The 58,046-nt window shown below is 43.2% G+C and overlaps 4 protein-coding genes across 6 annotated transcripts; 1 reads left to right on the plus strand and 3 right to left on the minus strand.

Moving 5' to 3' along the window:
• LOC8081934 (ubiquitin-like protein ATG12) lies at positions 649-3,148 on the minus strand. Its single transcript, XM_002454605.2, has 5 exons — positions 2,839-3,148; positions 2,668-2,726; positions 1,724-1,792; positions 1,580-1,642; positions 649-1,033 (listed from the first exon to the last, which is right to left on the minus strand). The coding sequence occupies exons 1-5, from the start codon at positions 2,861-2,863 to the stop codon at positions 974-976; spliced, it is 276 nt and encodes a 91-aa protein (XP_002454650.1). The 5' UTR covers positions 2,864-3,148; the 3' UTR covers positions 649-973.
• LOC8081935 (growth-regulating factor 1) lies at positions 6,278-8,320 on the minus strand. Of its 2 annotated transcripts, none has more exons than XM_002454606.2 (3): positions 7,844-8,320; positions 6,771-7,727; positions 6,278-6,657 (listed from the first exon to the last, which is right to left on the minus strand). In XM_002454606.2, exons 1-3 carry the CDS (start codon positions 8,058-8,060, stop codon positions 6,650-6,652), a joined length of 1,182 nt encoding a protein of 393 aa, XP_002454651.1. In that variant the 5' UTR covers positions 8,061-8,320; the 3' UTR covers positions 6,278-6,649. The 2 variants fall into 2 exon arrangements, with proteins under 2 accessions (XP_002454651.1, XP_021316189.1); XM_021460514.1 differs by having other exon boundaries at positions 6,762-7,727.
• LOC8081936 lies at positions 22,540-34,345 on the minus strand. Its single transcript, XM_021459020.1, has 20 exons — positions 33,973-34,345; positions 32,827-33,138; positions 32,149-32,340; positions 31,942-32,025; positions 29,782-29,841; positions 29,506-29,550; positions 29,236-29,435; positions 28,446-29,000; positions 28,017-28,131; positions 27,744-27,941; positions 27,545-27,634; positions 26,861-26,923; positions 26,540-26,614; positions 26,394-26,444; positions 26,112-26,189; positions 24,474-24,608; positions 23,998-24,105; positions 23,689-23,754; positions 23,339-23,446; positions 22,540-22,961 (listed from the first exon to the last, which is right to left on the minus strand). The coding sequence occupies exons 2-19, from the start codon at positions 33,127-33,129 to the stop codon at positions 23,378-23,380; spliced, it is 2,487 nt and encodes an 828-aa protein (XP_021314695.1). The 5' UTR covers positions 33,130-33,138; positions 33,973-34,345; the 3' UTR covers positions 22,540-22,961; positions 23,339-23,377.
• On the plus strand, positions 44,938-52,256 carry LOC8081937 (LRR receptor-like serine/threonine-protein kinase ERECTA). Of its 2 annotated transcripts, none has more exons than XM_021458593.1 (27): positions 44,938-45,019; positions 45,685-45,826; positions 45,919-45,990; positions 46,085-46,156; positions 46,400-46,471; positions 46,564-46,635; positions 46,700-46,771; positions 46,979-47,050; positions 47,137-47,208; positions 47,288-47,356; positions 47,440-47,511; positions 47,614-47,685; positions 47,841-47,912; positions 47,990-48,061; positions 48,146-48,217; positions 48,295-48,366; positions 48,499-48,570; positions 48,650-48,721; positions 48,798-48,869; positions 48,998-49,069; positions 49,220-49,288; positions 49,372-49,443; positions 49,528-49,613; positions 49,697-49,834; positions 50,052-50,417; positions 50,684-51,057; positions 51,605-52,256. In XM_021458593.1, the coding sequence occupies exons 1-27, from the start codon at positions 44,953-44,955 to the stop codon at positions 51,971-51,973; spliced, it is 2,976 nt and encodes a 991-aa protein (XP_021314268.1). In that variant the 5' UTR covers positions 44,938-44,952; the 3' UTR covers positions 51,974-52,256. The 2 variants fall into 2 exon arrangements, with proteins under 2 accessions (XP_021314268.1, XP_021314269.1); XM_021458594.1 differs by having other exon boundaries at positions 50,687-51,057.

Genomic DNA, 58,046 nt, shown 5'->3' on the forward strand with positions numbered 1-58,046 from the left:
CCAAACAGTTTCAGCTCCACGCACTCAGTTCGAGAAAAAATGGTGGAGTTGTAAGAGCACCTAAAGAGGTACTCCACGAACTTCAGTTTTGTGTGGAGCTACTCCATGGTGGAGTTTGTAGAGCAGAGTTCGTGGAACAGTGCCAAACACCCCCATAGTTTACCTATAATTTGCGAGACAAATCTTTTGAGCCTAGTTAGTCCATGATCGGATGATATTTGTCAAATACAAACGAAATTGCTACTATTCCTATTTTACAAAATTTTTTAGAACTAAACAAGACCCTACTCCCTCCATCCTAAAAGAGTGACATTTTTGACTTACATCATGTTTGACTATTCGTCTTGTTCAAATTTTTTTTGTAAATTATAAAATAAATAATCATTAATAAAGTATCTCTAATGATAAAATAGATTCTAACAAAATATATAATATTTATGTAAAAAATTTAAACAAGACAGATAATCAAATAAAATATCTAAAATTCTAAAACGACACTCTTTTGGAAAACACTATAAGAGTGTGTTTGGCACAGCCGCACAGCTCTTGCAGGCTCCTAGCATGGATCCTCTTCTCAAGTGATGAACAGTTTCGTTATGGTGATTTTGAGGAGCTGAAGCCATTGGGAGCCATACCAAACACAGCCTCTAGGACAGAGTGAGGGTTTAGGGAGATTGTGAAGCTGTTAAAGCAGTTTTCCAGTTCATCCAATCCACCCCACCATCTTCATCGGTGCATTACACAAACCAGAAAGCGATTACCACGAGCATCGACTGTGGTGTGTCACGTGTGGAACAGTATTGAGCAGCATTGGTAGAATCGTTGGAAGGAGGAAAATATGTTTTGGTGATGATAAAATATGCATAAGCTTTATAGAGAGATCTACAGTGTATGACTAACACTAAAACTAGATGTGATTTACAATCGCCATGCAGAATGGTCTCCTTTTTTCCATTTTACTGCAAGTTCAGCCTTAGCCCCATGCTGCTGACAAAGCATAATTTACCACCAGCTTCCCATCAATTCCAAAGTTCTGCAGTGTAATGTAAGAAGATGGTTAGCTGCCTTCTTTGGGCGTATGCCATACAAACAGAACGAGTGTAAACATACAAATTGTAATCAAGGCCAGCACTTTAGGTGTCCACTATTTACAGATGAAACTGTACTAAATCAACAAATTATGAAGCAGATGTAATAGACACCAATCTAACAGGCAGGGATGGATATAATAAACATGCCAGGAGTCACGGTGGTTGATATTGAAAACGTATGTGAATCAATAAAATGAATAAATCATGAGCAGACAGTTTGGAAGAGGGGAATGCTCTATGAATGTTTAGTATAAAACCTTGCTTCATCACAAGACAAAGGGCCCAAGTTTTTTTATCCAAGACTTTGTCTATAGAGCAAAGAACATATATGGAAACAAATTACTAAAAGAAAATTAAGTTTTGATGTTGCAAGTTGTAACAAAGTGGTACAGATACATATGGAGATAGCCTATCTAACAAAATGTATGCATATATATCAATTTCTAAGGTAAAGCTTGGTAAAAGTACATATGAGTTTAGAATCTTACATTATACAAGTCAATTACCAGTTCATCTGGGTTTGGCGAAAATGCACTGTTGATATAGACAAACTGTTGGCAAGACAGACAACAACTCAGTAAATTCCAATGTCACAGATTAAATACTCATAGAACTGACAATTATATTCCTACCAGTGTATCTTGATGAAGTTGTCGGCGAAGAAACTCTATGACCTTCAAAAACTTATCTCGTCCTGAAATCTGGTACGAGATAGATGAATAACAGCTTAATCAGGTTCAAGGTGTGAAAACAAAGGAGAATGTCATTTAAGCCAATTTCAGGGACAGACTGCAGTAACAAGTTGATGATGAGAGGATTTAACGAAATTAACTAGTCGAACTAAATCATTGTGCCAAGGTTTACTTAGTGGCATACTGGCATAAGGCAAAGATCATGTCTAGAGGACTAACCAGAGAAAGATTACAGTGAGTTTTTCACAAAAGAGAAAAATAAATACTACCAGTAAGAAGCATTTAAGCAACTATTTGTACATGGAACTCACTCTCTCTTAGTACAACACGACACAATCTATATGGATCTAGTTATTTCCTCGCATTCTATTAGTGGACTATGTAATAACCAAGCACTCAAATTTGTAGCGAAAATCACTCTCCCCCTCTACAACCAATATAAGATTACTGCAATGTGTAAGAATCTAAGAATTGTTATACTGACTCCACATATTTGAGAGCCAATAAACCTCCTCCTGGATACTATGTTCAATTGCTGCTCTTTTGTCAATAACGTGAGCAAAATGTTATAATAAATCATGAAACCTGTGTTATGGATCGACAATTCAGACTTAAATTGCCTTGAAAAAACAGTTTCTGTTCATTGGAGCATAAACTGAAACAGCTCAAGTTCACGAATTCACTATCAGCACAAGCATCGCCAACTCGAGTGCAGCAAAGGTTTTCAGCAACTATATCCGAAGTCCAAATAAGCATCCGCTTGGAAGAGAAACCCCCCAATTATGAAGTCGTATCACGAAACCCTACCTTCCCAGCTATGAGTATCAGATCTTGAACTGCAAGCGGAAACAAATAATTGGTCCACGGGAGGACAGAACTCGCACCTTGAATTTGGATTGCTTTAGGATCGGCGCATCACCCGTGGACCGCACGTGCACCACCACTGCAATCTCGTAGCACGCAGTATAGAGGTCAGCAAACGACAGAGGACAAGGGGAGGAAAAGGATAACAACTAACAAGGCATATAGAACGGGTAGCAGAAGTTTGCGCGGACCTTTCTGATCCACCTCCGCGGCCATCTGGATCCCTCCAACGACAACAAGGTTACCACGAGCCGGTGGTTTCGTCGGCGGCAGAGCTCTGGAATCGCGAAAGACCGGAAAGTTTACCTAGGCCCTACTCAGGGCAGCTTAAATTGCCCGCGCTTCAATTCGAAGCAGGTTTCCTTGGTACGGCCTTCAGCGCCCGGGGAGGGAACGGCCGCCTCGCGAGGAGGAGCGACGAGGAACCCGGCGCCGGAGACAGCGTAGTCGCGGGGATGTCGCCTGGTTCGCCGTGCCCACGTGCGTGTTCAGGTCGGCCGTGCGTAGCCTAAACTCCGAGCGCCTAGACGGGCCCAAACTCCGATCGGCCATGCCTAGTTGGGCCGAATCGCACACAGACACCGTCAGCAGTTCAGAACTCGTTTTGGAGTTTTGGGCCTGAAAGGGCCTTTACTGATAGGGACTCGTATAGTAATAGCGGTGTGTGTGCGATTCGGCCCGTCTAGGCCCAAGATTTACTTGAAATCGAATACTGTACTGCGTTCTGACACTACGAGCGCTGCAGAGCAGTTGGGACCAGTAGTTAGTCTCGAGGATCGGCATAAAATCAGGGCAGATTGCGTGCAGCAAACCGAACATTTCATGTTTTATTAGTATGGATCGGTTGCTAATGGAGACTTTTATTACTAGCAAAAACTGAAGCGTGTGCATCGGCATCGCTGACAGGCGTGAAGACACTGTGCAAGTGTCAGTCGCAGCAGCAGCATACGAGAACTATGCTCACCTGAGCTGGGCAGCAGAGTTCGTAGATACTACAGCCTCCAGATCTGGTGCGAGCCTGTTGGTACTGGTACGACCCCCCCGTAGATCGAGAGGTTAGTTAAGCACCTGACACGAGAAATGCTGTCGCTGAGCTCTGACATCGCAAACCAAAAGAAAAACCAGGTCACACTGTACATCCCTGCAAGCCACAATACAGTAATCCTACTATACTTAACATCGGATCCCTTGAGAACAGAAAGAACATCAGTGCGTACAACCACACAAATGGCGGTTAACAATAAACTAACCCACGGCCGCAGGCAAGAATCTCTACGCGTAGCACACCGACCTCGTCGCCGGTACGCCCACGACCACGTTGCAGGGCCGGTTATCCCGAGGCGTGTGTCAGGCGATGCCTGATGCCTCCGTCAAAGCACTCTGGGCCGCGAATAATCGGGCAATTAACATGTCTACTAGCCGCTCAAGATCGTCAGTTCGTCACTAGTGTCTGCGCGTGACAGTAGTTTATGCATATGCGCTCTGCCTGCCCTCTGCGGAAATATCGGATTCCTAGGTTGTCCACGTGTGTCGCTCCGTGAGCACACGTGATGATGGGCTCTCATTCGTGCGTGTTTGCTAGCTGCTCCGTGCACTATCTCTCTCAGGGTGACTCACCGTCATGTGTGAGCGTCCTGCATGCAGTACTATAGGAGAACTAGTATATTAATTAGTTGTCCATCAACAGATAAAACTTGCATGCTCGAGGTAACTGCTGGAGCCAGACATGCTTTCGATCGCTTAGCTTTTTTGCTACTGCCGAGCTGAGCTTAATTAGCGCCCCCCCCCCCCCCCCCCCCTCTTCAAAACAGGTGAACAATTCATCACTCCCACGACACGCCACATGCCCACGCAGAGGCAGTTGCCCAGGTAAGGTCAGGCCGGGATGGGAGACACTGACACTGACTGTGGAACAGTTAGTGCTGGCGAGCGGCGAGAAGCTTTCCATCCGCAATAATGACACAACGCGGCGGCAATCGGCCACGGCGATGGATGGCCAGATCGAGCAATCGCAGTCGCAGAGAAGGGGACGTCTGCCATTGCCACACCGAACGTGGCGGGGCAGGGTGGGGGCTCGCGGCGCTCAGTCTCTCACGTGCGGATCACCAGCCAGCTCGTGCACGCACCAGCAGGTCTTCTACGCGACGCGAGCCAACATGTGGGTAGCGTACGTACGCCGCGCGTGCGCTTTGGCATGGTTGCACAGCACAGCACAGCACAGAGTAGGTTTTTCTGGCTGATAGTATTATGGAATGGTGAGCTGGGAAAGCGTTTCATCAGTTTAGGAGTACAAGCAGGGGCAAATTGCGGGTGCATCATCCTTCATAAACATGGGCATGTAGTACTAGTACGAGGTCACGTTTAGAGCAAGTTTAATAATACAGTCCACTTTCTGGCTGTAAGGTTCCTTACAGCCTTCTTGCAGCCCACCCATACAATAATTAGTTATTCACTATTAATACATGACCCACTTATCTTTCTCATAAAGATTTTTAGTTTTTGTGTCTAACCATTACGTCAGCCAAGATCGTACGGAGTACGAGCAGCAAGGGACGGGCTACGCGGCTGACCACAAAAGTGTCAGTGGCGCTTACTACCGGTACTTGCGCCCATGACTCGCGACCAGCAGGCGGGCACCGTGCCAAGCAGACAGCAAGTGCAGGCTTTGAAGGCTGCCGGTGCCAGAGGCCACATCTACAGTAACGAGCTCACCGGACACCATGCCGCAGGGCCGGTCACAGCTGTGTGCATGCATGCACATGCAGCAGGGGCAGCAGAACCACACCACACCTGACACCTTGCCAGTGTCTCAGGGGCTGTGCACCTGCACCCAGGACCAGGAGGCCGGTCGATGGACGATGCAGCAGCAATGGCACTGCGGATGCCATTGATGATTTCGTCAAGCCTGACCCCGGGTCAGAGCTCAGCAGGTCCCTGCACGGCATGCCGGACTGCAACCCTGCAACCAGTTCCAACGGGTGGGAACCGAAGGAGTGAAGTCAAGAGGAACCAGATGACTGTCTGAACGCCGGAGGAACTTTGGAAAAACTGCGGTTCCAATCTTGCAGTCAAAGTATGAACAGTGGAGACTATAGACAGCCAGCGTTAGCCCCTGAGCACCTACTACTAGGGCCTTGTTTAGTTTAAAAAAATTTACATCCGTCACATCGAATCTTTAGATGCATATATGGAAGATTAAATATAGACGAAAATAAAAACTAATAACACAGTTTGGTCGGAATTGACGAGACAAATCTTTTAAACCTAATTAGTCTATGATTAAACAATATTTGTCAAATACCAACGAAATCTTTTAAGCCTAATTAATACATAATTAAACAATATTTGTCAAATACAAACGAAAGTGCTACATCGTCCATTTCCTAAAATTTTTTAGAACTAAACAAGGCCTAGCAGTGAGAGTTTGCATGCATGCAAGGATAGAAGCAGTGAAGTCATTACCGCTGTCCTAACCAATAGTGAAGCATGGTGATTACTGTTCTGTATTCGTTGCAGGCTCTGAGCAGAAAGTTATAAAGAAAGCCATGGAGGCAACTGGAGCTGCTTTGAGCGGAATCCACAGATGTGACAAACTATCACAGGCAGGGGAATCCGACAGCGGAAAAGGGAAATCCAGAACTGGAGCAGCTTAGCACGCTCACAAGATACTAATACAAGCACTGACAGGAAGAAGCTCAAACGCAGCTTGAGAAATCAGGCACTTCAGTTGATATTACAGGGAAACATAACACTCGAATCAACACTACGTAATACTAAACGAGAAAGATGAACGGAGAAACAGGAAAGATCGTTCTTAAGGAGCTTTAATTAGTTCTTCCCCCCATGTTCTTCAAACCGTGCCGGCCTTGAGGAAAACGGCGGCGAGGGCAGCTCAGGGTCAGCACCATAGGGAAGAACCACGCGTCGTGTCGTGTTCCAGCTCCAGGTTTGATGTGGCCTCGCCTCGAGGTCGTAGCAACCATAAAATATTTCTTCCGGCCATCACTCATCTGCAGGTTGTAATACCAGGCACAAAAATACGAAAAACGATGATCAGAACAAGACCTCAAGTTAACAGACTCATTACGGTCACAGGTTAGCAAACAAAACGTACAGTGCGCACCATTACGGTAGCGGGAGGTGACGGGGAGGTCGCTGGCGGCCATGGGGATGGACATGGAGAGCTGCGTCTCGCCGTCAAGCCCCATCCATGACCCACCCTTGTTTCCCTTCTCGTGCGGCCACTCGTCAAAGAAGGGCCGGAGCGGCTTCTGCGCGGTGGCGGCGTCATGGCCCGACGACGGCCGCTCCAGCCGCAGGTCGGCACCAAGAACGAAGCAGTGCTGCTGCTGCTGGCGCCGCCTTTCTTCCTCGTCGTCTTCCTTGGCTCCCAGATCAACGCCGTACGGCGACGCACCAGCGCCGTTGCCGTACCCGGCGACGGGGAACAGAGACGTGGGGCTCGGCTTCGTGTCCATCCCGAGCTGCTTGAACTGCCACTGGCCGGCGGCATGCTGGCGGTCCCGCTCGGCCGCGCCATCGGAGAAGAAGGCGTGCTCGCCGACGACCTCCTTGGTGGCGTGCCCGTACGCGTAGTCCCGCTGGTCTACGGAGTAGTAGGACGGCGGCGGGTGCGGGTGGGTGGTCTCGAGGTGGAGGTGGAAGGGGCTCACCTGCGCGGGATGATGGTACGGGCCGGGGCCACCGGCGGGACGCGCCGACGCCGAGTACGGACTGCCGCCGCCGTACAGCGCGTGGTACGGCGAGGCGTCGTGCGAGGTGGGCGCTGGGCGGTAGGACGGTGCTGGCGACGAGGTGGTGGTGGTGGCGGCGGCGGCGGCGGCTGTGGCGCTTGTGGCGGAGGACACCGCAGAGGCCGGCGCCGGTGTGGCCAAGGACATTTCCACAGGCTTTCTTGAACGGTTCTTGCCCCGGTGCATGTGCTTCTCGCAGTACTTGGAGTCCGGGTACGCCTCCTTGGAGCAGCGCCACTTCTTGCCGTCCGTCCGCCGGCACCGGCCGGGCTCCGGGTCCTCGTCGGGCTTCCTGCTGAAGCCCATCCCGAAACAGCCCCACCCCACTGCATGCAAAAACAACCGCCATCTCAGGCTGTCGTGCCAACAGAAACTGGCAACGCGGACGTGAACGGACACGATATGTACAAGAAAAGAAAACAAGGAGGAGGAGGATGCGTACACGAGGGTTGCGGCGGGAAGGCGAGGGACGGCGACGTGGCGAGGGCGGAGTCGAGGATGCGGCGGAGCGGCGGCATGAGGTAGGACGGGATGGGCTTGCCAGACGCCAGGCACTTGTAGATGAGCGCCTGGTGCTCCAGCTCCTGCCACTGCGACGCCGTGAACGGGTACCGCCCCGCGGTGGCGCCGCCGCCCGCTCGACCGCTCATCATCATCATCTCCGCGCGCGGCCGGCCGCTTTCCGAGCTAGCTAGATAGCTTGGCTACCCCTGCGAACGACCACCAAGATTCTAGCCAGACACCGCGCGCCGGTAGGGCACCGCGCGTAAGAGGAGGTGAACGGAGCGCGGCGCTGCGGCCTGGGTGTGTGCTGGCGGTGGTAGCGTAAGCGAGTTGATGTGCCGGGACGAGGCTGTAGGGTGGAGAGACGGAGGCAGTAGCGACTAGCGAGAGGAGTACTGAGCACTTCGGTGAGGACGTGAGGTCCATGGGCAAGGGGTATTTGTAGTCGCAGTGGCAGGCTGGGATCGCGCGAGCTGGCCTTGGCGAGGGCATCGGCGCGTGTGAATTGTTGGGCCGCAAGAGGTTTGGGCCACACGACCGACGGCCACGGACCACCGATTCTCCGATCCAACGGCTGTTGTTGGCTTCTTGAGACGCGGACGGCTTACGCTAAACCCGTCACGTACTGTACTCGGTGTCATCATCGGAGCAGACGGGACGTGCCGTGCAGGTACTGGGCGCGGCAGCGCGACCGGTCAGTGTCTTGGACGATGCAGACAGGCGTGCAGGCAGGCGACCGGTCAGTCAAGATGCAGAGTCCGCGCTGCAGAATCTGCTGTGTGCGCAGCGGCCGCACAGGCTGTACGGCGAAGAAGTCCGGCGTCCGGGGCGGCTGCCGAGTGACGAGTGCCGACCCGGCCCCGCTCAGCCGCGCCGCGCCCGTGCCCGTGCCCGTCCACGGAACCAAGGCCGTTGCCAATCCGATGGCCGTTTGCCCCCGACGTTTTGGCCAACTGCTACGAGGCGAAGAAAAGGGCTTTTGTTCGTGCAAAAACCAAAAAATTTTCAGAATTCATCGTTAATAATCAAATCTTGTGACATATATATTAAACATTAAATATATACGAAAACAAAAACTAATTTTATAGTTTATCTATAAATCATGAGACAAATCTTTTAACCATAATTAATCTATGATTAAATAATATTTGTAAAAAACAAACGAAAATATTAGCATAATAAAAAAATCACATCTTAACAAGGCCGAGGGTGCAAAAAGCCTCCAACGAAACAGCGCCCAGCCGCGGCTACGGAGACGGCGTAAGTCTGCCGCGTCAGCGAACGAAACATTAGAGCAGGTACAATAATGGGCTTATAGCCAAGCTAATGCTGATGTGGAGAAGATAAGAGAGGAGAGAGATGATAACTTGGCTCTTATGTAAGCACCAAGTTGGGCACGTATGCATAGATAGTAGTGGGTCCAAATAGCAAATGTTGTGAGAAGAAATAGGAAAGAGAATGTGTTTTAGAGACAAGTATGAAACAACTTATTGTATAACTTGGCTCTAATCATTTGGCTTATAGTCAAGCACTTGCTCTATTATTGTCCTTGCTCTTAGGCGCCCTCGGTACCCAAATTTTACGTGTGATTTTTTACTCTATATGACATGTAAATCCCCTAAAATTTATTATCAATTAAACATCAAATTGATAAGTGTTTAGTTGGTGATAACTTAGACCTTGTTCACTTCCACCCAAAATCTAAAATTTTTTCAAGATTTTCCGTCACATCGAATCTTTAGACACATGCATGAAGTATTAAATATAAATAAAAATAAAAACTAATTGTACAGTTTGGTCGAAATTTACAAGACGAATCTTTTAAGTCTAGTTAGTCCATAACTAAACAATAATTAACACAAACAAACGAAATTGTTACCGTGTCGTGAAAAAATTTTGGAAAACAACTAAACAAGACCTTATGAGACTTTACATAAATTATAGCTAGCAACTAAATAACCCTCAAGTCATAGAGCCCAGGGCGGATAAAAGGGGGCGTTGGGTGGGCTCCACCCCCCTATAAGTCGGATTTATCTATTAAATTAATGTTAATTAATATTAATTTTTTATTAATCCCTAGCTTTAATTTTATATGTTCACTATTTAGTCTCCCCTTTGTAACCATCCTGGATCAGCCACTAATAGGGCCCTATCTCCATATAGTCTGTCACACAGTATGCTAGCGACAGTGGCGATGTCAATTCATAAAGCGATCGTTGTGGTTCTTGCTAAAGCCACACGCTTAGAGGGTGTTTATTGGGGGTGTTAAAATTTAATAGGTACTGTACATTTTTATTTTATCTGATAATTATTGTCCAATTATGGATTAATTAGGCTTAAAAAATTTGTCTCACAAATTATTCTTTAGCTGTGTTTTTAGTTTTGTAAATAGTAGTATATATTTAGTACTTCATGCATGTGTCCAAATATTCAATGTGATGGGTGATAAGAAAAATCATAGGTAACCAAACATGGCCTTATTGTACTCCTAATAGTAACACTATGTGCAGCCGCACTAGTTTAATCGAACATCTTTAGTATATTTCTATAGGAATCAGAAATGTTCCAATGCAAAAGAAATGTTGTGCTTCCCATTAGGCCACGTAGCAAATACTCCGTTGTAACCAAACAGAGCATGTCGTTTATTGCTGCTACTCTACACACAACAGGAGCACGAGCACTGAAAGAGTGACAATTCCCGTGTGAAAACAGCAGGTGCAGTGAGGAAGGCTCCACAGCCCCATTAGGGACCAGTTTGGAATTGTGGGAATATTATACAAGGCATGTTTGGACGCAGAGAATACGTATATTCCTATATTCTAGTGAACAAGTGCTTACTCATTTCTTCATTCACACGTAGGAAAAGTTGAATGTTTTATTTCCTCAATTTCACAAAGGAAAGCAAGTGTTTTCATACGAAAAAAATACTCGATTCCAAAATTCCTCGGATTCAAACTCTAGGATTTCGCATTGCGAGGAGCAGCAAGAATCTACTTCCTTCGTCTACAAATATATTAAATAACATCAATATTTCTATTTATAAGTAAGTATATTATAAAAAATTATTTCATCTTCAAACTTAATAATATATATTATATATGATAAATATTATTATATTTTTATACGCACCGAGTAGTCAAGTTTACCGAGCAAGTACGGTGCCATTGCCATGGCAATGCCAAAGCAAACAGGTGCAGTGCTGGAGAGCGCGCGGCGGGCCTACTTGAAATATTAGGGCACTTCGAATGATGGAAACTACATATTAAATTTCTATGGAATATTAAGTTTTTATACCTATTAAATTTTATAGACACTATATATATAAAAATTATGATCATAATGGATAATTTCTATATAATATTTTTAGATTCAATCACATTCATTCTCTCTCCATTCTTAGCCAATCATATCATTTCATGTCTTGAATTTTGTGTAGATATAGTTTCTAATTTATATATAGTTTCTTAAATAACTATATTACCATATTAGTAAAATACTTAAATGACACTGTAATTAAGGTTTATAGAAATTATGATAGATCTGTATTGCGACAGTTGTTGGCATTATTTATTGACTGCAACTCTGCAGGCTGCAGCCTGCAGGTGGGCGTGGCAGTGAGGCTTTGAGGGGAAGTCTGAGTGCAGACACCGAGACAGGCAGACTCTGACATCCCACGCAGATAGCCTGCAGCCACCCACCACACTGGCCCACCCCCACGGTTTCTCGCCCACCAATAGTATAATAGTACTCCCTCTCTCCACAAACAAATTCCCTCTCTCCACAGACAAGAACAATAACAAATTATACACTTCATTTGTAATTAACAAGATAAATTTTAAATCTGGTTAATACATAATTAAGTAATATTTATTAAATACAAACGAAAATATTACCATACTTATTTTACTACAAAAATTTAGAACTAAACAAGGTCTTACTAAGGAAATTTAATTCTTACTTAATTTAATGATATATATTACATATAATCAAGATTAATATATTTTTATATTTATATATATTCGATCAAATTTAAAAATTTTGTCTTTTTTGGAAACGAGACGTTCATTAATCATGGACGGAGGGTACTCCTACGTGTACCTGACCTGTACTGTACCTATACATAAGATTCCAGAATTTGTATGTACTGTTGCTCAGCCAGTACCCCGACTCTCCCCTGCTACAGTGGCCACCTTCAGGTAATCAGGTGGTGCTGCAGCCTGCGGGCACCCGTCGTGCAAGGTGCAAGCACGGGGCATCCCGTGGTCAAATGCCTGTTTGCAGCCAAAACATCCAGCCTTTGTAGCAAATGCCTACTGTTACTGTATCCGTTAGCAGGAAAACAAAAGAGTACTACTCGTACTCCCACTTACAAAGCGTAATGCCATTTGTTGTCGTAAGACCTGTTTATTTCAGGAAAATCACACGTCGTGGTGCACTGGTGCTAGGCTGCTCTGAAGCCTGCCTGCAGGCTTGGAGTACAGGTTTTTGGGATGCGTAACGCGGCCAGTGGGGGGGTGGGGGGGGGGGGGGGGGGGGGGGACAGGATCACAGGACCCATCCCTGATCTCTGCTCTGAAGCCTGCAGGTAGTGGCATGGCCTTCTGCCTTTTGTTGCTGTTGTCAATGACTGTGACTGTGGCGGACAAGCGGCCAGCCTTACGGAAACTCATAAACAAAGCCACTGTTTAGCCTAAGGACCTGTTTAGATTAGAGTTGAATTTTTTTTGTTACATCGGATATGGCCTTGTTTACTTCCACCCAAAACAAAAATTTTTCAAGATTCCACATCACATCGAATATTTAGACACATGCATGAAGTATTAAATATAGACGGAAATAAAAACTAATTGTACAGTTTGGTTGAAATTTAGGAGATGAATCTTTTGAGCCTAGTTAGTCTATGGTTGGACAATATTTGTCACATACAAACGAAAGAGTTACTGTAGCAATTTTACAATTTGGCCTTGTTTAGTTCACCCCAAAATCCAAAAAGTTTTCAAGATTCCCTCTCACATCGAATCTTGCGGTACATGCATGAAGCATTAAATATAGACGAAAATAAAAACTAATCACACAGTTTGACTGTAAATCACGAGACGAATCCTTTGACTTTAGTTAGTCTATGATTGGACAATATTTACCACAAACAAACGAAAATGCTACAGTTCCGAAAACTTTTCAGTTTTCGGAACTAAACAAGGGCCTTGTTTACTTCCTAGAAAATTTTGCAAAATTTTTCACATTTCCCGTCACATCGAATCTTTAGACACATGCATGAAGTATTAAATATAGACGAAAATAAAAACTAATTGCACAGTTTGGTCGAAATTGACGAGACGAATCTTTTGAGTCTAGTTAGTCCATGATTGGACAATATTTGTCAAATACAAACAAAAGTGCTACAGTGTCCATTTCCCAAAATTTTTCGGAACTAGCCAAATTTGGGAAGTAAACAAGGCCTATGTCGGAAGGATGTCGAGAAAGGTTTTTAGAAACTAATAAAAAAAAATTACATAGCTCGTCTGGAAACTGCAAGACAAATCTAGTAAGCATAATTAATCTGTCATTAGCACATGTGGGTTACTATAGCACTTAAGGCTAATCATGGAGTAACTAGGCTTAAAATATTCGTCTCGCAATTTTTAACCAAACTATGTAATTAGTTTATTTTTATCTACATTTAATGTTCCATGCATGTGTCCAAAGATTCGATGGGATGAATGAAAATTTTTTGAATGGGAACTAAACAGGGCCTAAATTCTTTTAAAAACTTTTCAATCATATCAAAGCCTTATTTATATGTACTTAGAAACTCAAAAGTTTATAAGATTCATCGAATCAAATATTATGGCACATCTATGAAGCATTAAATATAAACAAAAAATAACTAATTGTACAATTTATCTGTAAATCGCGGGAAGAATCTTTTAAAACTAGTTAGTCCATGATTAGATAATGTTTGTCAAATATAAACAAAGTGCAAATAAAAAAGATATAAGCATGCCCTTAGTTCAAAAAAAGAATGCCATTTTTTCAGTATCACATCGAACCTTGGAGTACATGCATGAAACATTAAACGTAGATTAAAAACGTAACTAGTTGCACAGTTTGCCTATAATTTACGAAACAAATTTTTTTGAGTTTAGTTAGTTTATAATTAGACAATATTTGTCACATGCAAATGAAAGTGCTATAATGTCTATTTTGCAAAAAGAAAATGTAACTAAACAAGGCTCAAATCTTTGTAGATATGCGTGGAACATTAAATATAAATACAAAAATATATAGTTACCTATAATTTGCAAGATAAATATTTTAAAACTAATTAATCTGTGATTGAATAATAATTGTCAATTTCAAACGAAAATGAGACACTACGGAAACTCATAAACAAAAGCATTTCCTAGCACACCTACTGTCGTGTAGGATTACCCATATAGTATGTCCTTGTTTTTTTTTCTCCTTTGTCGTTCCGTTCAAAGCAAAGGCAAAGCTTCTTGCTGCCGCTGCCGAGCCTGCGCGAAAGCAAGCGGTAAAAGAAGACAGCCTTGAGTACGCGTGCAACGACTCCTGACGCCGCAGCGAGGACTGAGGCCTTGTTTGATTCTTTCTTTTTTTTTTACAAAATAGGTAATACAACAGTTTCGTTTGTATTTAACAAAAAATGTCTAACTATAAACTAATTAGATTTAAAAGTTTTATCTTACAATTTATAAATAAACTATATAATTAATTATTTGTATTTATATTTAATATTTTATATATGTGCCCTAAAATTTAATGTGCTGAGAATCTAAAAATTTGGTAAAACAAGGCTAGAGGAGACGTCGTGCCATGTACAGAGTATGCTCACACACGACGCAGGCTTTTCGTCGCTGTTCCTGCATGCCTGCCCTTCTATTTGAAACATGTGTCGTCGCGTAGACTCTGCCACAGGCTTTTCGATAGCTACAGGACACATGAATACATGATACTAGGTATAGAAATTATTCGAATTAATTAAAAAAACCGAGATTTAAAGCTATAAGGAAAAATTTTGTACTAAAGTATAACATATTATATATTCACTGGAAGTACAAAAATTTGAATTTTTATTTTATGATTTTTCTGTGATTTATTATGATTTTTTAAAGATTCAGCGGAAATAAATAAAAAAGAAAAAAAACAAAACCACCCTCTAAACCACTCGAGGGGATTATTTGACCGGTTTTGAAAATTCAGAGGTAGAATATCCGGTTTGATAATTTGCGGATGAAATATTTCACCCTAGAAAGTTCAAGATGAAGTACCGCAACCTCATCCTCAATAAGCAAATTCTTACCTTAACCCTTCAAAATGTAGCCCTCAGCACTTCAAAGATGAGGGACATAGGCTCAACCCCCCCAATACGAGCGGTACGACACGCTTGGCAAATTCCAACGATAGTCTCGGAGTGCTCTCCAATGTTGGCAACGGCGAGCAGCACCTTGTGTAGATTATTGGGCTTGGCGACGTGCCCAACAAACAAGGCGACGATAGCGGAGAAGTGGTGGAGGATCGACCAATATGGAGGAGCATAGGAAAGGGTGAGTGGCGACAACGGACGGCGGCGAGGAAGATGAGTGGCGGCGGAAGAGAAGGAACGAAAAGCATGCGGGGCTCAGAGATTGTGGGGCAAGAAGGGTAGAGAAAAAAGAATAGAAGAAATTGGCTCCAAATGATAAATTGGTCCTAAATATTAGAGGAGATATTATGGGTGAGATTTTCTTATTCGGAGATGAAACCGTTTAAAACACTTAAAAATCATAGCTAACTAGTTTTGTGATTGAGATGTTCTCCTACCGCTGGAGATGAGAGTATAGTACTAGTGCATTGCTGCAATCATGTCTGCAAATATCTTTTTATGCATACGATCACCCTGTTAAGACATTACTGTACGTATTCTTGTACAAGTGAAGATATTTGTCGCCCATAAAAGTAAAGCCGAAAGTGCAGGGACCCAGGCAGCAGCAGACGATGATAGCTTGTTGGTTCGTTCCCGCAGCGCCCTGCTGTTTCTTTCCCCGACAGATGTGATAGCTCATGGCTCGTCGCAACACCGTTTATTCTAGGATTATTTGACAAATATTGTCCAGTAATTAAGATTAAAAAATTTATCACACAATTTATAAATAAATTGTGCAATTAAATTTTTTCTATTTATAATTAATGTTTTATGTATATATCGTAAAATTTAATATAACGGTAGGGTCTCCAAACACTGACAACGGTACGGTCTACAAACACCGACAACGGTAATGCCCCACGTTCCCTGACTTCTGATGTGACGGTTCTGTCAGCCTTATTTCGTGTGCACAAATATTTTTTTAAAATCATTGAGTTACAAATTTTAAAATTATGAACTAAGCAAGGTACCCCCTCCGTCTATATTTAAAAAAAATCTCATTTTTTAGGAATTAAATGGTTTGAATTTTGACTAAAATTGCATAAAAAAGTACTAACACTCACAAACAAAATAGTTATAGAATAAGATTCATAATATTTATCCAGATACATAAATATTAATATAATTTACTATAAATTTGATTAAACTCGAGCTAGTTCGACCTACATGTTTTCTAGAATTATAATTTACAATAAGTTTTTTTTCTCAAATACATAAAAGATTTATGTAACATATTTATATTACATTTTAAGCGGGGTAGTAAGTATGCATGCATGTACTGTGTTTAAAGATCGAGTGAGAGAGTGAGTACAAATTTAAGCATGCATGCATGTACTATGGTTAAAGATCGAGTGAGAGAGTGAGTAATTATTTTTTACTATTCATACCCTTAGTGCTCGTACTAATGTTAGCATGTAACGACGCGAAAAATATAGGAGTAATAACCAACTGCAAAGCATTAGCGAACAATCATAATGTGACCATTACAAGCTGAACTTTTAGGCTATCCCTCCTGCAGAGAAGCTACTACTCAATTCCAAATCATAAGTCATTTAAGAATCTTAAAGAGTCAACAAATCTTAAGTTGACTAAAGTTATAGAAAAATTACTTTTTTTTATAACATCAAATAGGTATATTTTGAAGATATAATTAATAATCAATTTAATGATACTTAGTTGGTATCATAAATATTATTATTTTATGATATAATTTTTGTCAAATTTAAGATTCTTTGACTTTCTATGGTAATGTCAATAATTTGGGATGGCGGAAGTAGAAGACATTTAGAGAATATTATAAGGAGTACTACGTTGTTGTAACCTCAATAGAACTTATTTTTAAAAGAAAAAATAGAGCAGGCTAGTACCACAGGCTCCTCTATCGTTGTGAAAAGATCGCCAAACTTTTGGGGGCAAAAGCACAGTGCGAAGAACAATCTTTCCCAAATGAGTACAGTGACACCCATCCTAAGCACAACATTATTACAGGAAAAAAGGTGTTGTTCTACAAACAACGACCAGTTTTAGCGTCGTCATTATTGAGGCTTTTTCTCGCCCATGGTAGGGTTACGCACAATAATTAATAGGCTTCAGAAACTGCAAGCCGTACCTGACTGGTCAAAGTTTGGAGAAAAGGTGGGATGCTCGGCTGCTCGCTGACACCAACCGATGATGGGCCTCCAACTGTGGGCCACTTTTGGTGCTCATCAGACAACACACACAGCGAAACACTAGTTACTCTGCCACATAATGATGATGTGCCTTGACCCATTAGCGAAGGTAAACAGAAATGTACTGTAGGAGTATAGTACTGCTTCCTCCGTAAAAAATAATATTTACAGAATTACTGAATATAATAAAGAAAATTACAGTAATATTTGTTGGTTTGTTTCCACTTACGAACTGATCACAAGCTGGCGCTTAAAGCTGTACAGTAGAGTACTGTCCATTTGCGAACTGATCACAAGCTGGCGCTTACCCTTGATGTTCTCGTCTGATTCCTGCTGCGTGGAGCAGAAGGGAAGTCAGATGAGTGACGAGGCCGCCCTTTTGGCTGTGACCGATAAGGGCAGGGCAGGGCAGGGCAGAGGCATGATTCAGGTCTAGGACTTGTTTAGTTGCGAACACTTTTTAGATACTAATTAGGCTGTGACAAATATTATTCAATTATATACTAATTAGGTTTAAAAGATTCGTCTCGCAATTTAGAGGTAAATATGCAATTAGTTATTTTTTTATTTACTTTTAGTGCTCCATGCATGTGACGCAAGATTCGATATGACAGTAAATTTTGAAGACTTTTTGGATTTTGGTGGAACTAATCAAGGCCCCAATTTGATCTGAAATTTAAAAACTTTTTATGATTCTTCGTAGTATCGATCTTGCAACACATAGGGAGAGGGTACAATCTGAGAGTGCACGGGACTCTTTCGGCTCACGCAGCCAATCCACTAATCACAAGTACAGGGTTCCTCTGAGTCTTTGACCATGTGATATGCGGTTATGCCGGCAAAATCTACTGTACTTTGATTCTTTTTTTTTTTCTTTTGAAACGCAGCTGGTAATGAAGCAAGCACTCTGTGTGTTGGTAGGCTGTGTGGTTGATCAAGGCTCAACATAGAGGCACATGTTTTGTTGTTTTTTACAGGTGAAAATTGGAAGCACATGTTGTGCCTGCCACCGGAGTAGTATGATTCAAGCATGCCTGAGTGCATCATGCTGCCAAAAAGGGCCACTAGTCGTTGCCCATCCGAAGAGCAACCACGAACCACAGAGCAACCACGAACCGGATCCAATTGAGTGCGTGTCCAAACCCTGCCCTTCCCCAAATTTGACCTCGGTTTTCCCTTCCCCTGGATCTGCTTGCTACGCAGATCAGCAGCAGAGGAAATGGAAACGAGCAAGAAGGCAGTGGAAAAAAACGCATCACGGAAGGGAGTGGGAAAACCGCATCACCGGGCCACGCAGCACCGCAAGTCTGCAACATCTGCAGCGAGCATCACTCGCTCGCTCGCTCGCAGTCAGAGCACATGTTTTTGTCTCCTCACGAAGCTGGGAGGGAGTGTCTTGTGCATGTGTCAGGACTCAGGAGAGTGAAGGCTGGAGGGCCCCTTGCCTGGCTGTTGGGCTTGCCTCGCGGCGTCTCCTCTCCGGCTCTCAGGGCATGTTTTAGGCCACCCTAAAAACTATTTTTTTAAGATTTATTGTCACATTAAATTTTGCGGTACATACATAGAGCATTAAATATAGATGGAAATAAAAACTAATTACACAGTCTGCCTGTAAATCGTGAGACGACAAATTTTTTAAACCTAGTTACTCTATGATTGAACAATGTTTGTCAAATAAAATGAAAGTGCTACAGTTTCATTTTCCCAAAAATTTTTAGAACTCTACAAGGCCTTGTCGCCCATAAACTTTTGACTCCATAAGAGCATTTCCAACGACTTGGTATTTCAACATGTTATCCTACCAAATTTGCTAAAAGCATAAAAATCCTCCTCCAACAACTCCTTATCTCAAGTTGCTAAATTTCCCAAGTTGCTATCCAGAGGTTTCTACTGTCGAGATTTGTCAAGTTGCTATCCCAAGTAGCTATCCCGAGCGCAACTTGTTGGAGACACATATTCTTTTACCAAGTGAGCGGGTCTCATCTGTCATCCTCTATTTTTACCAAGTGAGAATAGCAACTTATTGGAGACACATCCTTTTTTCTTTTGCTAAACAAATTAGCAACTTGCTATAACTCAAGATTTGACAAGTGAATTTTACTAAGTTGTTGGAGATGCTCTAACATCTATATACATGAAACATTGCATATAAATTGAAAAAGTAAGGCCTTGTTTAGTTCCCAGAAAATTTTGCAAAATTTTTCACATTCCTCGTCACATCGAATCTTTAGACGCATGCATGAAGTATTAAATATAGATGAAAATAAAAACTAATTGCACAGTTTGGTCGAAATTGACGAGACGAATCTTTTGAGCCTAGTTAGTCTATAATTGGATAATATTTATCAAATACAAACGAAAGTGCTACAGTGTCGATTTCCCAAAATTTTCCGGAACTAAACAAGGCCTAACTAATTACATATTATATATATATATATATAAGGAGATGGTTTTGTTAAACTTAATCAGTCTATTATTAAACACTAATCGCTATATTTACAAATACGTAGACAGATCATGCAGGGGAGAGACGAGTCTCCTCTCCGGCTGATGAAGTCAAAGAAGCGGTAGTCAGATCAGATGGTGGTTGTTTCGCAGAACAGATGCATGGCATACGTTCAGTGACTGCACGCCTGCGCCCATGTCGCGGAGACCATTCGTACTGTACGTCCTCCAGGCAGGCTCTCGCTCCCAGCCGGCCAGCAGCAGCAGCAGCGCTCGCCTCGCTGACGCCTCCTCTGGCCTCTGCCTACGACATCAGGACCGGTCACTCGCTGCCGCTGCTGCCTGCAGCGCGCGCATGCATGCCTGCACGGCCTGCACGCTTCCGGTCTGGTCAGGTCAGCCGTCAGCCAGTGCCCGCAAGTGTGCTGTTGTCATGCACGGATGCTTGGACGGACGCTGGCAGCGCGGTCACAGACGCATGCAGTCTCTCCCCCATTCCCCGTCGCTTTTGCTGCCGCTGCCGGGCAGAGCCGGCCTGTGGCCAGTTGTAATGGAGATGCCCCATGGTGGGTGGGGGTGTTGGGCTAGTGTAGGGGCGTAGCGACCCAAACCAATAACGGCGACGACGATCTGAAAATTGTTCAACTCAAGATTCTTCATCATATCACATCTTGCTCCATATACGTAGATCACATATTGTATACGTTTTAAATAAGATTAAAGGTTAAACAAGAGATCTGAAAATAAAAGACGACACTTTCAAGGATAGAGGGAATGGCGTGCTCAGAAATGCATCATCTTCAGACTGTGCTCAAGCGGGAGGGCGTGGGCAGGGATTCCCTGCGATGAGATGTATACATGACCCATGGATGCAGCGTACGGACTGCAGAGCGCTACAGTCCAGCGATACAAAGCGCCGCTCCAAACACTGTTGCGCGCAGTGCGCAAAGGTGAGAAAGGAGAAATTAAAGATGGGCATACATTCAGCAAGCAACCAGAGATGCAGTGATGCACCAAAGGACCGCCACCGGCCAAGAAAAGATGCCAAGACGGCAAGGCAAGGGCCCAACCACCCGCGCACCTGAGCGTGACGAGTGGAGGCTGGATCGACGAGCGTTTCAGCATCCACGACCTGAAAAAAAAAGGAGCGTTGTTGGAAACACTCGAATGTGCATGGAAGCGAGATCGGTGGGAGATGAGTTCGCGCCGCGCCGCGCAGCGCAGCACGAGCGAAGGGGGGGACGACGACGGTGTCTGTGTCACAGTGGGCGCGCACGGCCGCCGGAAAACCTGCTCCGTGTGGGGACAGTCGGCAGGAGCGCGGCAATGACCCATGTCAGCAAACGGGCGGGCTCTTGTTGCCGGCAACCCTGCTCGTCTGATGATGACTCCCCGGTATCAGCCATTGGCTGCTCGCTCAGCTGCTACCGCTTGAGGTCCAGGGCCTATGGCCAAGGACCACGGCGCATCCATCATCCCACTCACACTCGAAAGGGCGTGATCTAGGCAGCTGATTCGCAACGGCCGGCCGCGACGCTGGTTGGTGCGGTGTAGCTAGACGACGTGCGTGCCCACCTGTTCACAACACCCCTACGCCCCTACGGAGTACTACACGTCCCTACCACAGAGGATCCGCGGACCGCGGTCCTGGTCGCCTTCCGGTGAGAACAACGTGGCCGGTGAGAAGGGAGCGGGGGCATCAGGAGGCAGTCATGTCGGACAGGCAGGGCAGCGCCTTTCCAAGCGCAGCTGCGCCGCGGTCAGGCGTCAGTCGATACCCCCATCGCACCGGTCCGGACGCGTCCCGGTACACACACGGACACGGGTGACGAGCGCGGTTGCCTGCCGGCTTCTGCCTGACTGCGTCTCGCTTTGTAGCGCGGTCTGCGGCATGGCGACCCTGCGCTGCGCAGCGGCACATGCAGCGGCTGAGCCGGAAGGGACGGTCAGAAAGACTGCAGCCTGCAGGAGGTAGGGGCAGACGGGCAGTGTGACGACCACTCGCTTGGTGGTGCTGGTACTTGTGGCAGGCACATTCACTGCGCCCCTGCGGGCCGCCTGCCACCGCCCCACGGGGCAAAGTCCTTTCCCCTGTGCGCACGCACGAACGCGCACTGTAGCAGCCATTTGCCCGTTTCTTTCCTCGGCTCCTGCCTCAAAGCCTTCCCTCCCGCGTTGGCGTTGCGTTGCAGATTCCAAAATCTCCGGTCAAAAGCGCCATTCCGTAGGCTAAAGCATGGCTGCCGCTGATGAAGCAGCAGCAGGCTTTGGAGGATGATGGGTCACTGTCCTGAAAGTTCGGCCGGGCCCTGGGCTATAGGACACGTCCAGTTGGGCTTTCTGTCTGAATCTGTCCAGCATTTGCCGTGAGCGAACTCAGGCTACGGACCCTATAAGGATAGGCAGTCAAGCATACCGAATTTCTAATCCAAGCTCGGAAACAAGACTCTTCTTTCGACGCTACCAGCCTTGCCGAGACTAACGACTAGGACTAGGAGTAGCTCAAAGCCTGAAAGAATGGCAATGCTGCATAAAGTATGGCTGCAAATTCACCATACCGATCACTTTCCTGCACGTTGCGGATTCGTGAAATCGGATCATTAGGCTGATGCTTATATAGATCATCATAACACATTCGAGTCTGTGTGATTTGATACAAGATGCACTTTGACACATGCTTTATAAAAATACCACACGTTAAATTACAGCTGGAGATAAGAACCACGCTTTGGCACGGTATAACTTTTGGATTCTTGACATAACACATTCAAGTGCGGAGATTCTGCCGCAGATATGGTTCCATTACAGCACAGGTATTGCAGGAACAATCCATAGAAGCATCAGCCTACAACAGCCTACAAAACCTTAGATGGCGGATCACCGCACCAGACTAACTTACAACAGCTATAGGCATTCTTCTTCAATACCCCAGCTCTTAACACACTCAGCTGCCAAAATGACGAAGGCAGCTCATTCTTTCTAAGCCGATATGTACAGTTTAGCTCAACATCTAAAGGCTGCAGTGCAAATAGATATATCAGAACTCGATAAGATCATGGATGTAGTAAAACTTTAACTCCGGTAAAGAATGCTAACTAAAGATGAAACAGAAAAAATGCGCCAAAGCTGGCAGCAAGGATATAACAGGGATTTTCTTTGAGCTATCTGACAACAAGCAGTGTTTCTGAAGAATATCAAGGCTAGAAACCAAAAGTCATGAGCCACGGTACTAGCCCTGTGCCCATGGACACTTGAAAGTAGTGTAACCGAGTTTCGAACAGCGACTACTTGTAACTTTGTTATTTTGCAAGCGGGTTACGAAGGAATATTCAGTACAGAAACCACAAATCTAACAGTATGGATCAACAAGACAAAGGCATGTACTAGTCCTCACCTTGGCAACATGAGACAGACATTCAAGTCTGTCAGACACTTAGTCCTTCTGATAAAAGGAGAGAACTAGGTCTGTCTGTACTGAGAACAACTGCGTGTCCACAAAAAGCTGTGAACAAAAAACAAAGCACAATATTAGTCTGCAGAGTGGATATGGGCTAGAGAGCTATAGGATTTGAGCATGCCAAAATTTGATCCCTAAAGAAGATACAGCTGAATCAAGAAAAGAAAAGAGCACCTGGCATTGACAATGTTATTTACATATTTTCTTGCTTGGGTGTCACTAACATGACTTATTCTATGCAAACCAAACACTCCTTTAAAGGCAAAGGAGAGAATGTAATTTAGTACCTTCATAAAAGGCCTATCCCGGATTGGGAAAGAACCGATAAAGCTCTCTTTTAAAAGTAAGGAAACCTACGCAAAGAAAAATAGAGTCAGCAACCAGCATTCTGACAACTGTATAAGCATGCCAAAAAGTATACCTAGTGATACTATACAACATCACAATTTTTACATCCAACAAAAACTGTAATGTGGTATGGTATCCACTGTTCATACTAAAAAAAAGTATCCTCAGTTCATACTATATTTTGCATATATATAGAAACAGAACTAAATCATCCAGGACAAAATCTCAGCAAAGGCAGGAGAACAAACCTTGTCATTGTTAGATTGCACATTGGTAATTGTATGAGATCTCAAGTTCGAGCATAGTGTGTCAAGGTAGTCTCTAAGCACTGCCAAGAAACCTTTGGCCGCTTCCACCTGCATGCTTAAAAGGTTAGATACATATAGAGAGAAATAGAGTAGACACACTTACAAAAGAACAGGATGCTTTACCGGCCCAAAATGTTATATAACTACAATGAAAACAAGCTGCCCTGACTAAACTTTTGTTGGAAAATAATAGACATAAAAGCTTATGGATCCTATACTTGCAAGTCAAAGCAAAGCGAAAGGGAAAATAAGGCAGATAATTTATATGTCCATTTGATCACTCCCAGAGAAGTTCAGAAAAAGCTTAAGGCAGCAAATAACAATCATCGAAAATTACACCGCTTATATGTACATTTGAAAAAGAAGGGATAAATTCGGACAGATCATGAAGAACTAGTAGATAGCCAATACACAACCTGGGCATCTGTGCATTCGTAAACAGGACGTTTTCTTGCAAGATAACTTTCGCCAACAAGTATTGAATGATACGGGCGCAAGGCAGAAAGCAACTCTCTGTGCTGTGGTAGTTGCGGAACTGAAGAAGATTTAATCTGGACACCACAAGGAATTCATGTGTCAGCAACCCTTAGCATCCAGTGATCAATCATGCTACAGCAATGTTCTTAAAAGGCAATTAAATGGCCGAGAAAAGAATGAGGATTCAGAGAACATGAGTTAAAGTGCTACTCACGAATGTTTATGCACCAGAACTGTTAGTATACATCATTTGGAATTATAAAAGTATATTTCAACAATTAGAGAAACTTAAGAATACTACCAATCCCAGCCTACAAATTCAGTATCAGTACGAAGTCAACAGAGTTAGACCTATTTCTTCTAACCATTTACTCCCTCTGTCCCAAATTAAATCTTAATCTCGCATTCCGAGGAGTCAAATAATATAAACTCTGACCAAATATATATATAACAAAAATATTTGTGATACGAGATAAAACATCATTAGGTTAGTCATGTCATATATTCTCATAAAATTATTTAGAGATACAAAATATTGATACTATTTTTTATAAACCTAGTCAAAGTTGAGATTGGTTGACTTCTCGAAATACGAGATGGGACGGAGGCTAAGTTGCACGGATACTTCAGGGTAGGCACGTATCCCGTATCCGATACGCGGCCAGTACGTATTGGAGGAGTATCGCAATTTTGTTTTTTTTAATAATACGATACGTTTGCCAGATACGTATCAAGCACTAAGGAGGCCCATATGTCTGTTTCTATCGCCCTAACTGGGACGGACGCGCAGTCGCCTGACTCGCGCCACCTCTTCCGCGACGGGTGAAGCCACAAGGCCGCGACGCCCGCTCGACGGCGACGAGCACTGTCCCTGCTCAGCCGCGGAGCCGCGCGTCTGCTCCTCTTCTTCAGTTCTTCCCGATCCAGATCCTGTGAGTAAATCCCATCGATCTCCTCTTCTTCTTCAGTTCGTAAGATGCTGCATGATTTCTTTGCTCCCCGGTCCCCACACTTCATCTTCCTCTCCCCATTGTCGATCTATTCTATTTCAGCAGTGTAGTGAGTTCTTGTTGCTTGAGACTACTTTATTTGAATTTGACACCTTTGGACCTGCTGTTATGTAATAAGTACACAAGTAGTTATTTGCGACTTTTTTATTGTTATCAGATTTAAATTTAGACTTCCATTAATTTTATTTTTATTTTTATTTTAATATTAAACGTATCCGCGTATCGGGTTTTTTGGGAAATCGGCGTATCCGCGTATCCATATCCTTCCGATACCGATACGTGTATCCTTATCCGTGCAATTTAGGACGGAGGGAGTACAATAACTAAAACCTATATGCAGTCACGCACATGATTGAACTCCAGAAAGCGACATGGCAACACTGTTTGCCTAAACAGCCGTTTAGACCGTTAAACGCCGTGTCAACACTACACAGTGATATGCCGTTTCCGTTAATCAACCGTTTAGCCCGTTTAATGGACTGTTTAGCCTAATGACTAAACAAAAGGTGACTGGCTGTTTATTGTTTAGTGTTTAGGAAAACATTGCATGGCAATGAGTCTATGTACCTGATTCCTGTTGGCATCAATGACCACGGCATTTGGTAGCCTGTTGAGCACATCAGATGTCTTGTTTTGTACACCCACCTAAAGATGACAACAGCAGTTAATTCTTTATGGGATATGTACATAAACTCAATTGAAATAGAGTGATGAGAAAAAACAAAATCACATTCACATGTGGAATATTTTATATCCCTCCCTAATTCCAATCCTCCCAACCGCTCCCCCAAACACAGGAACACACCACACTGGTCAAAGCAAACAATGTCGACAAGATCAGGAACTCACTATGTATGGAACTGGGGCATCCAGAAAATCCATCATGTCATTAGGCAAGACCTGGATATCAATGATGGAACAGAATACATGAATCAATAGTAATTATATACCTCACACAAAGGCCAAATTTGACAAAACACAAAAAAAAGAAGTACCGTCGTGAGGAGACTATGCCACCGATACGGTCGTATTAGAGGTAGGATGGACAAAACTGAAGCCGATAACATTCCCTGACCGTTAGAAATTGCTTGAGAATGTTAGTGCCAACTTTTAATGGTTTCATCAGCAGACACAACAAGAATCTTCAAAACTATATGATTTTCAGGATGTTTTTCTTCCTAATATTCCTCTTTTTATAGATAGACTCATGAAGGGACATTAATAAATGAAAACAAAATTGAACAAGCAGCCAAACTAGAAGAAAACGAAATTGAATGCTTAAAAGATGCCAAATTGGATAAGGCTTGGAACCATACCAGATTAGAACAGACAATAACAATCTGTTTCTCCAGGAGTGCAGCAGCAAAAAGTGTCATTACCTGCCAAAACTATTGTTTCAGAAATTGGACAATGTAATGTACCTTTATATAATCTATTTTTTGTTGTTGTGAAACACATAAAGCACATGCTCAACAATGTAGAAGACTAGATCACAGATCACATTTCAAAAAAAAAAAGACAAAATGATCCTGGTACTACTACATATTTTTAAAGCAGAATTTGCTACAAAGGAACAGAAGATAATGCGAAGAAAAAGGCCACAACCTGTGTGCGACAGATATACATCAGTCAATTGGAACATCACCATGTTACATCAATCAAAAGAGCAAAAGAAAAAGGTTTTGTAATAACAAGGTTACTAGCTCGATCTTAGAACACAACAAACAAAAACTGATGCAGCTAATGCGATTGTCAATGTATTGTGTTGAAGCCTATTCTCACAGATGGGTACATCAAATAAAAAATGCAAATTTGTTGCAAATGATTTGCATCAGCTATCTAAAACTTAAGAAAGGACAATGTTGATTTACTGGACATGAACACCTGTACATTTTAAAGATGATGTTTTCCTTCTAACAACAGTATCAAGTAAGAGCGATAAAACAACTAATGAGTTTCTAAAAAAGAATTATGTCATCTTAGAATAATACGATACTTACATGTTCCAACCTTAGGCATCCACAAATGGATGCCACCGCCCATGTGGATAAAGCAGTCGATTCCTCCTCAGCGAAGAGTGAATTACGCATCTAGAAAATGGATGTGACATTAAGGCATACTGGTCTTATATTTCAAGACGCTATATGTCATAGCTTCATCATAGTCCAACCCTCATAATGTGGCCATGCATCAACATACCTCAGCAACTTCTAAGCTTGTATCGCGTGACCTAAGCTCAATAGTAGAACCAGCAATGTGAAGAACTGTTTCACCTGGCCGGTGAAAACTCAAAGGATGCAAATGCTCCAAGGGATGAAAAGTAAGTGATGAACCCCTAGCAGGACACTGTAACTGGTAGTATTGACAGACAACTTGCAAAGAACCATATTTTTTTGCCTGGGTAAAACGTTTAAGTTAATAACAAACAAAACAACAAAAATGAAGCAGTTGTGCCTGAGTTCATGCATAAACCTTAGCCCACTGCAGTATGTTGTTGTGTCTAACTAAGTCCCCATCACCGATGGAAGATGGCTCCTCTGAATCCGATTCCTGGGTGTCGAAATTTCTAGAAGGAGAACCCTGTGAACTGCAGAAAAAGATGGTAACTATTTTGTGACTCTAATCAGGCATTGATGGTCATGTACACTAACCATTACAAATGATGATCGTGTTTAGCTACAACAGCCAACATCAGAAGCAATCAAGTAAAAGGATCAGATTACATCTATGTCAAGCTTCACTTATATTCAACCTCTATGCCATAAAAGAGTGTCACATTCCATTCCGCGGGGAGGGGCAGGGGGGGGGGGGTGTCAGTGAAGCATTTCTCACAAACATGAGTGAAAAAATAAAATCATACACTGATAACACACTAGGACTTGATTTGTGGGCATAGCATACCTTGGAGATGATTCACAATCTTCACAAAGGCGAGATCGCATAAGTGGTAAAATAGTATCGGTAATGAAGAGATCAAGCTCCTCATCATCCACATTTCCCTTCGGAGAATCATCACAGTTCTTTGCACCAGATTCATCCTGGATACCTGATGCAGAATCAAGTTCATGATGCTTAGCTCCAGACTGATCAGATGATGTATCTTCAGGAACAAAATGATCAGACACTTCAGAAGCATCACAAGTGATAATTTCTCTTTTACGATCACTCTGCTCTTTATCACAAGAACTATTTTGCTGTTGTTCTTTAGAAACAAAGTCAAGCTGGTTCTCTCTACACCCAAAACTGCTGTCAGTGTCAGATAGCTCCTTTGATGAAACTCCCATGCTAGATTCAGATGATTTATCCACATCAATTGTGTTACTATCTAAATACTGTTTCTGTGCTGTAACTTCAGTTCCTTCACAGATATCGTTCTCACAGGATTCCTCAAGCGATAAGGAAGTTAGCATGCTAACACCATCAGTGAGCCACTCCAGACGTTCTTCCATAAGAATACTGCATAAGAAAATAGTATATCAATAGTGAGACCGGTAACATCAAAACTTCCAGGATTAGCACGCAACTCTATGCAACTAAAAGAAATTACAAGCATCATCTGTCAGTACACTGCACACTAGCCTAAAGCTAAATATAAACACAAATTAGATGTTTGTATAGGTGTCAGAATTCAGATACAATGAATACAGTAAGTCAAAAATAGCAATACGATGATTTCACAAAAAAAAAGTACCTCTGCAACACCCCAAAATGCAGTTCAAAGAACGGAAGCCTGGACAGGATGCAATAACACCGGGGCGTAGTTACCACGTATCGACTCCGGCGTGGAAAGATGGGTTTGTCATTCATTAGCATCGATACCAACTTTGATGGTCTCTGTACAATCTCTTCAACCAGCACACAGCATCCATATAATGCAGAGTTATCAGCAACCTGCAATCTCTCAATCGTAAGCCACCTGGTACAGCAAAAGGATGCAGTAGAGAAAGATATATATGTTTACCTGTAGGCGGAACACAAATGATTGGTTGCTTTCTTTAAGCTGTTCCTGAAATGGATAATAATAATAAAGATTATAAAACTTGCACACAAAAAAAGACCAGATGATGGCTTCTTGCAGGTAGAACTAATGAGATGAGGAGTTCTATGGCAGAGGAAGTAAATCAACTGAGCTTTTGAATTACTACGGTCTCAGAAGTAAATAATGAATTTGTCAGGTAAAGAGATATCTACTGACTGAAGCTAAACAAAGTCACAGACATAGCTAAGCAACAGTCACCTGTCCCAGGAGGATTTCATTCAGCTCACTGAATGAAGGAGTACGTTCGACAGCATGAACCTAGTAGACAAATATAAACATCAGTAAAGTGTCCCATAATTTAACAAGGGTAAAATTGAAAACATGTTAGACAGGAAACTAAACAGACTCTTGACTTGACTAGTTCCTCGTACGGCTTAGTCTGATACTAATAGCATATAACAATACACTGCCTATAGCTACTTCATACAAAAAAAAGAACATCTGAAGGCATGATACCATCTATCATGTTCAATAACTATTGGAAAACACCATAAGCTCGTTTATGCTCATTAATCAACCTTTATATCCTCAATAAGTTTTCACAATCGCAAATTTATGTAGATGACTGCTATTATGTCACTCCTTGCCTTACATATGATAGCCTTAACCAGATGGCAAATTCTAATAATATTAACTGAAACAAACTGTTTGGAGGGAACACCGATAACGTAGGTATGCTACATGAAGTACAAACTGCTACGAAATGCATGCAGGATATAAAACAGGAGAAACGGAAGCTGTATCAAAGATCCAAGAGCCCAATGCATAAACTTTATTTAACGAACAACACCCGATGTGTGTGTTTCTATTGATATAGAAGAAGAAAATATAATAACATGGCCCTGAGCGGCCATAATCAGGCAACTAAAAAGGAAAAAAACACACAACCAAACAACAAACAGCATGTCACATGCGGGCAGCTGCACCATCCACCACACTCCAACCGCAGGAAAGCAGCCTAGCACTGAACTGGGCGCCACACTGCATGACCGTCCGCCGCTAGGCCAAAACGAAGGAGCCGCAAGCGCCCCACATGTTTCCAACAATGCCAAGCCACATAGGACAACATGGACACCCGGATACCAGCTCGCCAAGGAGTGCAGAGGGGGAGGGCGAGAGAGAATAAGGATCCACTTCTCTCCCACACAAACCCACTGTCGCCAGGACAACCAAAAGCACCACCGCCACCGTGGATGCACCGATGGCAAGGTGGAAAGGTGACTGGAATGAGACCCACAAAGGTGACGCCTCCATGGAGGAATACAACGCCAAGAAAGACGCCACCGTCCCCCCACCCAAGAAACCTGGACAGCACCAAGGGGCAAGGGCCTGTATAAACTCAATCCCTTCCAATACATATGGATTGAAGAGGTTTGTTATGTTTCCAAACAAGGCCCAAGGGGGATGATGGTGCCTCAAGAACACCCCAAAGGGAGAAACTCAATGCTCACAAGCATCGCCAACCTGGACACCACCACTGCCTTGCTGCCACAGCAATGACTCCAACCACGGAATCCACCACTACCAAACAACCAACCCAGCACGCAGCTGCCATTACACTGCTGCAACTGCACTAAAAGTTGCAGCCAACAAGCATGGCAACCAACACCGCTCCACCACACACTGCCAACCCCAACGCCACCATGACCTCACACGCGGCTCCCTCTGTCGCTGCTGCGCCACCACGAGCAGGCACCTTTTCCAGTGAACTCTTCACATTGCCCCAGCCGCCACTGATGTGTCCGTCACCCACATCATGGACATGTGCCACAGCACCAGCCATACTGGTGACCCCCACAACCGCGGCCATAAAACCGCCACAGCACACTCAACTGTGCCGCCCATGTCGATGTCGTCGCCGCCGCTGAGGCCAAAGAAACAGATGGGTTCGGACGCCGGCTCACCGGATCCACCCTTCCCCAGTGAGGATGTGGCCCACCATGTCACTGCCACCTTCCAGGTCACTGGGGTGGGGCAAGCGCTCCCCAACGAACGCCCAGCTGTGAAGACCCCGCCACCACCATCCTCGCAGACCTTCAGCGGCTCCCTCAGGCAAGGGTGACACAGGAGAAGGAAGGGCGGCTGCGTGGGTGGTGGCACGCTGGTCACCGCCTGCGTTGCCCAGTGTCCCCTCAAACTTTTGTTTTTTTCATCCCCCCTTCTTTTAAGCTCCCTTTTTAGGGAATCTACAACTGGCCTGAATACTCGGGGTGGGTGTACAGCCAAATGCATAGTGATGGATAAATGCAAATAGTACTACGTGGTAAGAAATCATGTGTTCCAAAAACAAGAAAGGAAGACCTGAATACTGATTAAACTCTTTGTCACAAAGGGATCAAGACCAAAGTTAATGCAGACCTGTACACCTCCGGGAAGGCAGAAAGAGAGGGTATCCTTGTACTTGAGTGGAAGAGGCTTCTCTGGAGGGTACGCAAAAAGAACCTAAGGAAAAACAAATAAAATCAAGGATTTATTTTTTGATAAACAATGGTATGCAGGTCCCTGCCACAATGTATTACTCATTAGATCAAACAACATGAAACAGTAGGTAAGATGAATGATAACCTGTGGTTCCAAATTTGATATTGCGTGAACTTGGTGGTGGCTATTGCTAAATAAATTTCTTGATCTCTTTCCATCTTCATCATTTCTCCCTAGTGCAATGTTTTCCAGCTCCTGGATATCTGCGTTAGGTGGAAGCCCAACAATCACTATGCTCTCGAACAGATGTGATGGTTCTCTGATGCACCTATCACCCTGTTCCAAGAAACAACTTTGAGAGGTATGTACACCAACCACGACAACATAGACATTCAAGCACTAATTATTGCGTTATGCAACTGTAATTATCACATATGAACTCAGTGTAGAGTAAGAGAGTAAAGAAAATAGCATCCCTATAGTTTGAGATATAGAGAAGAGAGAACTTGGTTGTGAACATCAAGCTAGTGTATGGTGTCTAGTAAGCTAGTGTGTATGTGTGATAGCATAGCTTGGTTGTGAAGATCAAGTGAGGCATGTAAGCTTGTAGTGCGAAGCTATAGGATCAATTTAGTGCAAACTTGTGTTACTAGCTACATATGTGATTGTACGAGAGAAACAAAAGTGATTTTGTTTCCAATAGGGGCTTCACATCAATCAATCCCAAACTTACAGCTCTGACTAGTAAACTTAGTTATTTTGCATAGTGTGTACAGCAACAAACAGACAATGAATGCCACATAAGTAGAGTGAGATACACACCAATGACTTCAGCTGGTACCTCGACCACTGCCGCTTTTGAGTTGTAAGCACTTCTGGATTGTAAGTTCCTGACAGGTCCGGTGAGGACGTAAACCCTTTCATGATTTTCGAGAATTGCTGCTGAAGCTTCTGCATTGGGCTGCCACTCTCATCTTTGGATGAATACACTACAGATGGCCGTGCAGACTGTGCAGTGGCAGCCGAAGCCGCAGCAATAAACGCTCTTGCAACCTCTTCGGTTGTTTGAATGAGGTTTGACGTGTTGAATTTAAGACCCTCTGACCCATCATTCTTGTCCACCATCGTAAATGCCTGGTAATCATGCAAGCAGAGGGGTTGCCATTTCAGTGGTGTGACCGAGAGCAGATATTAGTCATTATTCATTAGTCACACAGCAACAGGAAATATGAAGAACTAGCATGAAGTAATTCCAAGGTTCACGTTCAGGAACCAGTTATAGCATCTATCCAACAAGTAAACTGTAGCCATTATTCTATCAGTGTCAGCTTTGGATCACCTAATTCCAATCATATCACCAAACTCCTGGCATCCACAGAACCTTTAGATGTTCACTTCTTCTACTAAAAAAACAGCAAAAACATGGCCGCTAACCGGTAACAGAACAGCATGAAACAAGCTATGTCTCAATCTAATATGCAGCCATAAGGCCACCTAACAACTAACTGCATGTACTTTTGCAAAACTAAAAAGGCTCCCCACTGAGAACACATCCCACTTTTCTGAAAGAATCACCCAAGAGCGATGGCGGAATCTCAAAAGTACAACAAATCAAACGAAAGCACATAATCCTACACTACTATTAGATTCTCCGTTCGCGGAGTGACAGGGACCAACTCTGGTGGAGAAATGGAGATGCCTATTCACAGTTCCACACGCCGCTCCCGAGGGAGAAAAAATCTAACAAAAAAACACACACATGGAGGGCGAAGTACTCGTCCAGAATTGCTTAGTTGACTACTCCAAAATCCATCAATCCAGTGTTCACACGGGGGAGAGAAATCCGCGCACTCCAACCCACCAGATGCCTCCAAAAATTAGCAGCGGCGTCCGGCGAAGCAGGAATTCGACCTAGGCCACCGGGGGGGAAAAAAGATCGGCAAAACCCGCCGAGAACAAATAGCTCACCAGTAGTTCCCGCGGCGGAGAAGGGTTTGACGCTTTGCCCCGCGCTGATCTCTCCCTCCTGCTGCGTGCGGCGCCGCCCAAATAGACCCGGACAAGGATCAGGACCAGCCGGCGAATGGGATGATGGCCTCCGCCTCCCTCTCTCTCCCTGTCCCTCTCCTTTTTTTCTCCCCTTTTTTTCCCTCGTTTAATGCTTCGATTAACTATGGCGATTCGTTATGAATCGCGCAGATTTAAGCGACACGATTTGGGTGTTTTTGGACAAAACGAAAGAGAGTGAGAGAGAGATTTGGAAAGCGAGTTTTTTCGTGGCGGAATGGGACTCTGCTGGAACTGGGGCTCGATCTGCTGCCGCTGCGCGTGGGCTCGGGTGGTCTGGTACCCGGGGCCCAGCTATGAGGAAGCAAGGGTTCTAGTCGAGTTGACCCGGACTATGTGGCCTCCTGTGCGGGCGGCTGCGCCCCACGCCACGTCTTCCGACGCGTGGCCAGCTCTGAGTGGAGCCAGCAGGGTCCCCCTCTTCAGTTTTCTTTGGCTACGGTGTACACGGTGGCTGCCAGGCAGACACCAGGACATGATTTTTTATACGTACTTCGCTGGAAGTTTTACCTCTACAGTAGCTTGTTGTTGAATTTTGATCCGAATAATTGAATGATTACTTAGGTTTTTTATTAGCTGTTCAGTCCGGCATATATACAAATAGAAATACGCAAGAAGAGCTTCCAATGACGTACGTATACGTAGTGTTCAACTAAGCTAGTTCCAACAAATCAATTTTGTTGTCTTTTGTTCGCTGCTTGATTATGATAGTAATATCAAGCAATCAACTGTGTTGTCTTTTGTTCATTGCTTGATTTAAGATAATACGGCATCGGTTTTCCAGTCGTTTTCTGCTTGGCTCCAACCGAGCATGTCATTAGCTGTGTTTTTGGATGTAGAAAGACTGGAAAATGCCTTTGTGGATATCAGGATATGCATGCTTATGCTTGAGAGATTCTTCCTGTTTGTGTTCTATGTAGTACGAACCTTTTAGCTATAATAATTTCTTTGTCGAGTCCATAGAAAATTATAAAGCAGAAGCTGAGGATTGACGAGTCTCCATTGCATGTCAGGTTATTTTCAGCTTAATGGTCGCGTCGGTCCACCACACCCACACTCATCTTCTCTGTACCGTGCAATCCATCGAGGAATTTGTTTTAAGATAGTGATCCATCATATGCATACTGAAGTCCAAGTGAAGATCGATCGACCAATGAGATGGAGTAGGCAGAAATCAAAGCGGTCGTCGTTGTCACTGTTTCACTAAAAAATGGTGGATTGACTGTGACCAAGGATTCAGGGATACGTCAAATGGAGCTTTTGCGTTTTGACCTAATTAACGCTGCCGTTTCTGAATACAAGGCCAGCCCCAGCCAGATCTCAATACCAGTACACCGTACTTCTACACACTCTGGCAATTGTAGAAGAAAAAAAACAGCTGTACAGAGCCGTTACCCTACGTCCAGACTCCAGAAGCTGGATCCATCCAGGAACTTGTCAGAGCCGTTACTCTGACAGGAGTAGATGCTCCTGGTAGTACGCAAATCTTGCACCTCCAAACGGTACGCGTGCCGCATGCAGCATGCGACCACGAGTCGGCACAGCACGTCTCTGCTTTGGGAGGACACCCAAAAAAAAAGATGGGGCGAACGATAAGGCCAGGCGCCCCCGGCCACGTGGTCATGTGGACGGCGGGCGAGGGCGACAGCGATGCGATGCGATGCGGTCCGGATGTCGTTTCCTCGCTCCTGAATCCTGATCTCTCCCCTGCTGCCTTTTCGTTTTCTTTGGCCCACGCCGTCGCCGCCGCGCGGGCCCAGGCGTGATGCGCGCGGGCCTGCTTCGCTGCCGAGCCCGCCTAACCGGAGACGCGGATGTAATCGTTACGCGCACCCTCATTCACACTCTGGACTCAAACTGACGACGGCATGATCTTGCAGCCAGCGACCAAGCTCTGGAGAGCTATGGTCTCAAACTGCACTTTGAACGTCAACCTGAAACTTGGGCCTTGTTTAGTTCCCTAAAAATTTTGGAAAATTTTTCAGATTCCCCATCACATCGAATCTTTAGACATATGCATGGAGTATTAAATATAGATAAAAATAAAAACTAATTGCAAAGTTTGGTCGGAATTGACGAGACGAATCTTTTGAGCCTAGTTAGTCCATGATTGGATAATATTTGTCAAATACAAACGAAAGTGCTTCGATTTTGCAAAAAAATTTGGAACTAAACAAGGCCAGAATAGTAGTACGTTGAAATATGAAACGGAAACATCGAAAAAGTCGAGGCTCGAAGCGGTTGATACTGCTACCTAGGCCTTGTTTAGTTTACGCGTTTTTTTATTTTGACTACTGTAGCACTTTTGTTTATATTTGATAATTATTGTTCAATCATAAACTAGTTAGGCTTAAAAAATTTGTCTCGTAAATTACAGACTTATAATTTAGTCATTATATATATATACTACTATGTATGCATCTAAAGATTTGATGTGATGAAAAATATTAAATTTTTTTGTAACTTAGGCCCTCGTACGGAGTGCATGCCGCCGGCACGCGTTCTGTCAACAAAAAATTTTAAAGGCCCGTGTTGTTGTCACACTGAACATCTCTGGTTCCTGGTCTGAGGTTGAGAACTGAGGCTTGTGAGCAGAGCATTGTTGCATTTGCACTTGCACCTTCGGTGGCGCATGGCATGGCAGGCAGTTGGCATGACACTTTTTGTGGACCCTCGTACGTCATTGGATGTGCAGCCTGGGTGGCTGGGTGTCACCGTACCAGTTGCCTGGACCTCAAGTCCTGAAGGGACGGCGGGGAGTGGTCATGGGTACCATAGCACGTAGTGGTAGTGCTACGAAAGTCGAATGTGCTGAGCACGATTTGTGAATTCCGGTGTCCAGTTTGCCAAGCCAGGACAGAACCGTACCGTAAGCTGATGAGATCATGCTGGTCGCGACACCACCCTTGTGTCATTCTCCTCATTGGACAATTGGACTCGGAGGTTGGGAGCCATCCAGCGCTTCCTATGCCGTGCCTCACCGAGTTCAGAAACCAGAACCTAACTGGGCTACTATGCATACCTGGAACTCGACATGATGCGTGCACGTTTTGCTTGTGGCACACCACATGCACTTTTAGAGCATGTTTGGCTACGTTTGCTAAATTTTAGTCAGCTAAATCTTAGTCACTTTAGTAGCTAAACTTCTAAACACACTGACTAAAACAAAGCTAAAATACACTGTTACGGAATTTCTTTTGCATGGCGTTACCATTTTTTTATCAAAGGCGGGCACACCTCGCGAACATCTCCATTGTTCTGAGCCAGGTCGCCCTCCCAAAGATCCGCCTCGGTTAAACTTTAACGGATACGGTTGCCTTAAAACGATTGCCTTCGTTAATCAAGGCGCTTGCATAATAACAACCGCATCTATTAATGAATTAACGGAGTCGGTCGTTATAAAATAAACACCTCGGTTAATGGATTCATGCGCTACTCCAAGTCAACAATCTAAAAACGAGGCTGGTGGACACTCGTGGCTCGCCACGTGACTATGGGTTCCAGTTGTCATGGCACAAAAGAGACAGCGACGCACAAACCAAAGAAAGCAGCGACACGCACTATATGAGTCATGGCCTATCTTTCTCATGTGTTCCTCTGCTCCTTCACTGATCTCTCTCTCTCTCTCTCTCTCTCTCTCTATATATCTCTAGATTTAAGTTGTATATGACCGGATGAAATGTATATAGACAAAGTATATGATCATACTAGACCATCTAGAGTGATATGTATGTTAAGTATGCATACATACATAGAGTATATGGTTATACTTATTGTATATAATATAGTATTGGCATTTTAGTAATATATTTAAAATATATATTTTTTTGAAAATTTTTCGCATGGTAAGATCTAGAGTATTTTAATATGATATATAAACATACTCAAACCAATAAACAAGTATGAATACATACACAATGTGGTTTATTGAAGATGAGAGTAACTACACGTATGTGTAGAAAGGAATTTCCCTATATATATATATATATATATATATATATATATATATTTATATATTTATATATATACATACATATATCGCTCACTGCTCCCTCTCTCTCTATGTTGCAACGAAGACAGCGACGAGGAGGAGACGAGCCACATCCGGTGGAGACCGGCTAGATCTGGTGAAGGACAGCACCAGATGGGACACATATAGTCTCCCCATCTCTCTATCTTCCTCTCTTTATCTTCCTCACTCTTCTCTCTCCCCTTTTGCAGATTTGGTGCTGGCTGGAGCCGTACAGATGATGGTGGTGGCGGCCGGCAGAACCCTAGGATCCAGCACGAGCGAGGACGACTGTGGCGGCAAGCTGGAGGACGCTGGTGCATGAGCATCCTTCGCGACGTCGACAGGAGCCGGCACGGATCGTGAAAAGGATGACCTAGACAACGGTGACTCCAGATATATTAGTTTAGCTAGCTAAAATTCAGTAAGAAGAACCAAATAAACCCTTACAAGAAGAAAGATATGCATCTCCTGCACACGGTACACCAGGGCGATTGTTAATTTTGATTTGATTTGTTGTGAAAACGGAGAATGGACGGCGCATGGACAAACAATTGGATAAAACAGTTTGAGCACCACGCGTTCACGCCGAGCTTGCTAGCTAGTTTACGTACGATTGGTACCATGCCCACAAAAAAAAAATGCCAGGGCCTTTTCGCGTGAAAAGGACCACATCTATTTATTTATTCATTTGCATATATATCATATCACCAAGGTTAGCGTCATGATCGTCGATGACTTGGCATACTAGCTGTCAACCACAGTCTTGGGATTCGCACTCTATCTGATTTGGCCTGCCGCGCACCGCGCTGCGTGTGTCCTTAATAAAACGGTATACCTTATCAAGATCGCCATATATATATATATACACACACACACACACACACTTTTAATTAACGAAAGAGAGTGCCATCCTCCATTTGATGGATCATTAGGCCATGCCTACCGGATGCAGGAACATGACCGCTTCCTAACTTTGATCATTACGCCATATCTATATCAGCCTGGCAACTATGATCGGATTTTTTTTTTCTTTTGACGAATCTGACTGCTGAGGTTACTTGCAAATTGTGAGTGTAACATTTGGTTACCTTTCTCTTAATGAAAAACGGGCTGAAATCTTGATCGTGAAAAAAAAAAGTGTTCATGAAGTTGATAAGCCACAAACATCATCTATTTAAATCTGGGGAAGTACTACAGCACTTGTTTTGTTGATAGACTTTAAAAACTTGGAGTCACTGCAGTCCATTTCGTTGCATGCATGCTTCTCTGCATATGGCTTCTTGTTGATAATAGCAGAATAACAGGTCTAGCAAAGCAACAGGACTGACACTTCATCCAGGTCTGGAGAGGCCAGCGATACTGCCGTCTCCTGCACATTTGCGATGTCAAACACTGACGCTCTACTGCCAACCAACTACAATCAGCAGTCCAGGACCTGCGTAAGCACAGCTGCAACAGCAGGGCAGGGGTTGGTATGTTCTAAACTGAACCCCATTATGTTCACGTTGAATACTTCTACTTGTGCTGCGATTCTCTGAATACTTCCCCTCTTGTTTTCATCCAAAGTTCAACGCCCAACCACTTCAGGAGCAGAAAGAAAAACAGCAGAGGCGTTGGAATATACTCATCCAATGATCCAATCCAGTAGCAGATTTTCGACGCGGTAGGTTTGCATCGACCGCTCGGTGTCGAGTGGATATGCATCGGTTTCGATTGGATAATATCGCCTGACCTTTTGCTTGGACAGAGACAGCAGCAAAGGCTTTATCCACCAGTTGCCGTTCTGTGCGGGAGCTAGCAAACAGACATTCAGCGACGAAACCGGGGAATCTCGGCGAGGAAACGTCGTGCTATGAATCTTTTTTTGTGTGTGGGTTGCCGGTTACCATTACCAGATACAGCCGCTTATTAGGCTTTGCTGAGTTATTACTGATAATGATCCAAACATATAGTGCTTGTTTATAAGCAGCGGAGCATCTGAGGCAACGCCTGCTCTGACAAAGATCCCATAAAAAAGGGACTCATAATAATAACACTGAAAATAGAAACGTCGCAAGGGGTCGTCAGCCCAGTTTGAATGTTACGTCCATGCTCTGGCGCTTGTGTGCTTGTACTGGACCAGCCCAACTGCCTGTCTCGTACAGTCGGCCATCCCCTTCGGCCCAACCCGAAAACTTCCAAACAAAGCAAGCAATGCTTGTGCGCGGCCGGGCGGGCTTTGTCATTTGTCCGTACACCAGCCCAACATTCATTTCGGGTCCTTTCGTCTCGGGCAGTCAGGCGCAGGTGTGGTGGTATTTCAGCAGGGCGGCACGGGAGAGTACCAGATCCAGATGGGTCAAGACGTAAGAGTCGCCCTCACCTGCTGCCGCTGCGCCTGCGTGCACGGTAAAAAAATAAAAACAGGCGTGAGGTAGTACGGGCGTGTACCGGATCCAGTCATCCAGTCTTTGTTACTAGTGCTGGCGGCGCATCTACGGTCAAGGTACGGCTTCTGGGTTGTTTGCCTTCGTTTATATCAACAGTACGTATATGTGTACAAAATGGTACCGGAAGATTTGACCGGAATATTGCCGTCTTCGGCGATCGTCTTTCTTCTCCAACAACAAAAGCTAAAAAACACTCTCTACAAATGTATCTCGAGAAAAATAGAATGTCCAAATTTAAGTTATGTCTTTCATAAAATGAGTCTTCTATATAATTACATTATTAAAGATTATAGATATTGTGTTGGAGAACTATTTTGAATCCGATTCCCAAATAGATTTGTTACTGAAGACAGCCTCCGTGGACGTACGGGACACTATGGCACTGGGCACTGCCCGTCCACCACGTACGTATGCAGCCTTGTGCAGGGAGGGAAACTTGCGTGCTCTTTCTTCTTCAATGGAATCGTAGATACTCACGCATAGTATACATATACACATCTAATTAGGTGCGGTTTGATACATAATGGAATTAAGTATTTGTCAATTAATTTGCAGTCTTAATTAGTCTATCCAAATAGGGGAGCTAATAGTTAGACTAACGATTAGTTCTAATCCAATATTAGCTTACTCTAGTTGACACAAGACCTAAACAATTTGGACTAAAAGCGCTGATAGGTGACAAAAGGATATGTTACGACTATACTCCGCTGATAGAGCCAAAACATCACAAGTAGGGAACAATTCCAAGGACACGTCTAGTACGTTTTAGCAGGAATTCCACCATATCCGTTAGCCCTTGTGTATAAGCTTTTTTATACAAGTAACATAGCTGTAGCCATTAGCCAACTAACAGTACGGTAGATGGACGTACAAGCTCCAAGCTTGCTCTAACTAGCGCATGCGCATTCATCTGATCACTAGGCGGCAGCCAGCCCCGCGACCCGCGAGAACTTCAGTATTCAGATGAACAGAAGGGATACAGCGAATGTTTCAGACGGCAGACATGGCAATTGGCATGGCAGAGGCCTTCGTGCCGACGCAGCCTCGGCTTTGTCCATGGTCGTCCCTTCAAAAATCAGTCTGGTGTACCTTTCAAACAAACAAAAAATATCTAGGCCTTGTTTAGTTCACCCCGAAATCCAAAAAGTTTTCAAGATTCCCTGTCACATCGAATCTTGCGGCACATGCATGAAGCATTAAATATAGACGAAAACAAAAACTAATCACACAGTTTGACTGTAAATCACGAGACGAATCTTTTGATCCTAGTTAGTATATGATTGGACAATATTTACCATAAACAAACGAAAGTGCTACAGTTCCGAAAACTTTTCAGTTTTCGGAACTAAACAAGGCCCTAGGCTGCTCAAGAATGAGCATGTGGAACATTAGCACGACGAGTCTTTCGAGATGTTGTGTTTGGGGGTAAAGCAGAGCAAAGCTTTCCACAGTGACAGTCGGCACCGCACATGCTAATAAAAAAAGGCTGCTGCTCTGCCGTCGAAGCAAGAATGAATCCTGAGTAGATCGTTAATCTTACCATGGCCTAGCCGGAGATGTTGTGCATGCTACTTCACAGAGGTATCTTTATGCTGCTACTGCAAATCTGGAATGCGGCAATATATGCTGCTACTACCTACCTACCGGAAGAACAGAATCGATGCCGCTGTTTCATGCATGTATGGCAAACTACAGTGTGCCCGGATAAACATAGTCATAAAGACAGTCTCAATACATGTTTCATAAGAGTATCATGCACATTAAATAAGATGTCACGTAAGCAAAATTGCTGACTTGACAGAGTTCTAAATGAAGAAGTTTCATCAGATGAGAGAGGAGTTTCATCCTCGTGAAACTCATATAGCTCGGTTACCTAGTTTATAGTCTCGGTAACTGTGTTATGAAACTATGCATTGACACTGACATAACGTAGATATATCCGCCTCAGCTGATCGAGTGCTGCTTTGCTTTCATGCCGGCTGAGTTTTCTCCCTCGTATTCTACCCTACGTACTGAGAGTTAAGAAGTCAACTGTTTCATCTGCCAGAGAATTGATCACGATGTTTATGCTCCTGTCCATTTTGAAGAGTTTACATGCGTGGTGACCAGCCTGAGCAACTTGTGTTACGATGACGAAGAACTGGGACCGTTTGCTTCCCCAAGATTTCAAAGCTGTGTCTGACGAGACGACAGGGCAGGCGGTGTCATTGAGGCCTTGTTCAGTTCGCAAAAACTTGTGAAAAATGATACTGTAGCACTTTCGTTTTTATTTAACAAACATTGTCCAATCATAGAGTAACTAGACTCAAAAGATTCATCTCGCGGTTTACAGATAAACTGTGCAAATAGTTTTTATTTTCATGTATATTTAATGCTTCATGCATGTGCCGCAAGATTCGATATGACGGAGAATCTTGAAAAAATTTGAAAACTAAGGCCTTGTTTAGTTCCGAAAAATTTTGGGAAACGGACACTGTATCACTTTCGTTTGTATTTGACAAATATTGTCCAATCGTGGACTAACTAGACTCAAAAGATTCGTCTCGTCAATTTCGACCAAACTGTGCAATTAGTTTTTATTTTCGTCTATATTTAATACTCCATGCATGCGTCTAAAGATTCGATGTGACGGGGAATGTGAAAAATTTTGCAAAATTTTCTGGGAAGTAAACAAGGCCTGATCTCACGCAGAGCGTGGAGAATCACACACAGGCCGGGGGCCGGTCCGGGCATGGCTCTGCGGCTCTGCCTGGACTGGACCAGAGCGACATGATGGGGAGGGTGTCAGCGACGCCGACGAGATCCTGGGCCCTGCCGCGCCCCCGCATGTGCCACTGCGGTGCGGCAGTGCCACTGCCAACCCGTCCGGCGTCCGGGCCTCGCTGGCCTCGGCTCGGCGTGCTTGCTTTCGGGCGTGTCCACCATGCACGCGCGCCCGCCACGGCGCCAGTGACCGTGAGGCGTGAGCGCAGAGCGAGACACTCGTCTGTGTCCTTCCGTTGGCGCTCACCGTCTTGCATAGATTGCTCTCGGTGTTTTTTCACTCAAAAGTCAATACGATTTGTCTCCGCAAACTCAGTTACTCCCCCACTCTAAAACAGATATTATTCTCGTTTCCTGATAATCGAAAACTTTTGACTTTAACCAAATATATGTATAAACATATTAATATTTATAATATATAATTAGTATTATTAGATGGATCATTGATTATATTTTTATAATAAACTTATTAGAGATATAAATTACATGTATTTTTTTATAAACTTAATTTAAGTTGAAAAATATTTAATCTGCACGTATCTTGTAAAAAACACTGTGTATGATAAGACAAACGAACGGGCTCGATACAACGTCAAATTCTCTAGGTCACTGTTATATGTTATCGGACTGCGCCCTATTGTTCTCTAGGTTACTGTTATGGTGGGCCAGTGGTATTATGGTTATAGCTAGTGTCATTATAACGAGTTTATATATATGAGCCTCAAATGTGAATTCACGTACGATAGCATCAAACTTCTTGTTATTATTAATGTGTTTCTCGGACATGATGTTTGACATCAATATAATGGATGTAAAGTGAACAACTGTTAATGAGAACAATAGGGCGCCCTACAATATCCATACATACTTTGTTAAAACATAACACCTTATATTGGTTCATGCGTATGTTAATAAGATATTGTAGAGTTAAGATTTAGTCCTTATATACGAAGCGAGAATAAAAATATGAACGAGATGATGATAAGTGTGGTTCACTTTAAAATTTATTAGAAAATCAATGGCAAAAAATTCTCAGAAAAAACTAGAACGCCAGCTTTTGATAAAATCCAAAACTACAGCTCAGATAAACATGGACAGAGAACCCGGGTATCCAGAGTCAGACGGTAAAAAAATCCGGGTAATCCCGGATCCAACCGGGCCAAGTGAAGTGAGGACCAATGCGGCAGTGAACCACATGGACGTGGCCGGCCCACTTCGGCCTTGTTTAGTTTCAAAATATTTTGTAAAATCGACACTGTAGCTTTTTCGTTTGTATTTGACAAATATTGTCCAATCATAGACTAACTAGGCTCAAAAGATTCGTCTCGTCAATTTCGACCAAACTGTGTAATTAGTTTTTATTTTTGTATATATTTAATACTTTATGCATGTGTCTAAAGATTCGGTGTGACGGAAAATCTAAAAAATTTTGGAAAATTTTTTGGAACTAAACAAGGCCTTCCACCGTCTGTCCTCACAGCACAGGAACCCAAATCCCCTCCTCCCTCGCCTCGCCTCGCCTCGCCTCGCCAACCCGACGACGCTTCCCACGAGGAGAGCACAAGGCTCGGCATCCCGAGAAACCAACCAAAAACCCCGAGTCCATTAAACCGCGCCACCCCGCCTCGCGAGCGAATGCCACTGCTGCCCCGACCCCGTCGCGGCTCAGCGCCGGCCATGGCCCGCCTCCTCCGGGCCCTCGCCGCCCTCCTCCTCCTCGCGGCCGCCGCCGTCGCCGACGACGGTTGGTTCCCCGCCGACTTCCCGTGCTTCGGTTTGGTTCCCGCAGAGGTTTTGCTCCCTGGTGGTGGGTTTCGCGCTGCTCGAGAGAGCAGGTTGCTAGGATTCAGGGGCCGGCCGCGGGTGCTTGCTCTTGCTCGTGCTCGTGCTCGTGGTCGTGCTGTGCTGCTATTTTATTAGCGCTGCTGCTAGGATGCCGGCCGCTTTTAGCATTAGGGGGCGTGGTCTTTGTTTATATCCGGTTCCTTTTCCTATTGGTAAAGTACTTGATTAATCTAATCCTCCCTCCTGTTCGTAGTAGCATCTTCTGTTCTTTGCTGTCCTTGGGGAGCAGTTTCTGCAGTGCAGTGCCGCGGCAACCCGAGCTAGCTAGCGAGCACACCACCCTATCCTAGTTCCTAGAGCGCGGCCTGTTGTGATTCTGTTTTTTTTTTCCATTTGGTATCCATGCGCTTTGTGTGTAAAAATGCGTTTTTACTGCCATTTCGTGTGCTTGGATGCTCTCCTCTTCCTGTTCTGGCCGTAAAACCTGATGTTAGTTTTTCCTTGGGTGTTAATTTGTATTCCGCTGATATTAAAATTTTCTACTCGCCTAACGAACTCCGGTTTTTCCTCAACTTCTTTGTATTGATTCTTCTTCTGGTGCTGCCGCTGCTTTTACTGATCCAGGGGCAACACTGCTGGAGATCAAGAAATCCTTCCGCGACGGCGGCAACGCGCTGTACGATTGGTCCGGCGATGGCGCATCGCCGGGCTACTGCTCGTGGCGCGGCGTGCTATGCGACAACGTCACCTTCGCTGTCGCCGCGCTGTAAGGAGTTTCCTGTAGCGAAACTACTGGCCTCTCACTCTACTGCTAGCGCGGATGTGTGGTTACTGACACCATTCCTGTGTGCGATGCAGCAACCTCTCTGGGCTGAATCTCGAGGGTGAAATCTCACCGGCCATCGGGAGTCTGCAACGTGTTGCCTCAATGTAGTGATGCTGCATTGTTTCCTCGTATGAACGTCAGATGCTGAGCTGTGCTTAACTCTTTTTTTTTTTCACTTTATGTTGGGTTGTGTTTTAGAGATTTGAAGTCGAATGGACTCTCGGGACAGATCCCTGATGAGATTGGTGATTGTTCGTTGCTTGAAACTCTGTAAGTAGGTTTCAGTTTTGCTTATGTCATTTTCTTTTTTCAAAAAATGGTTTAGTTTCAATTATTCGTTGGCTTGTTTGACTCTAAACTCCCCCTCAGTATTGGATTTTTAGCCGCCCTCCGTTTTTTTTTCTTTTCTTTTGCAGTTTGTTTCCTTGTTAAAATATAATTTCTTGTGTCCTTGATTACCATCCCTATATTTCTATACGAATACTCCCTAACAGCACTCCTATTTTGATCCAGGGACTTGTCCTCTAACAATCTAGAAGGAGACATACCATTCTCCATATCCAAGCTGAAGCACCTTGAGAACTTGTAAGTTATAGTTTTCATGCCAGGTATAGGTTAAACAAAATTATCCTCACTGCTTGTTTCATCATGTGTGGTGCTGTTTCCTGTCTTTGTAGGATTTTGAAGAACAACAATCTGGTGGGGGTGATTCCATCGACACTCTCTCAACTTCCAAATTTGAAGATATTGTAAGTCCTAATAATGTATTACGTGGTATTAATTGAGCTTAATCTAATGCGATATGCACCATAGGGACTTGGCTCAAAACAAGCTAAGTGGTGAAATTCCAAATCTAATATATTGGAATGAGGTTCTTCAATACTTGTAAGTATTTCTTGTGAAGGAAGAAATTTTGTTTTGGTTTAGTACCTCAGTTGCCTAGTTTAAGAGCCTAGCAAATGCTTACAAAGTGATTTTATGTCATTTATAGGTTGAACCATTAATGATATTTGCACTATATACACATATAATGTAGGTGAGGCCACCTTTTGGTTCATCACACTCGTTCACATCTAAATTTCTCATGTGCAGGGGATTGCGAAGCAATAGTTTAGAAGGAAGCCTATCTTCCGATATGTGCCAGTTAACTGGTCTGTGGTACTTGTGAGTGAATTGCCTCCCTTTGTTTATAATCACGGAGCAAGTTATGCCCTTTATTAAATTCAGAATGGTATTTATGTTTATCTCAGTGATGTGAAGAACAATAGCTTGACGGGTACAATACCAGAAACCATAGGGAACTGTACAAGCTTTCAGGTCTTGTATGTACATTCTATTCCTTTTGAATAACGCTGATCAATATTTCACTTGTAGAGCATTCCTGACCTTTCAGTATTTTAGGGATTTGTCAAACAATCACCTTACTGGAGAAATCCCATTCAATATTGGTTTCCTGCAAGTGGCTACTTTGTATGTGATAGTAATCCTATTTATTGAAAGAAATGCTTTTGGTTTGATTATTGCAAGCAGTGATTTGAAATATATCTGTACAGGTCTTTGCAAGGGAACAAATTCTCTGGCCCTATACCATCAGTGATTGGCCTTATGCAGGCGCTTGCAGTGCTGTAAGTTAAATTATGGCTTCTAAGGTTTCTTGAGTTTTAAGCAGAGGTAGTAGCACTAATGGCCTTTCTTTTCTTTTTCTTTTTTACTTTGTAATGATCCAGGGATCTGAGTTTCAATGAGCTATCGGGCCCAATACCGTCTATACTGGGCAACTTGACATACACTGAGAAATTGTAAGCTCTTTTTTTTTATTTTTTATGCATTTGTTTCATAGTTGATTCATCTGTGATGATTTTACCTGAGCAGTTGCACTGACAAAAAATTCTAGCTTTCATCAAACTTTTTAATCATATAAGTAAGGCCCATTCACAGTATGTTGTGCTGATAGATACCTGCAAGGCAACAGGCTAACTGGATCGATACCACCAGAGCTTGGTAATATGTCGACACTGCATTACCTGTAAGGGTGTAGTTTTTATGTTACTCTGCTTCTTGTTAGTTTAGTGTTGTTCCCAGTTTAAATACATCTGGTTTCAGGGAACTGAACGACAATCTATTGACTGGGTTCATTCCTCCTGATCTTGGAAAACTCACAGAATTGTTTGAATTGTAAGTATATTTCTTTTCATATTTGTTACCTATGATGCGTACGGAATGCTAATGTCAATGTTGCTTGCCACTTATTATTCACAGGAACCTTGCAAACAACAACCTTATAGGGCCTATCCCTGAGAATTTAAGTTCATGTGCAAATCTCATTAGTTTGTAAGTTCCATCTGTTCTCCTGAAGTTTTATGGCATCTTTGGCGGTTCGATACATAACCTTCTGGCTCTTGTAACAGCAATGCTTATGGCAATAAATTGAATGGAACCATTCCACGTTCATTTCACAAGCTTGAGAGTCTGACTTATCTGTAAGCGGTTTGGTGATTCCTGATATTTTCTTGTTTAAATTGTATTTTTAATTGATCAACTAGGCTGCCACTATATAATAGTACAGATCTGATCATATCACTTAATAATTTGTACTCATCCATACTGTTTAGGAATCTGTCATCAAATCATCTCAGTGGAGCACTTCCAATTGAGGTAGCAAGAATGAGAAATTTAGACACTCTGTAAGTTCCAGCAGCTAATCGGTCATTGTTTTCAAGTAATTGCTTTGGGTGCTATGATATCACATTAAGATATCTGTAGGGACTTATCCTGTAACATGATCACTGGTTCAATTCCCTCAGCTATTGGGAAACTAGAGCATCTTTTGAGGCTGTAAGTCTTATAACCTATTATTTTAATGCAAATGTTTGAATGATGTCATGATATAATGTCACTGTAATTCCTGCAGTAACTTAAGCAAAAATAATGTGGGTGGACACATTCCTGCTGAATTTGGGAACTTGAGGAGCATCATGGAGATGTAAACACCTTCTGATCTAACAGTGCTAAAATCTCTACTATGTTTTTATATATATATAATGGAAGAATACTCTACTATGTTGGTCCCTTCTTATGCAAGTAACATTGACACATTTTATTTCATTTCAGTGATTTGTCCTACAACCACCTCCTTGGCCTGATTCCTCAAGAGGTTGGGATGCTACAAAATCTGATCCTGTTGTAAGTGTACATGTTTCTTCTTATATCATTTCAAAACTGATAAAACGATAATGTACAGTAAAAATGTTTCAAGCAGTGGACTGCGTATTAATGGTGTATTCTGTGCCAATTATTGCAGGCTGATCTTTATCTCTTTTTTTGTCCTTTCAGAAAATTAGAAAGCAATAATATTACTGGAGATGTCTCTTCACTTGCTTACTGCTTGAGTCTCAATGTCTTGTAAGTTAACAGCTGAAAAGTTATTTAAACCGTCTGTGTCTGGCTTTCACTTATGGTGCATTTATTCTTGAGCGCTTTTGCAGAAATGTATCATACAACCACCTTTATGGTATTGTACCTACAGACAACAACTTCTCACGATTTTCACCCGACAGGTGGTGCTCTTTGTCCTCTGGGATTAAATGATTCCTGCGTAATGTCTTTGTTTACCAATCCATATTTATATCTTAACTTTCCAGCTTCTTGGGTAACCCTGGACTTTGTGGCTATTGGCTTCGCTCTTCTTCATGCACACAGTTACCCAGTGCTGAGAAAATGAAGACATGTATGCACATTGTTACCTTCATTAAGTTGCTCTGAGCATAAATACATCACTAATTTAACGTACCCTCGTTTTTTCGTTTGCAGCCTCTACCTCAAAGGCCCCAAAGGCTGCATTTATTGGTATTGGTGTCGTAGGGCTTGTTATTTTGCTCGTTATCCTAGTAGCTGTTTGCTGGCCACAGAACTCACCAGTGCCCAAAGATGTCTCTGTAAACAAACCAGGTGATGCATCTTTTTGGTTTCTCATCTATTGCTCTAACAAAAAAAAATCCAATAACTATTTTTTAACTGTTAACGTTAGTCATATTGGAAGTTTCAAATCAGTTTGTCCCAAACAGCTTTTCATTCTTGTCTCCCGAGTTGAGAATTCAGATGCGCTGACAGTTTATGTGACTTGTATGGCTCTTAATTAAATAATATTACTAATTCACTGTGACAGATAACCTTGCTGCAGCATCAAGCAACGTTCCTCCCAAACTTGTGATCCTCCACATGAACATGGCCCTCCATGTATATGATGATATAATGAGGATGACTGAAAATTTGAGCGAAAAATACATTATTGGTTACGGAGCCTCAAGTACAGTCTACAGATGTGATCTGAAGAACTGCAAGCCGATTGCGATTAAAAAGCTATATGCTCACTACCCCCAGAGCTTGAAGGAATTTGAGACTGAACTTGAGACTGTTGGAAGCATCAAACACCGGAATCTTGTAAGCCTTCAGGGGTACTCCCTGTCACCTTCTGGGAATCTTCTTTTCTATGACTACTTGGAAAATGGCAGCCTCTGGGACATTTTACATGGTGAGTGAAATGCAGAATACGTATGGGAGTTAGGCTGCATATAGCACCATTTTTGGCAAAACACATAATATTTAGAGGACTGGTCTCTTTTTCATTTGTGTTAGCTTTCACATGTTCATCTGCCAGCAAGCACCTACTGGTCACTTTCCTATAAAGATATCTGGATATTGTCACTGTTCCTTTGGTTAGGGTATTTCAATGCATTAACAAGACAATCGTAAACTTCCTGCAAATGTTTCTAATTGGTACATTTTTGTTAATTTTAGCAGCTTCATCGAAGAAAAAGAAACTCGATTGGGAGGCTCGCCTCAAGATTGCTCTTGGTGCTGCTCATGGCCTTGCTTATCTTCACCATGAATGCAGTCCGCGAATAATTCACAGGGATGTGAAGTCAAAGAATATCCTCCTAGACAAAGATTATGAGGCTCATCTTGCTGACTTTGGTATTGCCAAGAGCTTGTGTGTATCAAAGACGCACACATCAACATACGTGATGGGCACCATTGGCTACATTGACCCTGAGTATGCACGAACATCCCGGCTCAACGAGAAATCGGATGTATACAGCTACGGCATTGTCTTGTTGGAGTTGCTTACTGGCAAAAAGCCTGTCGATGATGAGTGCAATCTTCATCACTTGGTAACTATTTCATGTATCTTTTTACATGCTTCCAATAATTTACTTGGTTTTTTTTCGTAGTTCCACTTCACATATATATACCTTTGGATTTTATGGCTCAATATGTACTCAATCATGTGCATTAGATCTGGTTCCATCCGAGGGGACCAGCAACATGAAACCCATCATGTGAATAGATCTGTGCTCACTGTGGTGGTGTGATTCATTGTATGGCTGGTGAAAGTTCAATTATAACTTGCCAGTGTCCCATAAAGCCTGCCATACTTGTCCCCTGCCTTCAATCATGTGCCTGAAAATTTTACATGCTGCACACTATTATCACGATATTTGTAGCTGACTCTTACTTTTTGACAGATCATTGATATGTAATGTCGTTTACTTCTTTCGTCCTTAGTCTTTTTAAAATAAAATCCCAAAGTTGAATTAATACTGCATTTCTTGGATGTATTGGTGGCACAGGGAAATAATGCTTCTATCAAGGAATGTTTGTATTTGTAACTTGCTGAACTCATCAAAGTTGTCCTCATTTGCTATCTGCTACCTCCAGATCCTATCCAAAGCCGCAGAGAACACGGTCATGGAGATGGTCGACCAAGACATCACCGACACGTGCAAAGACCTTGGTGAGGTCAAGAAGGTGTTCCAATTGGCGCTCCTTTGCAGCAAGAGGCAGCCGTCGGATCGACCAACCATGCATGAGGTCGCGCGCGTCCTTGACAGCCTAGTCTGCCCAGGTCCGCTCCCGAAGCAGGCACAGCCACAGGCGTTGGAGAAGTCATCCACGGCTCCGAGCTATGTCAGTGAGTATGTCGGCCTACGAGGCGGCAGCGCCCTCTCCTGCGCCAATTCATCTAGTGCGTCCGATGCTGAGCTCTTCATGAAGTTTGGCGAGGTGATATCGCGAAGCACGGAGTAGGTCGATCGTCTGTCTGAATGATGATCTCAAAGAGTTAAACCTGCAGTTTGCAGCATTTTGGTTACAAATTTACAAGGGTTATCTGGCGCCCTGTGAGTCTCTGTAAATATGCTGCCTTCTCCTTGGGACTTCACTAGGCACTAGCTATTTTTCTCCGTTATTTCACATCCCTTTTCACCTGTGGTTTGGGACTGTGCGAAGTGTACTAAAATAGGAGTGGAGTTTTGCTGGGAAAATCGAAGTGCATCTAACGGAATGGATTTATGTGCAGGCTGCTTTTACTGACTTGTTCTGTTATATTCAGCTGGGACGGTTATGCTCTGCTCAATCAGAGCACTGTTTAAGGTTGGCTGAAGATTATCCTGGCTCCAGATCCTGGGCTTCCTACTCATGGATAATGCCACGGGGAATCCCAGGTCACTGCTGCACTGCACTGTCGCTTGGGTTAGCACCGGCAGGCGGCAGCTACCCTGCTGTGCATGGTTACCGGTAACAACTGCTGCTGTAAAAAATTCTCTTGCTTCCCGGTTTTCCATTTTGAGAGTCCATGGGGACCGAGGCCAAGGCCATGCCCATGCATGAAGGCCACAGTCTCAGTGTCTCATGGAGTGTCAGAGAGATGAGTACAAATTTACTCCGGTAGGGACCGTAGGGCCCTGTGTCCGTTCGAATGATTGATGGGGGACAACCGCAACAGCGTGGTGATCGGCATTGGCATGGGGCAGCCGGCCTCGCCTGGCGGCAAGGCATGGCGCCATGGCGCCATGGCGGGAGAGCCAAGCCAACAACAGCCAAGAGCCGAGCTGCCGAGACCCACCCGAGCGGCGATCGAGTTCCTCGCGACCCGCGACTGCGAGGACGCCACGACGCGGGTCGCGGGCTCGGCGCAAACGCCACGACTGGAGTGGAGCGGAGCGGAGTCGCGGCTCGTGGGGGGGTGGGAGCGCTGCCCCCCGTGTCGTGTCGAGGGAAAGGGTCTGCCGCACGCAGCTTTTCATGAGTTTTCGTGGTGATTTTGATGGTGGTCACCGGTTAGGTCAGTGGTGACCGCTGCGGGAGCGCCGAAGTGACCGATGGTAGTGGCTTTTGCTTAGGGCCTTGTTTAGCTCCAAAAAAAATTTGTAAAATTTTTCAAATTTCCCGTCACATCGAATGTTTAGACGTATGCATGAAGTATTAAATATAGACGAAAATAAAAGCTAATTACACAGTTTGGTCGGAATTGACGAGACGAATCTTTTGAGCCTAGTTAGTCTATGATTGGACAATATTTGAGCACAGTTTGGTCGAAATTGGTACTATTCACATTTTGCAAAATATTTTGGAACTAAACAAGGCCTAGTTTAGATACACCCAAAACTTTACAAGATTCTTCATCACATCGAATCTTGCGGCACTTGCATGGAACATTAAATATAGATAAAAAAGATAACTAATTGCACAGTTTACCTGTAAATCACGATACGAATCTTTTAAGCCTAGTTACTCCATGATTGGACAATGTTTGTCAAATAAAAACGAAAATGCTACAGTGTCAAAATCCAAAAAGTATTTGGATCTAAACAAGGCCTTAGGCGTTGTTTAGTTCACCCCGAAAACCAAAAAAAAATTTAAGATTCTTCGTCACATCGAATCTTTCGGTACATGCATAAAGCATTAAATATAGACGAAAATAAAAACTAATTGCGCAGTTTAACTGTAAATCGTGAGACAAATCTTTTGATCCTATTTATTCTATAATTGGACAATATTTGTCACAAACAAACGAAAGTGCTACAGTAGCGAAATTCAAAAATTTTTCACATAGTGTTGTTTGGTGCATGGAGCATTCAAATATATAAAAATAATAACTACTTACATTTGTGAGACAAATCTTTTGAGTCTAGTTAATTTATGATTAAACAATTTTTATTAAATATAAATGAAAGTGCTACAGTGTTCATTTTGCCAAAAAACATTTGGAACTAAACATGGCCTTAATTGCATAAAGTTTTTTTAGGTACCGTAGCACTTTTGTTTGTATTTGATAATTATTGTCCAATCATGGACTAACTAGGCTTAAAAGATTTGTCTCGCAAATTACAGGTAAACTATGCAGTTGGTTATTTTCTATCTATATTTAATGCTCCATACATGTGCCGTAAGATTTGATGTGGCGGGAAATCTTAAAAAGTTTTTGGCTTTTGGAGGAAGTTCACCAAAATTTTTGGGTTAGGCTATAACACTTTTGTTTGTATTTGGTAATTATTGTCCAACCATGAACTAACTAAGCTCAAAAGATTTATTTCGCAAATTACAAGTAAAACTATGAAATTGGTTTTTTATATATAAATGCTTCATGCATACATTCAAAGATTCGATGTGACGAGAGATTTTGAAAATTTTGATGAACTACTCATCACATCGAATCTTTAAACACATGCATAGGGCATTAGATATAGATAAAAAAATAACTAATTGATAATTTACTCATAATTTGTGAAATATTGTTTTGAGCCTAGTTAGTCCGTATATAGATAATAATTATCAAACACAAATAAAAGTGTTACACTAACCGAACTGGTTAGCATTTCCTAGCGTGCCGAGCTTGAGCTTGCTGAAGTACAACCTACACATACACGGCGATCTTTAAGTCGTTTTTTGGGCTGTACTTCAAATATATATCCAGTTAGTTCAATTTGATTAAGTATGACAAATATATTTAATGTCATTTTGTATTATAAATTAAACTATAAATATAGAAAGCTAGTCTTGTTCTTTAAGTCGTTTTTTTACTAATAAGGAAATCTTTGACCGATTCAAGTTGATTATATATATAGAATTAATACAATAGTGAGTAACGACTATCGATTTTATGTCTTTGTTGTTGTTTGGTATTGGATTGGTCGTGAGTGTCCAATGCCCATTGACCAATGGGTTATTACTTGCCACGTGCCTTTTTTAACGATATACTGATATATATGCGGCTAGGCCCCATATCGGGGGAAAAAAGGTTTCGATCGAATGCATTTCAGGAGCGCGTGGTGCAACTCAGCATGCTATGGTGGGCCAGTTGTTTCTCTGGTCGTCGGAGACATCATTTTTTTTTAGCAACAGACATCAAACTGAACTAACTGGATATATATTTAAAGTGGGCTGTACTAGAGCCCAATATTGGGGCAGTTTTCTTCTTTGGGCTAAAGTTCTGGGCCTGATTTACGTGGATCTCTTCTCTCTTCTCGAATCTAAGGAAATCTAGGTTAGACTAAGGGTGCGTTCGGTTAGAGGTGAATCAGGCTGGGAATTATTCTAGCTAATAAAAGGCAGTACAAATTTGTCTTGCAATTCCGGCCGGAAGTTTTTCCAGGGACATGTTCCTGCGAAACGAACGAGGCCTAAACCAGATAGAGTGATAGACGTCCCCTGGGCCCTGCCAGCCTGGTACTAGCAAGTAGCGAATGACAAATAAACACACGGACCGGAACTCTTCTTGAAACCCATCTAAAAAAAGCTTCTCAGCGTCTTGAGTTTCTTTTTTTGGTGCCAGGTATGTTCGGAAATAGATTGTGCTTGTCTTTCTCTCGTAAGAATCACTCTATTTTGGAAGTACTCATCCCGCATCCCGCTGGTCGGTGAGAAAAGGATGTACGTACTTGATAGTAAATGGTTACCGTCAAGCGAAGAAATTAATCGCGAGGCTACATACAACGATACGAGAGCGACAAGAAAATTAAAATCCATGCTTTCTTTGACGACGTACACGGCTTCTCCAATACTGGCAGGCAATTTGCCGTGCGTGCGTACACCGCTCGCGAACGAGTACGTCCACCGCACGCACGCAAGAGCACATCCGCCACGACACGGTCACGAACGCCACGCGGAGATCGATCGGCGCGTCTGCGTGTAGGTAGAGCCCGGCCTCAGCGAGGCAACACTCGCATGCACCAGACACAAAGCCAAAAACCCTTGCGTCCTACGCCTACGCGGCTCGCCAAAAACCGTACAGCACGAAGCCACGGCACGAGAGTGCCAAAAAAAAAATGGTTTGTTCGGGGTCTCGTCTCGGGGGTGGCCGGTGGCCGGCGGCCGCTAGCTATCAAGGGCAAGAGGGTAATTGCTCAGACGAGGAGTAATAGAAAGAGAAAGCGGCGGCCATCCACGGCCTCGTAAAAACCGTGGCCCGGTGGCTGGAGCGAATCGCGGCGCGTTCGATGGGCCAAGGTCTTGAACTCGCCCTATTGGGTGCATCTGGGCCGTGCACCACGTTGTGCTGGCGACCCACGTGCTCTTTGCCGCGCAGTGGAAGGAGTATTTGTGCTAGCGGCGTGTTTGAAATTTGAACGGGGAGCGACCTATATTTATTCGCAGTTGAAAATTTGTTATGAACTTATGGTACGAGTTATGTCAAGGACCACGCCCATGCTACGCTTCTCTAAACAAAATTACTTATTGTGCTTACATTCTAGGTATCCTAAAGGATTGCTTATGCCATTATATTTTTAATCTAAAAAATAGATGAGACCTTTGATGTAATGTTCAAATATCAACTTAGAAATGATGAATGCACAAGGGAGACCAATATAACAAATTTTTTAACATACTTTTGTTTCATTTTTCAATTGAGTGGAATTTTAGAGTGCTAAGTACCTTTTGTTATGGACTTCTTTATAAGAACATTTTCTTTTCAGGTCCATTTAGAATGCAAAAAACATATAGAATTATACAGTATTTTGAAATCAATCCATTTACATAGAAAAGCGCATGAAACAAAAGACAAATATCATACTCTAAAAGGTGCATTCTGTTAAGATGTATCTCTAAAAAAGAGAAGCTTAGACCATCAATTTTCATCGTTACCGATGATTTCTGGTCAACACTAGTATAACAGGGGAAATTTTTGGGTGTAAACCACCCTCTTGGTGCAATCGTGAAAACCATTCCAAAACCCCTACTTAGAGGTAAAAAAACGACATACATCCAAAGTTCATTCATAGATGTATGTTGTAGCAAAAGTTCGGAAACAAAATAAATCTAAAAAAACTCATATGGAAACGACAAATTTCATGTGTATTTGCACTAGAAGACAAATTCTATAATTTTTGTCTTCTAGCGCACTTGCACCTGAATTTTGTCATTTTTATATAGATTTTTACACGATAAGTTTGCCTCCCAACATTTGCTACAATGTACATCTATGGAAGAACTTTGGATGTGCATCGTTTCATATTTTTTAGAAACCTCTAAGAAAGTTTTTTGAAGTGGTTTTCACGATTACACCAAGAAGGTGGTTTACATATAATATTTTTCTAGTATAACATATACAACGATCATGATTCACCTATTTGTTATTAAGCCTTTTGGCCTTGTAGATGTATGCACATTTAAAATTCAGGACACTTTACTCACAAACATGCTTGTGACTTCTGAGCAAATATTTGCTAAAAAAAATGTAATTTTTGTTTTGCAGATTTCTGGCGTAGCATGACTTATCTTTTTTTCGAGGCAACAGAATAATTATATTAACTTGTAATTGAGTATATCATCATGTTACAAGCGCTTTTGAATATAATACTTAGTTTTATAAATCGATCTACATTTATATTGTATCAGCACTATGTATAGCTGCAAAACTCAAACCTAAATTTATATAGATGACTGCATAAGTTAATACTTGCCAAAAAGCCTTAAAACAGATGACCAACGAACAACAGTCAACAACGGAGTTGAGAAACTTATTCTCTCTCGTGCTTTTTTTGTTCTTTCTGCTATAATTTAAAACTTAGTCTTCCTAGGTCTTTACTGTAGCGGTTGCTCGCTAGGACGGCACGGGAAAGATAGGTAATGCGTATTGTGCCTTCTGCGTCTTGCTTTATAACACACCACATTTCGTTAAAAGCATGGACACCTTTTGAATAACAGTGTTAAACACGAATTCAAAGATGAGCTTACAAATACAACAAATTCCTTCGTAATCGCACCATCAGGGATCTAACTCGCGGATAGTGAAATTATAGACGAAATTAGGGACTAACTCGCGGATAGTGAAAATACAGTCGACATTAAGGACCTAACTGAGCAAAGCGCCCCATATTCA

The sequence above is a fragment of the Sorghum bicolor genome, chromosome 4 (assembly GCF_000003195.3).
Source record: "Sorghum bicolor cultivar BTx623 chromosome 4, Sorghum_bicolor_NCBIv3, whole genome shotgun sequence".
NCBI classification, from domain to species: domain Eukaryota; kingdom Viridiplantae; phylum Streptophyta; class Magnoliopsida; order Poales; family Poaceae; genus Sorghum; species Sorghum bicolor.

Bases quoted from the DNA above. Each gene is read 5' to 3' on its own strand.
- LOC8081934 (XM_002454605.2), bottom strand. From the start codon at position 2,863: ATGGCCGCGGAGGTGGATCAGAAAG. The intron at 1,793-2,667 runs GTGCGAGTTCTG...ATCTCGTACCAG, and splicing joins TAAAGCAATCCAAATTCAAG to ATTTCAGGACGAGATAAGTT. The intron at 1,643-1,723 runs GTAGGAATATAA...TCTTGCCAACAG, and splicing joins AACTTCATCAAGATACACTG to TTTGTCTATATCAACAGTGC.
- LOC8081935 (XM_021460514.1), bottom strand. From the start codon at position 8,060: ATGATGATGATGAGCGGTCGAGCGGGCGGCGGCGCCACCGCGGGGCGG. The intron at 7,728-7,843 runs GTACGCATCCTC...TTTTGCATGCAG, and splicing joins CTTCCCGCCGCAACCCTCGT to TGGGGTGGGGCTGTTTCGGG.
- LOC8081936 (XM_021459020.1), bottom strand. From the start codon at position 33,129: ATGGTGGACAAGAATGATGGGTCAGAGGGTCTTAAATTCAACACGTCA. The intron at 29,001-29,235 runs GTACTTTTTTTT...TTTCTTATGCAG, and splicing joins CATTTTGGGGTGTTGCAGAG to TATTCTTATGGAAGAACGTC. The intron at 26,615-26,860 runs GTATGGTTCCAA...TCTAACGGTCAG, and splicing joins TTATTGTCTGTTCTAATCTG to GGAATGTTATCGGCTTCAGT.
- LOC8081937 (XM_021458593.1), top strand. From the start codon at position 44,953: ATGGCCCGCCTCCTCCGGGCCCTCGCCGCCCTCCTCCTCCTCGCGGCC. The intron at 45,991-46,084 runs GTAGTGATGCTG...GTTGTGTTTTAG, and splicing joins CTGCAACGTGTTGCCTCAAT to AGATTTGAAGTCGAATGGAC. The intron at 51,058-51,604 runs GTAACTATTTCA...TGCTACCTCCAG, and splicing joins AGTGCAATCTTCATCACTTG to ATCCTATCCAAAGCCGCAGA.